At 37.9% G+C, this 72,089-nt stretch overlaps 4 protein-coding genes and 2 long non-coding RNA genes across 6 annotated transcripts; 5 read left to right on the top strand and 1 right to left on the bottom strand.

Moving 5' to 3' along the window:
• Window positions 1-35,274: 35,274 nt before the first annotated feature.
• colec10 (collectin sub-family member 10 (C-type lectin)) lies at window positions 35,275-44,149 on the top strand (the record flags this gene model as incomplete). Its single annotated transcript, XM_079342775.1, has 7 exons — window positions 35,275-35,468; window positions 37,187-37,258; window positions 40,330-40,401; window positions 42,135-42,188; window positions 43,012-43,107; window positions 43,616-43,827; window positions 43,910-44,149. The coding sequence occupies exons 1-7, from the start codon at window positions 35,369-35,371 to the stop codon at window positions 44,147-44,149; spliced, it is 846 nt and encodes a 281-aa protein (XP_079198901.1). The 5' UTR covers window positions 35,275-35,368.
• Window positions 44,150-49,538: 5,389 nt separating this feature from the next.
• On the top strand, window positions 49,539-50,241 carry LOC306824136. Its single transcript, XR_013779096.1, has 3 exons — window positions 49,539-49,634; window positions 49,861-49,929; window positions 50,174-50,241. It is a non-coding gene; the product is annotated as an uncharacterized lncRNA (long non-coding RNA).
• A 479-nt stretch (window positions 50,242-50,720) lies between these two features.
• On the top strand, window positions 50,721-51,810 carry LOC306823994 (C-type lectin domain family 17, member A-like). The gene is made up of 2 exons (XM_079343949.1): window positions 50,721-51,010; window positions 51,323-51,810. The coding sequence occupies exons 1-2, from the start codon at window positions 50,923-50,925 to the stop codon at window positions 51,700-51,702; spliced, it is 468 nt and encodes a 155-aa protein (XP_079200075.1). The 5' UTR covers window positions 50,721-50,922; the 3' UTR covers window positions 51,703-51,810.
• Window positions 51,811-58,940: 7,130 nt separating this feature from the next.
• LOC306823997 (uncharacterized protein) lies at window positions 58,941-61,941 on the top strand. Its single transcript, XM_079343955.1, has 4 exons — window positions 58,941-59,093; window positions 59,282-59,350; window positions 59,802-60,536; window positions 61,453-61,941. The coding sequence occupies exons 1-4, from the start codon at window positions 58,991-58,993 to the stop codon at window positions 61,851-61,853; spliced, it is 1,308 nt and encodes a 435-aa protein (XP_079200081.1). The 5' UTR covers window positions 58,941-58,990; the 3' UTR covers window positions 61,854-61,941.
• A 31-nt stretch (window positions 61,942-61,972) lies between these two features.
• LOC306824490 lies at window positions 61,973-62,338 on the bottom strand. The gene is made up of 2 exons (XR_013779147.1): window positions 62,186-62,338; window positions 61,973-62,089 (listed from the first exon to the last, which is right to left on the bottom strand). It is a non-coding gene; the product is annotated as an uncharacterized lncRNA (long non-coding RNA).
• Window positions 62,339-63,731: 1,393 nt separating this feature from the next.
• mal2 (mal, T cell differentiation protein 2) lies at window positions 63,732-71,120 on the top strand. The gene is made up of 4 exons (XM_079344942.1): window positions 63,732-64,033; window positions 65,514-65,684; window positions 68,705-68,902; window positions 69,876-71,120. Exons 1-4 carry the CDS (start codon window positions 63,917-63,919, stop codon window positions 69,945-69,947), a joined length of 558 nt encoding a protein of 185 aa, XP_079201068.1. The 5' UTR covers window positions 63,732-63,916; the 3' UTR covers window positions 69,948-71,120.
• The last annotated feature ends 969 nt before the right edge of the window (window positions 71,121-72,089 follow it).

Genomic DNA, 72,089 nt, shown 5'->3' with positions numbered 1-72,089 from the left:
AAGAGTGGAGTTAAAAATAAATAAACATATTGACCAGATTCATGAGCCTAATGGATCTGGCACAAAGCTTGACAAGGCTCCATAGTCCTGAAGGTAAGTGATCTGTATCCATGGCCTGAGGGGAGTAACTTAATCTAAAGGGGTTAACTCACTCTACACTCATAGCCTGGTTGGCACAAGGTAATGTTCAAAGTTAAAGCTATAAAAAGTGCTGTCTGTAAAGTGCTGTCATTTATATGGATATAAATCAACAACACATGTATAAACCAAGGGCACTGTAATGTCATAGACCTGTATCTTGCATTCAATAACAGTTGTATCAAGACTACACACATCCAAAGAAATATTAACCTGTTTAACTGTGAGGCCCAACACTGAAAGCTTTTGGTGGCATCACTAAACTTAAAGGTAAATTCCCACATTAAATTGCAAAAAAACATTATATTATTTCACTTCATTGCCAATGTTTCAGTACTAGACCCATATTGGGCAAACATGCAGCTTGTCATATGTAATGTCTGTTTCCGTGTATCCTTGTGTTCTGCTATGTTGTCTGTAGGCTGATTTTCCTGTTACTTGTGTTTTCAGGTTCTTAGTTTGGTGTTTAATGTTTCCTAGTCTTGTTTTAAGTGTTTCCTGTTTTATTTTGTAATATCTTGTTTCAGTTCATGTCTTTTCATTGTCAGGTTTTACTTTGTACTTGTCCTCAGTGTTCTGGTCTTGTGTTCTTTGTTCCTTGTGTTTCCCTCCTGTCTTGATTACCCTGATGTTCCTCACCTGTCTCGTTAGTCTCACCTGTGTCTGATTACCCCTTGTCTATTTAGTATCTGTGTTTGCCTCAGTTTCTTGTCGGTTCATTGTCTTTGTCAGACGTCGGTTGTTGTGGCCTGTTGTTTCCTCTCCCTGCTCCCAGTGTTTCTCCTCGTGGCCTTTTTGGATTTCCTTTGTTTTTGCTTTTCGGAACGTTTTGGATTTTTCCTCGTAAGTTTTTGTTTTATCTTTTGTTAATAAATTGTGGTTATTCTGCACTTGGGTCCTCCTCTCCTGTTTCCTACCCGGAACGTGACAATATTAATGTATCACAGCAGTAAAAATAAGGTATACTGAAAACAACGTCTTAGAGTAAGGTTATTAAATCGTGAAATGGTTTGTCAAGTTTAGAATATAGGCAAGAAAAACGACACCAACATTTTTATTATGGTGCTGCTTGATAAATATATCACAGAAGATAAAAAAAGTCCAACTGAAATGTTAACTACTGTGTATTTTCATTTATGAAACTGAATTGCCTTTGGCAAATTCATTTGACAAATGAAATGAGGCTAATTCAAATATGTAAGTAAAAAATGTTCCACCAAAAGAACGAGACTCAAACTAAACCAGAAACACTTTTTATAAACATGTCTCCTCAGTGAGAAAATGTGTTCTTTGAAACTGATTACTGAAGAAACTTAATCTATGCGGTCCGTCTTAAATCTAGAGACAGAGGCATAATAAACATTTAGGCTATTCCAACAGTTAAGCGTAACACGTTCAGATCAGCTGTGTTCAGATCAAGTATATTTGGACTAGTCATAACTCTTTCTCTGTGACCTTGGTTGTCTCTTTCGTTAAACGTATTTCCACGTGACCTATTTATTGTTTTGACATAATAAAAAAACATCTCTTACTTCACGTATCTATATACTGTAAATAGAACATTTTCAGAAGGTAAGAGGTAACTTAAAAAAAAATCCCTGAGTTCTTCATCCACACCACTTAAACAGCTGTTCTTCTCTCTCTTGAGGTTTGGATTAATATGAAGGTTTGAACTGCAGACAGCTATTTGGGGTATTTCCCTGAATCAGCCCTGCTTTTATTAAATATTACCAGTCTGTGCTCAAGAGAGAAACCCAAGATCCTTTGTCAACATACAGTAGGTTTGACACTTCATTTTATAAAGTCAAAGGACAATTTGAGGTTATTCAATGCATTCCTTTTGTGGTTAATCAGTGTAATCGTATTGTTATAACATCCATCCTATCCTTTAAGAGTCACTCATAGAAGACGAATGACATTGGGAAAGTGCATTGCACAGGGAATAAATGTAATATGAGTCCGTTTTGAAATTCCACCATGCATTTGTCGTCAATTTACTGTAAGAGCTTTTGGTTTGAGGACAGATTTAAATCATTTAAACAATTTTGTTTTTCTGCTTGGCTTCTTAGAAGTGATGTCAAACATAATTAAGGAAGAAAAAGGATGAATGAGCTTGATTTGAATTCATTTTATAAATACAATACATACTGTAAAAGGGCATCAGTGACGTCCTTGTATACATGCAGCCTGAGAACACACACTCAGCAATGCTCTTATGATACAATAGGAAGCATTAATGAATATTCCTCATCACACAGTGGTTCAGTGCTGGGAAGGCAGTTTGGGCAAGCCAGGAGAGCAGACTGGTCATGAATTGATGTGTGGGCCTGCTACTGCCACTGCTTTTATTGTGAAGCAATGGGTGGTAGAGTGGTGGAAAGCACTTATGTGTCAGGGATCCATTAACAGTGAAGTTTGCTGCTGTAATGTTTGGCAGAGGTTTTTCACAATGAGAATCACATTTACAAGCTTGAATGGAACACAAGTAAACTAAAATAGGAAAGGAATAACCTCAATTAGCAGGTAACAAAACTATTACAATTGATAGAGTAGGATGGAAGGGGGGACCTAAATGGAGATGGTTATAGGCAGACTGGGATAAATTACAGGCAGGTTTTCTAGGTCAGCAAGCAGGAAGGTAGAAAAAGCGTTAATTGTTTATTAAAAAGGCATCAAATGATGCAAGTTGTTTCCGTCATATTTGATTTGGAAAGAAATGAAGGACCTTATATCAACAAGTCAAAGTAAAAACATTCAACCGCCAACTTAACAATGTGTTTGTGTTTAAAGTAAGACCCATTAAGGAAGTGGTGAAGAGTGGGGTTGTCAGGACTAGAAGTGGGCTGTATCCAAATGTTGATGAAGTTAAACCTTACCGCCTTTTTTGCTGGATATACGTTATCACCGTGGCTAATTAAAAAAGTGATTATCAGGCTGACACAACACAGAGGTGAACGAAAAGTTATTAATCTTGCTCACATTTATTCTTTAATGGCTACATGTCACCTATTTTGATGAGAATAAAATTGTCTTAACCATGGGCAGTGTCATGTCAAAAACTGAAAACTGACATTAAGACAAATTTCCACATGCTCTGTTTTTCTTAAAATTAGCAGAATTACATGGTGCAAATGTATAAGTCTGCATAGCTGTATGACCTAGCTTTTCATGCCAGCACTCCATCTAGTTTCCCAACAAAAGGGGCTGAGCTGACAGATGTCTCATGTGATTAATAAACCCAGCATTGACCTCACATAACCCAACTTTTAAAATAATAAAGTATCCCTTTAAGTTGAGCTGTTTAAGCAAATGTTGACATTCTCTCATGCTCAATAACCAGAGATATCTGCATGCTGATATTTGTATATTGTGTCTAGGCACTGCCATAAAGAGATTTTTCTGAATGGTAGAGTCTACAGAAAAGCCTCACAGAGTTGCAGCATCGCTGTGTTGACACAAAGACTTATAGACGTGTGTTCTTTCAGAAATCCCTGTGATACATGTTCATTTATCTTTCTCTTTTCTTTTACTATTTTTCATCTTTTCTTTTTTTGTAGATTCAGATAATACAGAACACAAAAGGCATTTCTTTGTGTAGGCTCTTTAGAGTAGGCCAATAAAGCACAGTATGAGCACAAGCTTGATTGCCCATAACTTACAATAAGAGTGGTGTAGTTAGATTGTGTAAAAGTTGATTAAACAGTGGTTTGCTGAGCTGTGTGGTCAGGATCTTTAAATGGCTGCTGTTTATGTTATACAGTTCAACAACCCAATAAAAGTATACCACAGCATTAGTTTGTACCCTGACACAAGATTAAGTGAAGTGAGATTCCTAGGGCAAGATTTCTTTTTAAAGCAGAGGCTTCTTAACCCCCTTTATTCCTCATAATGTTCTCCAGACACTCCTGAAAGACTTTTCAGGATTAGAGTCATGGTGGACAGATGCAACAGATGTGCAACAACAATGTTTGGCATATAGTTAACAGGGTGGCGACTGTAGCACTAAAGGATCTGATCCTCGTACAAGGTTAGAAAATCTGGGTGGACAAGGGCTTCACCTCGCTGAATAATCAATGTCGAACTGACCTTGATCAAGATGTTTAAACAGTTAGCAGTAACCAACAGTCACACATGATGTATATCACACTTCAATGCTGAGGAAACAATGTGTATTCTAAGCAAAGCTTAAGCAGACTGCTAAATGAAATATTGTGATTAGCTTATAATGGCCATATCTGGAGACGCAGTGAACTGCTGAATTTCATCAAATGTGACAGGGAGAACAAGATATGGAATGTTTTGATTTTCTCTCCATCTTTTAAACAAAGCCACATTGAACATAAGGTTTTGTTTTTCTAATTTCCTTGACAAATTATGCAATGTTTCAATTGATACTAAAATTCACCAAAAGCTCAAGTAAAGTTCATCATTTAGGACAATATCTTGCTGGGCTTCTAATTCATTTCTCAAATACCTTTCTGCATTTGATCCTCCTCATGAGTATTCTAATTGCTTGCAGTCATTGTTTAATGCTCTCAAAACATCAGCAGTTGTCATCACATGCTCACATTGATCCAATTGACTAAACCACATTGTTAAGATATCGTATTGCCCCTGTCCTTTTATATTAACTTTTTTTTCTCTGCCTTTAGCAGATTCATGCTGTTGACATTTGTCCCAATGATTTCTAAGTAATTTCATGAAAATCACCAATTTCTAAATTTAATGGTCATCTGACGCAGTTTTACTGTAGATATGGCTAATTATGCAAAGCAATTGGGGATGTACTGTATAGGCCCAATATGTGGTTGAAAATATGACCATGTGATGTTGTACCGTATACTGTATTTCCCACTTTCCCACATTTTTTTAATACACAGACAGGAGTAATAAAACAAGTAGAACTGGGTCTAACTTATTGCACATATAATCTTGTGTCAGTTTTCACGCACCCTTGTCTGTTATTTAATGAGTAGTTTGGCTGAACATCCGGCTTTGTGAAACACTTGCCATATTAATGAAATTATCAGCTAATTTACAGTAATCATGTGGAGAAACCTTCAACAGCTCTTCTGGGAAACTATAGGTCAGGTTGCACAAGCAGTCACAAACCCAAGCTTCTTTTCCTACCACAATCATACTCTCTGATGCCTGCAATCTGTGTGAGTATTTCCCTGTAGTATTTGCCATACTAAAGATAGCCTCAGTAATAGTTTTGTCATAATAACTGAATGTCATGGTACACTTAGGATTTGAGGTTGTCTTTTCTTACCACAAGTTGTATCTGTTGTAAACATGGAGTGCTTTTTCTCTAATTTTGTTAACAGGCAGAGAGAATGATTAAGACACTTATTCTGGTAAACCAAGGTGCTGTTCAGTTTTATATAGACAGGGCATTTAGTCACATCATCCTTCTTCAGATCACGTCAGCTTGAATCACAAGGCAATTACCTGATCCCTAAGCCACAAATGATGCAGCATTATTACAGCAGCCTATCTTCTGAGATTTAGTTTGGATTTAAAACAAATGTAGGCAACAGGATCTGTTGGAGTAATTTAGTAGTGCCTTTAATATTAGTGTATCATTATGGAGAATTACCAATTTGTGAATACAAGGGATGTACACTTGGACAATTGCAGGGTTGTTGAGTTTAATCTTGATGATGTTGTTGCCATAAAACATTAGGACTTCTGATTTGATTTAGACACTTGCAGTACTATAAGTTTTGACAAATATGGGAGGAACCTGAATACTTTTGCAAATTATGCAAGAATTACTCCTAACGCAACTTTGCCTTAGAAGACAAAGGGAGAGTTTCGGTGGTGTTGTGTCAGTTATTATCCAAGCAAAACTAAAAGATATAGCTAATTACACAGAGGCACAGACTTCCTTCCATACATGATGTGCATAAAGTTTCAGTCAAACATTGTTACACACATTCAGAACACTTAGGATCCATCTCTGTTCAGAGCCTACAATAAGTGAAAAGAGAGCAGTGTTGAAGATACATGGAGGCATCATGTTAGATAGGAATATATTATATTATATTATATTATATTATATTATATAGCCCATTCTGTATAACCCCTCATTCATCACAGTTGTTACTTTGATTGTATAGTTGAATGTGTATGTATTTCATTGTGTTGTTTTATTCTTCTGGCAGGTGACCTTGAGTGTCATGAAAGGCGCCTACATCAAATGTGTTTTTATTATATTATATTATTTTCAAATCCTTAATTCATTGAGCCTAAATATTATGCCCGGCCAATGTACTTATGTCTGGCACTGTGTCCTTATCTGGTGCAGGAACCCACCTGATGAACCCAATTTAGCCACATCATCTGCAAATGGCAGATTCTGTGGCCCCCAAAACAGAAACCCTCCCCCCAGCCGTGTCACAATCCTGTCCATAAAAACGCCATATCAGATATTTTAATGCAACTATCTTTACATGCTTCCTTACAATAAAATTTTGATTTGGGGTTACACCTGGGTTGGCCAATCTGAGGGGGGCTCATGCAGCCACTGGTAACCCCTCCATACTATATAAGCCTCTGCTGTCTCTTAATTTAATTAATAGCAAGACTTTACTATAGGTGCTCATACAATTCCAACTGGATGTCTACCATTTTCCTGATTATGTGAAATGTAAGCTAAAACATAATAATTTAAAGGTTTGTTCATCTGTAGGTAGTTGCGAGAGCCAGGAACAAAGACATGTTGAACAACAGCTACTTACAGCTGAGCTTTACAAACTAGTCAAGAGTAAAGTATTAAAGAAGGTTCTCTCGTGAAAGGGAGTAGTAGTCATTCTTCCTTAACAGAAATGCCCATTTTGATACAGAGCAGTCTACAGTATGTGTGTTAGGGTGTGGTTCTTTCAGGGTGAGAAAAACTCAGGCTAAACAAGTGGCATGATTCACTGACACAAACACACTTATGTGGAAGGGTTCTATCGATTCTGTTTATGAACCAAATCGGGCAGGATACCCTTGGTGTATGACTGGGCTGAAACGCCACATATTTATTGTATGAATCATGTCACGCATGTCAATCATGTATTTCTTAGAGGCGCTGCCTTTGCCGGTTGCTGGGGAAGTGTTGCCATGGAAACTAAGCTGCTTTGGACTCGAGTCAAATGTTCCACTATTTACTGTGATGATTGTTTTTATTTTCAAGTCTGGTAGAGGGCAGGGAATATCTATTTTTTAGCAACTCATTACTGTTCTTTTCAGTGTCTATCTTGTCTTTCTTCTTGGGTTTCTCTGCGGCTGAGCATTTTTACAATGTGATGTTTTCTGATCCCAGTTCATGGTGTATTTCCCAGTTGTTGCAAAGCCAACAGCATCCGTTTAATAGTCTGAAAAATTGTACCATTTGATCAATTTTTTAAAATATTTTCTTACGTTTAATTGATTTTACCAAGTAAATTATTTGATTTAGGTTTCCATTCCCATGTTAAGACATTGTTAAATACTTTTTCAAATTATATTCTGCTTCATTTTGCAAGCAGACAAGTGTCTTCAGTACTTTAAGGGTTACTGTTAGACCGACAGGGACAGATAGGCTAATTTGGGAAAAAGGCTTAAAAGTAGCAAAAAAGAGTTGGCTTTGTTTTGTCAAAAATTATCCAGACACACGCCAACCTGCACCTCAAAGCTCACTAAGTTACACAATGAATCTCTTTTGTTTAATTTTTACGTAAATAGAAATGTGAAAATGAAAACTTGTGGTTTTGGGGGAGTAACAAGATGAAAGTTTTCTTGGCACCAAGCAGTGGCTTCCAGGAATCCTCTGAAGATGTGACAGTGCCAGGCAACCAGTGGAGACTGTAAGGTATTTAGCATAAATGTAAAAATGCACAAAACTTTACAACTTATACAGATTTTTCCATTTGGACTATCACCCTTACCACTGCTGAGGGCTGAGAGAATGGGCTTCTTTCTTCATGGGAACATTTTGGTTTGGACAGGAAAACACACAGTTGGGTTTTGGACAGTATAGGCTATATCACTGAAACTATGGGGAATATAGAGTGTTGAGTTCCACTTCCTCTGGACAGTTGAAAAAAAGAGTCACAGGAACATAGAGGGAAAGAAAGACTTCTGCCTGATGAAACATCATATTTGGTGTTCTCAACCAACCCGCCATACAGTGGCTAAGTTTATCTGATAGACAGTGAAAACATAGATGTTCGGTTAATAATGGTGGGCAAAAAAGTATGAAATTGATTATTACACATATTTTGGGTAACAATTGTTCAAAGAATATACTTTTGTTCATTTTTATATTCATAATTTTTTACCCATGACTTCTCTGGCTGGAATTAATGACATTTAACAACAGGGCCAACATAGCAGCTCATAACTGGTGTTGCAAAAGCTGTCCATTCTTAAAGTTTGGAAGGTTATTTAAGAAGCTCTAAAGTAAGTGTAGTTTTGGTAAAACCAAGGTGAAGCAAGTTATTGGCAAAGGTAAAATATTTAATTTGCGAATAAGTTTGTCTTTCATTAAGTTCCATATCCCACACGCTTTAGAGGTCAGATGTGGCATTGCAAGCTCTGTCAAATATGATGGTTTGTGATTAATAAGAGCTTTACATCCTTTGGAGGCAAGGTGTGTGTGTGAGTTTTACCCATTCAGGATGGTGAAAAGAGGTCGTCCTTTAAATTTGCTTTATGTAGGAATTGATCAAACTCCCAGATATATTGAGCTAGAGTGGTTTTTCATAATGATGGCATGTTGGGCAGCTACTGTATATCAAATGATAACATATCTCCAATGACATTATCCAGGTCTTTTTATACATAATGTCAGCAACGTTTGTTTATGAAAAAGAGTCATTTTTGCCCTCCCACCCCTCCAAATCAATCTTGTGTTGCAAAACATATTTGAATCATAACTGTCACGAACAGAGGAGGAGACCCAAACGCACGACTCTGGGGTAAAAGCAGAATCAATACCCATTTATTAACAGGCAGGGTTCGGACACGGTGATCAGTCAGTCCAAGCAGAAGTACAAAAGCGGCAGGCAGAAATCGTGGTCAAAAAAACAAAGCTGGTTCAGAATCAGAAGGCTAGTAACGCTGCTATGATGGGACAAGGCGAACTGGCAAGGAGTGAGGGGAAACACAGGCACTTATATACTGAAAGGGGGTGGAGTTAAAAAGACACAGGTGAGACACATCATGGAATCAGCAGAGTGGAAAAACATTGGGGAGAAGGACATGCAGCCAACAGACCTGACCAGACCACACAGACCGGTGAGACACATCAGGTAATCAGACAGGAGGGAAACAAGGAACAAAGAGCACAAGACCAGAAAACTAAGGACAAGAAGAAAGTAAAAGACATGATGAGAAAACAGGAACAAACTAAACCCTAAACCAGGGGATGTGAGACATAACAGCCTCTCTAAACCCATTCATATTAATAATAGATTTAAATGAGCATTCGTTACCTTTTATCACACCATTTTTCCCCTGTTTGTCTGTGTATCTATTTGTATAACATACACGAATGGAGTGGGATCAGACACATATTGGCCTGCCAATTAAACAACAGACCCAACAATCTTCATGACGAGAAATGTACATCATATAATGAAACTGCTAATACTAAAGACTAAAGAAGCTAACCATGCCTTTTATCAATAGTTAAAGTTCTGGCATCTAACCTACTGTTTTCACGGTTGGGAATAGGTATAGTGAGTGACTGAGTGAGATACAGGGAGTATACTTACAGTATTTTTCACATTACTTCAGGATTTACTTTCAAAACATTCAGGGTTAAAGAAAGCACCCTAAAGGTTTTTGCGCCCAAGACGACCGCAGCACCCAGACTATCTTTATTGTGAGTCGGCCCTTGATCCCAATATTGTTTTTGAATTCTGAGATCAATGGTCTGATATCTAAATGTACAGTCAATATAAAACATTTGCGCTGCACTGTGTTCACATTTCTAATTATTCAAATTTGTTCTATGGGGTAATGCATTAATTCTCTCTTTAGTCTGTGAGCTTTATAAGACCAAGTAAAGACAGAGAGAAAACAGTTAATGTCTTTGAAAAAGTATTTTGGTGGAGTAAGAGGTATACAGTTTGATGGATGCAATATCAATTTCTTAAAAGTACCTTTGCTTTGCACTCTCTCTCTCTTTTCGTTGTCTTTTAAGTTAACTGATTAGGGTCACCTAGCCTTATCGATAGGTATAATTAAGTATTATTTGCAAAACAACCATAATTCTGTGTTTTCTATTGATAAATTCTGAAGGAGTCATGTCCACGGTGAATTGAATTGATCTGAGCATTGACCCTTGTGGAACTCCAAAACTAACATAGAAGAAAATGAATTAATGTATACAAGCAATATAGGCAGATTAATGAAGTTAATGAATTAATGATCTGCCAATGTTCAAGATGTTCTACAGATCTCTTGGGCAAATTTAGTGACAAAATCCCAACCGAAAGTATAAAAAGTAAATTCCCTTCCATGAATGACAGTGTTGATGTGCAGGTAAAATACAGTCATATCACTGTTTGTTTACATCCACCTACAGAAATAAAGTTAAATCAAGGAAAGGGGCATTCCCTGCTTTTTGCAACCTGCCACACTACAAAGAGCTTTATTCAGCCAGGCCTCGACCATCAGCCAGCTGCACTAAGCCTCTGAAGGCAACATCAGAGAGCTGAGTGTGGTTGCTGGTGGCTAACCAGCAACCATATTATGAGCTGAGCTCCTAAGTCTCTCTAAACCTTCCAGAGGTTCAAAGCAGCGGTGAGGTTTGGGGAGAAGGCCACTCTGTCATGCTCCCATTCAGATGGTTGAGTATTGTGGTACAGCGTGAGAGGATTGGCCAAATCGGGTCCTTAGTTTATCAATGAACATCTGGAAACTGGCTCTGGATGAAGGTTCAAATGGTCAGTGATGGCCTGACATCATCAATCAGTCCCCAATAATAAACAATGAATAGATCACTTTGAATAATACTTTTTCACATAACTGTGAAAGCAAATGAGGCAAAGAAGTGTAAGAATTAGTGTTTGAGCCTCACCCCGCAGGAAATTTATGTGGATAACGTCACTCAACGCTCTTAACAATGTTTTCATTTTCAAGGATTTTGTCTATCGAAAACATTGAACATTAATGTGTGTTTGTTGAAAGATTTAATTTATAGTTGAACTTCGGTCACCAAGATCACAATGTTTTATTAACCTTAAACAAAATACCAACCCTGGAGACATTACCAGTATACACGGTCAGATTAAGGTTCTGCCCTTCTTCAGTGTTTTTTAAGATTAGAAAACTTGAAATTAACAGAAAATGTAGAATCCCTTCATGGCTGGCCAGAACTCCTCCCTTATCCTTTCATGTCATTTTCCCCTGCCACTGCCCTTTACAAGATTACATCCCTCTCTAAGGCCAAGACAGTAATAATCATTTAGTCATTTAGTTAGGGTTCTTCTTGTTAATACAGTTTCTGGTAAATGCAGGGGACACACATTATAAAGCATGTGATGTCACTGACAGTATGTGCACATATGTGTTTCTAAGTTTTCATATTGATATCATTCGACCTGCATGTGTATTTATTTTAAGTTTTCCACAAATGTTAGGGCCTCTATGTGTTTCTGTGCACATACATAGGTTTCTGTTGTGTAAATGTGTCGGTCTGTGCAGTATGCATGTGTGTCTTGTCTGCAAAAGATTCTTGTCCCTTCTAAATGTTAAGACGTATGATTCCGGACACTGGGTAATTTTTTTTCCAAGATTCTGCTCAAGGAATATGCTTTTTTAAACTCCTCTGAGACAGCTTTATGGGATTTAACTAAAGAAGAGATCGAAATATTTTTTGATTTAATTTATGTCTTTCTGTATTTATTATGGGATATGAGGTCGGTTGATGTGGTTTGTTTGTCATAATGTATAATTGTCATAGTCCTGCCTGTTCATTTTTAAATGCCAGATGAGTAACCAGACGAAGAGGACAATTTAGACATTTTTAGCTGTCACCAAATTAAATTTGAAAAAAAGTGCATTGGCTGTAGGTGTTTCTGAGAAAGATGCAGAGACTTTGTAAGGTAGATAAACTGAAAGTGAGCATGAAATTGCATTCCTGAAGCTTTGTGCATGTGTCAAACCCTGCTTACCCTGTCTGAGCAGCTGGCCAGCTTGCTTGCGAAAGAGGTGCTGCCGAAACCCCCTTTTGTTTTTCTGGCTTTCCCCTCCTTTTTAGTGGGGCATATTAAAACTGTGTATGGCCTTTCTGCGGTCACACAATGTTTGAATTTCCTCCTCTCCTCTCACTGTCCTTTTTCTGCCATTACTTCAAGGAGCCTCCAAATTAGACGTCTGAAGTCAAAGCACTAATCATACTGAAGGTCCACTTTCATTGGGTCAATTGGAAGAGTAACATAGTTGTTTTTGCTCCAGACAGTTACAGGAATCATGGATTTATACAATAACTGGATTTAATGTCAGGACAGAGCACTATAGTCAAATATAAAGGTGTGTGCATTTGCCAGACATAAAAGTATGATTGTAGCTTCTGTCCCAGACTTCTAAGGTTTACAATAATGAAATTATGAGCAAACTGTATAATGATGAATATGATTCATAGTGAAAACCTTGTTATGTTGCAGTTTTATGAAACAAAAGTACTTGGTACACAAATAAGAACATGTTTAAGGAAAATTGAATAGGTTTTCTTTGTATATATTGTCATTAATGTTTTGTCTACTCTTCTGTGAGTTTTCAGTTTGAATAAACACATCAAAATAGGTAGATGGACAAAATATATGACATGTCATTCTTTAGAGCAGACTACAAAAAGCTACTGTTAGTAGCCCTTTTCAATTTCCAACACATACTGTGACAGATTTTTGTATGGCCAACGTAAAACCGTTTTTTGCAATACAGGACCGTTTTCAACAAAAGAACAAAGTTTCAAAGTCCAAGCTGAATTGTTATATATAATATATATTATATATTCTATGCAGGTTGGACTTGAACCTGGGCCACCCACTTGCAGCCCTACTGTAGCCTCCGTACATGGAGCACATCCTACAGTAACTGCTAGGCCAACCGGTGCCCCGTAGCACTGAATTTTACTGGTAATTCCCAATAAATAAGAAAAACATTAACTTTTTTTAGACCTTAACTGATGGATGATTTACTGGTAAATCTTCATACTCTGGTTTATGAATTAGGCCTTTTAAAATAGTACTAAACTTTCCCAAACATGGTTTTTACAACGTGCAAAAGCCTACCACACCCATGGATAAATCATATTCAGCCAAAAATACAAAAACATACAACATGTCAATTAGCCAAAGCAATCCCAGGCCTCTTTGATTTAGATGGCGTGAAAACAAACCCATAACATTATATGAAGCTTTGCATGTCAGACAAGAAAAAACCCAACAGATTTATTGAAGTTGAAAATGTCTTTAAGCATATGAAATGTGACAGATGGATTCAGCAGGCAGTGTTTCAGTGTGTGTGTGTGTGTGTGTGTGTGTGTGTGTGTGTGTGTGTGTGTGTGTGTGTGTGTGTGTGTGTGTGTGTGTGTGTGTGTGTGTGTGTGTGTGTGTGTGTGTGTGTGTGTGTGTGTGTGTGTGTGTGTGTGTGTGTGTGTGTGTGTGTGTGTGTGTGTGTGTGTGTGTGTGTGTGTGTGTGTATTTGGCTGTGACAGGGGAGTTTCCAGACTCCACAGACCCTGATGAATGGGTCACTCTGTGTGTGAGTGTGAGTTTGTCAGTGTACAGCAACATTTGCTCACTTTTTCTCATCAATGCAAAATATTATCCCCCTCAAAATACTGATCCTTTCTCTCATCACACCACCACAGAACAAACACACTCAACACCTCGACTGGATCTGTCTTTACACTCTCACTATATCCACTCGCACTTCATGTGATTCACCAGTTTGTTTTTTCACCTTCAAGATGTCCCTCCTTATACCATGGATCATTGTGAAACCAGGACATCACCAAACCATTCATTTGCTTCATTTGGTGACTCACACCCACCTACAAGTGGCAATCTGCTCAGCCTGCAGACACGCGCCCATGACTAAACATCAGCAGGGTTCCAAGCTACTGTGGCTACCCAGATTTACAGTCAAAGACTGGCACAGGCCCTTAAATCCCAGTCAAATATGATGTACTGGGGCTAAATATTACCACAGTGTGTTCTGCCCTATGTGACTGTCATTGTTCTAAATGTGGACCATGAATCTGTCTTTGATCCTTTCTCTAATGACCAAAACAAGGTTCAGTTGTTGCATAGCAGGACTTCATTTGTTTCAGTGGTGCGGCCAGAGTTCATTAATCTAATACAGTTCAAAACATAAAAGTGGTCAGTGAACTATATATCTTTTGCTTTTTAAGGGTTTTATTGTAACATCAGGGCATTGCTTTAATCCCTTAATACTGAAAACAGTCAAAGATTTATTTTGGTTGCAGTAATAACATTCAATTTTTCAAAAAGCTCCTAAAATACAAGATTATAGATAAAGACAGAGTATAACAAAAATGAAATGAGTAAAGACTCAGAGACAAAGTCTTGAATGTCTTTAAGTACTGTCTTCAGGTATCTTATATTTAAACAAAAGAAAGTTTCTAAATGTAATTTTCAAACTAGTTGATCACTTAACGTGGTAGCCATGATCACTTTTCTTATAGACTGGAGAGATGGCAAAATGACATGTTCATTGGAACGTTGGGTCACAAACTAGTCAGAAATTGACAGTTTCATTAACAAGAAATCCCTGAGTGATACAGCTGCATCTGGCTAGAGTGACTTAAAATAAGGCCCAAAGTCAGTAAATAAAACTATAGATGTCATGTTCTCTCTGTTGTTCTCCGATGTGCAGGTGCGGACATGGACTCGACCATGCATTCATTTATTTATTTCTATTTTATCGAGTCAATCTGTCTTGCAAACTAAGCACACTTTATAATTACATAAAGACATTCATGCGTTGTATTAAAACATTATGTACAAGAGGTAGGCTAACTGTACTCAGGGCAAGGTTTTCATGGAGCAGGCCAGCAGGGGAATGGGGGGGGGGGGTTTACATTTGTGCTTAAACACAGTATGGGACAACTTTGTGTGAGAGCGCCTTAAATCTTCATTTAACCTTCAACATTAAAACAGGACTCAAGACAGCGAGACAGCTAACTGCAATGAAATAACCCACACTGACTATGAAATAACATACTCGATAAACAGAAGGAATCACTGCTTATATTGGAAAGAAGGCATATCTAGCCAGCTAACTAGCAACTTCAAGATACCTGTGGGCTCATGCATAGAGTTTTAAAAAGATGTGAGCTTCACATTGTGAAGAGACATGTTTACATGGTGACATAAAGAACACAATGTGTTTTTGAAGGCGCTTTACTGCTATGACATCATTTACCCAGCAAAAGAAAGATAAATTGAACAGAGAAATGTGTTCAAAGTCAGCAATATGCTTTACTATTATACAACCTTAGTCCAAAAGTGAAATAAAATTTAAAACTCAAAGTTTGACTTTATCTTCTTATGATGGTCTAGAGCTTAGTTCTAGTCCAGTTTGTCCCTGAGCATCCCAATTACATCTTAAGTGGCCTTTCTGCTCTGCTTTGACTACGTACTGTTTTCTTGCTAACAGTCCCTTTCTCCCAGACAGCCTTACTGTAGTGTTGCCAGCACTCTGTCTGCTCCTCTCATCAGAACCAGTGAGACTAGAACACAGTGGCTCTCTGTCCTCCTGCTCTGTTTATTTCTCTAACAGGACAGTGACAGATTTAGCCCATCAGACAAAAAGAGAGGGAGAAGTCGACTGGCAGAGAAAATAAAAATGTTTCACAGGAAAAAAGTAGGGAGATGGTAAAGCGATAGAGTCAAAGAAATTGAAGCACAAAAGCTCTGGCGGCTTTCATTTTGTCATTGTCAGTGAAGCTTAATGGTCATATGTGATGCCAATCGTCCAGAAAACAGTTGCAAGTGTTGTTTGAGCCATAGAGGCAACATCACAAATTAAATTTATAGAATAAAAATATATAATGTGTTAAATGAAGGGTCTGGAAACATGTTAACACTATCAGTCTAAACACGTTTTCAAGCACTTCTAAGTGGTTTGTAGTGGAGTACAAATTACATGACTTTTAAACCGAAAGTTTAAGTTTGGCCTGTTGGTAATAAATACAAACAATTTCTGAGCCTGCTGCATCCAAATACAATCCCGTACGTTCAGATTATTTGCATTCAAAATCAGTGAATGCAATGGGGTTAACTGACAGGCTAAAAGTCTTATAATAGTTCATATGTAATCCTTGGTTTTTGGCCTTTGGTATTGTCATTCATGAAATATCAACTTCCAGACAGTGACTCGAGAAATTGAGATTCAGACTTGGATCAAGTCCAATTTAGTGTATTTGGCCCTCATGTGACTTGACACACAAATGGTCAAGTCAGGATACAGCGGCTGCATTAGCAATCTAATGTTAGCTCGCTACTAGTTTAAACTTTTTTGAAAGGTTTGAAAGGTTAGAAAAAAGTTAAAGTTTTTTTTTTCCACCTACGTGTTTGCATGCCAGAGATGGATATGCTTTGCTATAAATGCACAATACATCCATCCACTATCTGCTGTCTAATGTTGTAAAACAGAGAGAAATACCTCATTATTTGTTAACATCGTCTTGAGGAAAGTTTAGGGTCAAGGGTCCATTATTGTTATTTTGAAACATTCACACAGCCTTTGAGAAGCTAGATGGATTTGTTCATTTACAGTATATAACCTGTCATTAGTTTGGGACTCAATGTAAATATACAATACAGTTGTAGTCTAGCTCTTACTGTTATTTTTGCATGCCTCAGGACCTGATTGTCTTTGATTTCAATTATTGAGGACTCGAGGGTGAGGCAACACATTTCAGTTCAATTCAAAATGTTCACAAACAAAATACAATAATCAAAGTATGCAAGTTGAATATTAGTATGAAATACATTCATTTAATAAGATAAAGACAAGGAAGATGAATTAGGGGATCAAAAAAAAGATTCATCTAAGAAGTTTTAAAAAAGCACCTGTAAAAATACTAGTTGAGAAATTCAAAGTGTAAAAGTCAGGTTTGTCAGAAAGATGACGATATGAATCAAATCTATAAATTCAACTGATAAAAATGAGTTTGTGTTGTTGAATCAAGCTGACTCTCTGCCCTCTATCTTTACCTTTAACTTAAAAATGTATTAACAAGGGTCATCACATCAGTGAACTACCTCTAGTGTTACAAGCCCTTTGTGTAATAGTTAAAATAATTCACTTTAGATTTCATCTTAACAAACGTTTTCTTTTTGAACATTTTCAAATCAGTCAGGGCATAGCTTCCTAGCAACACCGATTCCTTCTGGTGTTGAGAACTTTCAGCACAGCATGTGACGAAGATTTATGGACAGAAATCACATTACCACATGTTGAGGTGAAAAGTAGCTCAAGATGTTTAGGCGTAAAACAGCACACGCCTTTGCACAAAATGTGACACATCCACATGTCTCTTTAAAATTGAAACACACAGACTTTATCCAATGCAATCTATCTCCAATAAAACATTTCATGAGCAGTTTATGATTCTAATGCGCTATTCTGGATTTCCACTTAAATAAGTGCCAGAACAATAAGGAAATCCAGTCACCAATGTCCTACTCGTGATAACATTTTCTGGGATGTATTCTAAGGGATCTATAGTTTAGCATCCCAAAAAGACTGCTGTAAAATCCCAAACCCAGAGCTGACAGGACAAATGAACATTTATAAGACGGCTCCAATGTTCCATAAAGTCACTCATCCATCCCAATCCCCTTTTCTTCTTTCCTGTCTTACCCCTCCCTTCCTGTTCTTTGCAGTATCATATGTTCCACCAAAAGCCCTGGGGAGAGAGACTATACACAAACCTTCATCTGTAAGTGACGTGTTGTCATCACTTTTTCGGGTGGAGGGACACGAAGGAATGAAGGACAGAAAGATGGAGAGAGCAACAGTAAGAATCAAGCCAAATGCCGTCACGGATGTCACCTCTGTTTAGGAGTGGCTTAAATGTGCAGATACAAGGAAAGATATGTTTTGTGGGAAGCTGATCTCAGGCTGCAGGATTTGTCAATCCTAACTTATGTAAATATTGTATTGGATTACGCCTAAAAGGAGAAACATCAAAGATATTCTGGTTACTAATATCAGACTTTTCTCACTGCAGGGTGTTTAAAAGTTGTGTATATATGTCAGGGTTGGGATTTACAATCTCTGGCAGTCTTATGTATACTCTCACTGATCTCAAAGGTAGGCTAGTAAAAATAAAAACTGCTGAGTAATGATTTTCAGTGAGAAAAAATAAGCAGAAACACGTCTGAATGGGGAAAGGTTTGTTTTTCATTCAGAACTGGAGTTGGAAAAGGAGTGTTTTTGTCAATAGTAGTATCCAGGCTGATAGACTGAAGCGCTTACAACTTAGTGGTTTGGTCTCCCTGTAGACTCATCTCTCATCCTTCTTCGAAAGTACTGTGGTAGCCATTAACATCCTCATATCTCCCAAAACCCTAGGCCAAACAACCAAAGTCCCAAATCAAATTTCTCACTCAAAACTCCTGTAATCTTAGCCCACCCAAAGGATGACTTTTTTTCTGAGAGTGTATAGCTCATATCATGTTAAATGTTGTACATTTCTATGATTTGTAACAAAAACTGTACCAGTAGGAAATAAATACCCGTCGTACAGTACATGTCTCACGAGATGAGTTTTTCAATATATTAAGATTACATTCTGGTAACTTTAGGTGCTGTTGGGTGGGTGCTTTAGGCTCTGGAAATTTGCGGTCACACAACTTGACATTTTGACATTCTGAAAGCAAGGATGTGCACAAGTCAGTCCTGGAATCTGAAATGTGAGCCAGAAGGCTGATGGAAAGAAGACAGCAAAAAATGGAGACGAGCTGAGCACATCACAATAATTACCCGAGCTGCCTGTGATGACCTACCAAGCCCATGAAACCTCTGGAGTAGATTCACCACCATGATTCTGAGCCAGAAGAGAGGAATGAAAGCACAACACCCTCTGCTGAAGCTCTGATAGTTTATAGTGGCACATTAGCCAACTGAAGCAGTCTGTAGTGTAGTGGAAACAAGAGAAAAACTATTACAGTGTTTAGAGTCAAACCATAAATATTCAACATGACAGTATTGTAATTTCTCCAAAAGCAATGGGAAGTCAACTGTAGCTCAACAAACTCATCACAGGCACAGCAGGCCTTTAACCCTTTGATTTGTTAAATCACATGTTGCCATATTCATGTGACTCAAGTGATAATCACATCCTCGCTGTCCATTTGTTCCATCTCTTTCTCTTATGCAGTACAGTCAAATGTATGTCAATTCTGTCTTAAAGTAATTCATATACTCAAGTTATACTAAATTAACTTTATCAGGCGTGTGAATAAAAAGTGTGATTGTCTGTGACACACAATGCTTTGTAGAAAATACTATAGATTCCTGCATATTGGCAATTAGCAGATATAAAATGAGAAAAATCTTTAAAGCCATAAATAGTGTTCACAGAGGAAGCGAGAAAGACAGCAGCAGACAGGTGAGACACTGCAAGCCTCATGAAAAAGTCACCTGTTGTAATTATTGAGGCTAATGAATAACTAATAACTCCTTAAAGAACCTGGCAGAAAGCAGCCGAAGAGAGAGAATCAGATTTACTTACATGAGAATGAAAGATGGTCACGTTATGTGGGGGAGTTTTTAAAAATGTTCTTCAATAAATATCATGATTGACAGAAAATGTGTTGTCATGAACAAAACATAAATAAATTTCCATTAAAGAAAAGTTACAAAACATGTTAAATTATAAATGAATTATAGTTGATTAAAGGAATCTGCCTCAGTCGGATCAGCAGGTCAGACTTGAGAAAAATCCTAAATCATAGGCGGTGCTTAAAGGCAGGTTAGGTAATTTTCATTCTTTTGAGGGCGCCCAGGGCTACTTTAGAATCATGCTAGTTTTAGAAAATGATCTTCGCTGCCTTTAAGTGATAATAGAATTTGCATAGCTGTAACATGGGTTTAAAGCAATCTTTGAATTGCAATCATTTATATTTCACTTACACAAAAGGCTCAAACCAGCCCTATAAATGAGCTGATAAAGTACAACATGACACAGTGATGATTTACACAAACACCAATACGAATGTTTTTTTGAGGCATCAAGCAAACTTTTTTCACCTGCTTGTCAGAGAAAAGTCAAACTCAAAACAACTTTCCTTAAGGTTGGGGAACACTTTGGTCATGATCAAATCACACACACTACAAAAAAATAACAGTATTTTTTACAGTAGAGCGAAACTTTTAAGGATGAGTTTGGCTCTGAATGGATGTCAGAGTGGAAGGTGAATACTTGTACTTTCCATCCCACTATTTAATTGGTAAACTACAACTGTTGGTTGTGCCTGCTTCACATAATCCCTCAGTGGTCTGGATAGTTTATTTTTTCTGACTTTTGGTGAAAAAGCTGGCATTTGATTTTTTAGTCTGTCGGTAAATTTAATAACATTTCAGGAGACAAGTGAAAGTAAACATAGCATTTATCAAGGCATAGAAGCAGAGGGAACAGACAGAAAAATGCACAATCAATTAGTTTATTCCCATTACATGACGCCTGCTGAAAATTTTACTTTTATTGGTTTTGTCAAGCTGTTAATGTACAGCCTCATGTTCAACGCATGCTATTGCTTTGTTGCAAATTTTAAAGGTTGAAATATCATCTGTTCAACAAAAAAAACATTGTAGTTGCAGTTTTATTCATTTTAGAATGTTATTCTTTTAAATTCACACAGACGTTATACAAATGGATTCCTGCCTAAGCACATCTACTCTGTGAAAATGTTTCTTGGCTTTTACTTCTGCAAAGCGCTAAGTGCATACTCACATAAATGAAGGTTTGTGAATGGATTCTTACACATGGTTCAACTTAATGCTTATATTGCTGTCTTTCTCACTGCAGTCTAGAAGGTGTTTCCCCTTCACATCAGAGAGTAATTTAATGAAATGACAAAAAAAGTTAAAGGAAGACTGTGCAACATTTTACACAAGAATACAGCAGAAATCAAGTATACCTTATGTAAATTTCTGTCAGAGTCATGACCAGTGTTGCCAAGTTTGCTTGTTATAAGCAACTTTGGGATTGTTTTTCTGAAAAGTCTCTTGCAAATATCTTCAGTCGCGGGTTGCGGTTTGTTGGGCTTATTTTCTAAAGTGTAGTTGCTTATTTGGGCTTGCTTTGGTCCCTGTATGAACTCCAAATGATTCTCTCCCAGCTCTCCACAATAAAGCGAAACACAAACGTGATATTTAGTTCGTCCGTTTCCAGGATCTGTCTAGTGTCGACAACCTCATTTCCTTGGTTAGCACGCGCACCCATAATAAACTTTTTGACTGCAGTTTGAGAGCAGAGATGACTAGGAGTGAAAATGTAGATTTCCTTTGGACTTGATATATGTGTCAATGCAAAACAGCAAATAATTTATTGTTAAGTCGCATACACATGTTCGTGAAAATCTTGATTTTGTTTTGGGCATGGCTGGGTACATGTTATCTATTAGAATAGCTAAGTCACTTGTTTTGGGTGAGATCTGGCAACACTGGTCATGACTGTCTACAATGAATGAGAGGCGTGATACCCGCCAGCTGTACAGTAGAGCAGTGTTTACATCATGTATTTCAGTCAAGGACTAGAGAAAAGGAGAGGAACATACCCTACACACTGCTTATTTGGATGTCACGTAAATGTGTTTCGATCACACTCATTCATTAATTACGGTGCATTCTAATTGATAACTCCTTCGCAATTGGAAGGGGGTTGGAGGAAACCATGGGTTGGAGGGATGACGCTGGAGGAGAGCGGAGGGTTCAGAATAATTTCGGTACTGTCAGTTTTTGTTTGGTGCAAAGGGCGACATCCGCTCGATCATAAAGTTGCACATTCTGCCTCTTAGATTAAGCTTTATTTTGAAAAAGCAAGTAGGGGACTTATGTACGAGAAGGTTTGTGTCATCTCGTCATTAAATATAAATGCTGTGTGTCGCTCTCTGTCTTTCAGACATAGAAGAACCTTTTAACGTCTTGCATTTTGACAAGCTTGGAGTTCACATATTTCTTATTTAAATTAAAAGGGTTTGAAAGAAGAGATGTAAACAAGGACAGGAACTGAGTCACCTGGCAAATAACACAAAAAGGAAAACCCTGTTTTTAACATTACTTTTACTGTCATGTGTCAGCAGAAAATGAGATCAACCAATGTCAGATATTTCGGGGCCCATGCCTTTTTTAGTCACATATGTAACATGAACACAGTTCTTGACATCATTTCCTTTAATAATTTTCAGTCAGAATTGATTCGTTTCAGCCACACACATTCAAGAATTTGCCTCTCCACCCTTTTCCCTTGTCACAGCTTAACAAATCAACCTTTTGTAGGACTTATAGGGTGAATGTGAGACCATAGAGCAGTGTGGATCTTTTTTGCAAACTGTCACAGACATGGACCCATATTTCAAGCTGCCTTTGAAACCACACATCCCAGTTCAAACCCACATCTCAGCCCACACATCATGTTAAAACTGTGAAACAGCCTGCTCCTTTCCCCCTCAAGTTGAGATAGTTGCTTTTCATACAGCAAACTGAGCCGTCAGTGCAGGCGTTAACAATGTATGGATTTTCTTGTTTTCAAAACAGAAAGGCAAATACACTGTGATGGATCTTGTAACTTTGAATCCCAATCGAGGGTATGAAATCCATGCTCCAAACACACAACCACACACACACACACACACACACACACACACACACACACACACACACACACACACACACACACACACAAGAACACAAATGCATGACTAGCCGTGCCTAAAGCAACACGAGTGGCTCCAACCTCAGCCTTCAAAAGACGCTCAAGCCTTCTGTTGTCATTCCATAAGTCATCCACCACAAATTAAATTTTCTGTGTCAGTGATTTATGCCGTGAAGAAAAAAAGACGTAAAAATAAAGATCTCTGTTTGAGTCCAAGGACTTCTTGTAGTTTCCTCTGAAAGTTTTATTGTTTCATTCTGAGAAATTATGGAACAACACAAGTCAAAGAACTTCCAGGCATGTATTTGTATTATCCTGTAATGTTTAAATCTTGTATTTGGGGTACAAAAAATATATATTATGGAAAATAATGATTTCTTAACTTGCTTCAGTCTTTTAATTTACGACAATTGGGAGATGACTTCATGGCTGGGTCACATCAGGACAAGAGAGATATAACCATTAGGATAAGGGGAAACAGTGATGCAGTTTTTCAGTATAATGTGATTTTGATATATATAATAGAAAAGGGACATGCCTAATCCTTCTTCTGATTTCAAAGTCTCACTATCCTTTATTGCTTTTATTTATCTATCTGTGCTTCAAGATGTCTTTGTTGTATTTCCCCTGATTTGACATTGTCCATTTATACTATTTTTATTGTCTTGTTTAATTCTTAGATTTTAAAATATATTAATTAATTACTTGAATCTGCCAGTTTTATCACTTTTATTCCTTTTCCTTTTTTCTTGTTGCCTTTTCAAACATTTTACTTTGTGCAGAATGATCTCTTTCGAGGATTCATATGATGTTACTACTTTGTGATAGTGATGTTACTACTTTGAAAAAAATATCTGACATCCACTTTCAAAAAAATATCTGACATCCACTTTCATCACAGATTTTTCAGACAACATAGACTAAAGTACTCAAAGGTGAGCTGAGGTGTCCTTGCAGTTTGTTTGTGAGAAGTGGTTTTGTGTGTGTGTGTGTGTGTGTGTGTGTGTGTGTGTGTGTGTGTGTGTGTGTGTGTGTGTGTGTGTGTGTGTGTGTGTGTGTGTGTGTGTAGGTGTGTGTGTGTGTGTGTGTGTGTGTGTAGGTGTGTGTGTGTGTGTGTGTGTGTGTGTGTGTGTGTGTGTGTGTGTGTGTGTGTGTGTGTACGTGTGTGTGTGTGTACGTGCGTGCATACGTGTCAGACAACCACTCATTCAGTCACCCTTCACAAACTCAGTGTGAGACAAACATGCTGTACTGCCAAGACACTGATGTAGAAGACCGGGAAGCTCTTAAAGTGCAACAAAATCACTTTCACAGAGTTCACAAGGGGAACAATTTAAAAGACTGCCTATCCTCAGTGACACTAGAGTGCCACTAAAGGTTTTCCATTATCTTATAATCCTTAAACTGCTTGCTATTTTGGCTGTGTTTAACTGTTAAAATAACCAAAATGGCTAAAAGATTAAATCAAATGAACAATAAGAACCATCATAATGAATAGGTATTTCCCACAGTGAACAATACCTCAATAACACTTAACCACAAAACATTTAACAAAAATACAAAATGTGCAATACATTACATTTGTATTAAAGTATATAAAGTGTTGATTTATTGGATGGCCCTAAAGTTGCTTAGGACATGCTCACACAAGACCATCTGACAGGAAACAGGCAAAGTTTGTTCTTTAAATCTCTTTATCCAACAACCGACAAAGTGGTAAACTTATAATCTGTCTGTGTCTCTGGCAGCCTGCTTTGTCTGATGTGCACATAGAGCGCTAAATATAAAGTAAACTTCAGAAGATAGTATCCCCTATACAGCAGATAATGTCAGAATGTACGCATTAAGATTTGTATAAAAAACACCATTTGTACCAGATGATCACCGTTTTAAAAGTATATATTTACCACAGTAAAATGCAGAAACATTTAGTATATATAATTGACACCTTTCAGTGTTTAATATTGGCCTAAATCACAAGGCCGAAATAAGTCAGAGTCCTTGAAATGAGGTCAGGCTTGTCTGTAAACACATGCCTGATAAACATTATTGAGTTAAGGATCTCATTGCTTCATCTTGTCTGAACATAATAGTATGAGTGAAGAAGACCATGAAGTATAATGGGTAGTGTGCTCAACTTTTGTTGATCTCCCAGTTATCACATTTCCTTATACCTTGAAGGTGCCGTTCAGACAAACAGGAATTTAGGCTTAAGTCAATCATGGACAGCAGGAAGGATTTTTAATATTTAAATGGAACCACAGGTCTGGATGAGGTATACTATGAAAACAGTGTGACATCCAAATCTGTATGGGCGAGTCGTGAGAAATGCTGAGGATTCTAGGTGGTTTTCTCAACACCCCTCTGACTCACATTATTAAATATTCCCTACTACTTGCACACAGCAATTTGCGGCTTGCCCTATCTAATCCAGCATTTCATCGAGAGTGAGATAAAGGCATTTGCAAAACTGGTCTTTACTTGAAATAGTGTCTGAAATGCTGACAGGTTACAATAATCAGGGGTTTGAAATCTGAGGGGGATCAGAACTTTGATTAAAAGATTTTTAAATATCTTATAAGGATAAATATGGTTGTGTGTGTGTTGGTATCAGGCAGCATTGCCATCCTGTTTGTTGTCAAGGAGAGAAAATCTAAGATGCTTTACGTATGTTACTGGCAAATCTTGGCTGTGCCTTCACTTTCTCCATAAAATACATTGATACCTCAAATCATTTATTAATCATTAGCATAGAGCTATCATACTTTTTAGAAGCTCACACTTTCTATCTTGACAACAACACTGTTAAAGATGTTTGGCATTGTCAAAATATCCACCAATAGGCTGTTTTGAATCTTTTGTGGTGAGGCCAGTGAAAACAAATCCAGTCATGTCGATGCCAGGTCTCAAAACCCGAATGATGTTGGTTTCATGTATGATTCAGTACTGCACATGCTCTCTGACTTCCCAATAGTAGGAGGTCATCTCCCACTATTCACGTCTGTCTACTGTAATTATCATCTGAGTGTCTACCTTGACGTCTGCCTGCCTTACAGGCTGTTGATTACAACAGAGGTTTATTAATCTGTCTAAAAGTAACCTATTCTCTGTACAGATTAATACAAAAACTCCTACACACACAGAGTGGTGCCTGCTAAAACTATCGATTTAGTCCATTCATAAGGTTCAGGGAAGCTGATCTTACTTCCTCCGGGAAGCTGCATCTCAATGCAAATAAGCACAGATTAGGCTTCACATCATAATGGCACACTACAATGGTTTTAACAACCCTCTCACAAATTTGCAGTCATGCATGCTGAGGCAATTAGTCAACAGTTGCTGCTCTTTGCAGTTTCAAGACTCAGAGCATGCAACAAAACAATAGAAAGGGTTAACACAGCAAAGGTGTCTTTGGGATAGAAACAAGATGCACTATCTACAATTTTCTCTTGACAAGACAATGCATGGGTATGGCAATACTACTGTTCCTGCTTTAAACAGTCACATGGATTTAAACACATTTGTAAGCCAGTGACGCTTGATTTGTGATTGTGATCTCGTCACTCTTGTAGTCAAAATAGAAATAACATTTTCCCCTGTTCTTTTGAGTTGCTGGTCCACATTTTACTACTGTGACTAACAGGACTCAGCCAGTATAAATGTCATGTTTTGTGTTATTTATTCTGATTTATGGTTTTCCTATGTGTTACTTACCCTTGTCTCTGTGTTTCAGATCCTCCTCTTGTCTCCACCTTGTGTGGCCCCGCCCATGATTACCCGCACCTGTGTCTCGTTGATCCCTGATTGTTTGTGCTATTTAAGCCCCGTGTTTCCTTTTCCTCATTTTACCAGTTCATAGTGTTTTCTTTGTGTTACCAAATCCTAGCGGGTTTTTTGTATCCTGATCTCGTGTATGAATCCCGCCTGCCACCTTTTACCGACTTTAGCTGTGCTCCACCAGATTTGTTTGCCATTCTGACTACTCGTGTACCGAACCTGCTTGTAATAAAAGGACTGATTGTTGAACTCTCCTCTGGGTCTGCGTTTGTCTCCATATGTTGCCTGGCATTGTGTCGGTGACAAAGTTTCTGACATCTGATGTACTGTGGCAGGTCTCTTTTGTAGAATCACATAGATTTAATAACATGAGCACAATCTATAGTTCAAACTTTTTTATTATTACTACACTGAGTCGTCACTAGTTTGAAACCATGTGTCACACACTTGTCAATGAGAAACGGGTGGAATTGGTATTTTGTTTTTTGTTTTTTTTAACTTTGGTTCAGATAGGATAAGGCCAATGCAATTTAACAGTTTATTTTAGAGTTTGGAAAAAGTGTTACTGTAAAATATGAAAATAGGCAATCCTTTTCCGTAAAAGTTTTCAAAGTGAAACATCCACGAAGAGTTGGCTATGGAACAAAAGTCAGGAGGGTAATAGGCAGATGTAAACAGCCATCCATCACCAAAACCACAACATCATGACTCTGTCCACGTCAAACAAATGGCTGATTTTGTTGAAGAAACATGATCTTTTTTTAGCCATTCCACAAATGTAGGCTCAACATACTTGTTTTTTAAGTTATCTTCTCTTAACATTTCATCAGAACAAACGTGTCTCTATCAATGATAAATAGAGGACATGAAAGCCTGTATTAACATACTTTAGGTTTAAATGTGTCGATATACATTAGTGTCAAAGAGAAATTTAAGACGTCTTGAACTGAACAAACCTACATTTCTTGGTCAAAAAACCTTTGCTTTTTAGTCAATGTGAACAGCCCCTGTGCAGAAGGGCACATGCGCAGAGTCCTTCAGAAGAAGAGAAGCTGGAGGTCAACCTTGGGGGCGGAATATCTTTGGAGGACAGGGGGTCTATTAGGAAGTCTATGCTGAGCAGACGGCCGAAGGCTTTGATACAGGATTGGGAGTTGTAAGCTCAGGAGTCAAGTAAGCTTGTGGATCAATTAACCGTTTTTAGGAGGAGTGGCAGGTAAGCAGTCATGTCAAAATCAGGTGGGAGAATAACTTGACATGAAGAGTAGGACCCTCAGTAACTCAGGAGGGAAATGAGGTTTGCTTTCAGCAATCAGCTATAGAGCTGATTGGAGGAGCAGAGTCGAAAAAGCAAGTCAAATCTGAGACCATATGCTGGACTGAAAATAACGTATTTGCTAGGCTAGTTAGAAAGGGTCTGGAAAGGAGGGGCAGCAAAACAAACCCTGAAAACGAGTTGTGTATGGAACTTTGGGCAACAGGTTAATGTATTTGTTTGTTTTTTGTCAATAGAAACATTCTAACTTTGTGATTGATTTTAATTTATTAAATTTTTTTCATTTTTCATTAATGGTGAAAAATCATCTGACTCACTTCCTTAGAAGACCAGAACCGCATACCACTTTGACTTTGGCTGCCTGTCACCACTGTTTGTTGCGTGCCTCTCAGCTTTCCAGAGAAAGAGCATTTAACTTCCACAACAGTAACATGGCCAATTTTTGACAGAAACACTCAATAAATGTGGTTCACATCAGAGGTTAGGTAAACATTTTATATGCTGAAGTTGCTGTTGACTGATTTGTCACTGACACATATGTGGGTATTTTATACAACTTCTACTCTTTAAAACACAAATGGTACTTTGTGTACAGTGTTGTAAATAGGCTTTTAAGCAGCAGAGGAGGGCTGTTCAGTGGTGCGGTTACCACTATGGAGTCAACCCTCAATCCACAAGTGTGAATCACATTCTTAATTAGAGAACACAATCTGAACCACATGTAAACAATTAGCCTTCAAGAGAGAGCGAGAGAGAGAGAGAGAGTGTGTGTGTGTGTGTGTGTGTGTGTGTGTGTGTGTTTGTGGTTTAGACACAGGGTAAGAATGCCTCACTTTTACAAAATTCAAACAACATTTTACCAGAGAAAGTCTACTGTTAAATGAACAGAATGGGGTTGTGGTGGCAGCAGGCATTTCCAAGATAATCCAGACATTCCTCTCCCTAGCCCTGGTTCCAGGTATTCCTGTAGGATCCTGAGGCGATCAGATGAAATGGATAATCTCTCCAGTGTGTCCTGGTTCTACTCCCAGGTCTTTAACCTGTTTGATGTGCCTGGAAAACATTCATTGGAAGGTGACCAGGAGACATCCTGGTACCTTAAACGGCTCATTTGAGTAGACGGTTATTGGCTATACTGTAAAATATGTCCTAATGTCTGAGCTTCTTCTCTTATATTTATAACATGTGAAGTCAACCTGAGTGAAAGGGATGAGTTTACCTATTTCAGCTGAGAAGATGTCACTAAATAAATGCCATTTGAATTATTAAAACAGTGATGGTTGTGGTATAAGGAAATTGTAATTGATCTCTTGATCAGGCAATCTGCATTATAGTGTTTCATTGTTGTTGTATAGGACTTTGAGATTAATATAGGCATTTGTTTCCAATGACTGAGGGGAACAATATCATCTACACACAAACAAACGGATGAACTGCTTAAAGATAGTTTTGCTCGGGGCGCTAGTGGCGCAGCGGCAGCGCGCGCATCCCATGTAGCGAGGCTTTGCTCCTCGCGCGGGCGGCCCAGGTTCGCGTCCGGCCTGTGGCCCATCTCCCGCATGTCTCTCCCTGCTCTCTCCCTGTTTCCGACTCTATCCACCTTCCTCTCTCTATCAATGAAGGCAATGAAGGCCAAAAATAAATCTTTAAAAAAAAAAAGATAATTTTTCTGTCAGACACAACGGAAACAACTTTCCAAGGCCCATGAGGAAAAGGTTGCATGGTGTCTGTTTAAAATGTTTTAGATCTCTCTATGCATATAAAGGCGGAATTGTCAAGGTTTGGTTTTGTACGTGTTATATTTCAGAGTTTTGAGTTCTGTTTAATTTATTTCCTATTGTTGTGTTACTTTGTGTCCTCATGTCCTTCTATGTTGTTTGTATTGTTGCCCATTTTCATCGTGTGTTAAAATTTCTTAGTTCAGTCTTTCGTGTTTCCTGAGTTTTAAATGGTATTCTAGTCTTCAGTGTTTCTTCGTATCTTTGTGTCCTTCTCTGTTGTCTGTGATATTGTTTCCTGTGTGACTTGCATGAATGATTCCTGGTGTTTACTTGTTTAGTCTTTAGTGTTTCCAGTTTTATTTTGTAGTGTCTTCTCCCCGTGCTTCAGTGTTTTCTTACATCCTTTAGTTCCTCGTGTTTCTTCAGTGTTTTCTTACATCCTTTAGTTCCTCGTGTTTCTTCAGTGTTCCATGTTTTGCCTTGTAGTTCTCAGTATTGTCCGGTTTCCTGCCTCTCTATGTTTCCCTCCTGTCTTGATTACCCTGATTGTCCTCACCTGTCTGATTAGTCTCACCTGTGTCTGATTACCCCTTGTCTATTTAGTCTCTGTGTTTTCTTACCCTCTTGTCGGTTCATTGTCGTTTGTCTTTGGCACTAGTTACATGTTTCCTCGTGTTCTCCGATTCTGGATTTACTTTGTTTTTCTGACCGTAAAGCGTGACAAGAATGTTTTGTTAACTCTTAATCAATAATTCAGTCAAGTGAAGATAAGTGATAAAACTGATATTTGCTTTGATAGTTTATAGAACCACACTGACATAAATAAGACAATAATGCTAATACAGAGAATCTCTAAAACGGCATGTAGGTTAGCAGAGAATTGTGGGATTTTATTATGACAAATTTTACCCAAAAAGGCGGACACAAACAAAACTGTAAATGAAGGCTAATGTTGCTATTGAAATAGAGCTATTAGACTAGATCAATGTAACATTTAACTGCAGCCTTTCTCCATATTTTTCTTTTTAAGGCTCAGTCAAACTATTAATACAATTATAGGGGTAATGGTCATGCCTGTCAGTGTTAGCCAACAAGCAATTTTCTCTTGAAAATCATAGCAACATAAACGCATGCTGTTAATTTCCTTTTCTTTTTTTAATTAAAAACAGGCTGATTTATGTGTAGCTATGGTTTTAAATGTTTATACAGAGACTGCCTACAGCGACAAAAAACAACAATAATTGTTTAATAGCAATGGTCTGTCCAACTTTAGACAGATATATATTATCTCTACTAAAAGCACATCATGTAACTTGACTGTAGTCAGAAAATGTGTTATCATTTCCAGGCCAGCAATTGGGGTGTATTTAAAGGTTTTTTCCACCCTAATTACAAACTTTGTAAGCAGCCAACAATACAGGCAACAAATCATATAACTTATTTCCTTATATTGGCTGCTTTCAAAGTGTTGACTGGCTAACTCTGTCTCCTCGGGGAGCAATAGACAGGTCCCGATTTAAGATGAATCTTGACTCAATATCTTTCGATAGTATCAGTCCCTCCCAGTACATCAATGAGCAGAACACACTAAGACCCTGATGATTTGTCTCATTGATGAAGGGCTTAAGACATCCCAGCTCTTGAATGAGGAATGCCTATTAGTGCCAAGACATGTGGCTCTGACTACACTCTCTTTTTATTTTGTTATGCCTCATTGTTAGCTCTGTCTTGTGTCTTTTTCTGGAGTCATCCCTAAGTTCTTCTAATCTTCTCACCCTGTTTGTGTTTTTCTTCACTTTTTTTCCCCAGATCTGAGGCACACCCTCCTTTGTGTACTTTGGAATACATGAGGCCAATGTATTGTGCTGTATGTATTGCTTGATGTATTTTTAAACATTTATCTGATTTTCTCCATTTTCTTTTGTGCATTGATTAAAATTCTATTTAATTTGGGACATGGGCACCAGAAATTGTTTCATTCTGTTTGTAGCAGTCAATAGGATTTATGTGTTAGGGCAGGTCGTATCAGTGTTGTCACTATCTGGGGCTTGTATGTACAGAGCCTGGCTCAGTTGGACGTGGCAATGCTGTTTTGGATGGGATGACTATGTTGTTACGGTTACAGGCAGAAAACAGGGAGGAGGACCAAAGTTCAGAAATAAAAAACTATTTATTTTTACTAAAAAGCAAAAAACACTTAACAAAAACTTACCATTCAAAAACTCAATCCTGAACATCAAAAAACACAGGAAGGCATGAGAAGAAGTCATTAGAAAATGCAAATATCATCAACATCAGACAGGAACCCAAAAAACAATGAACTGACAACATGAGGTAAGGAAGACTAAATAGACTTGGGGTAATTAGACACAGGTTGCAACTAATAAGACAGGTGAGGACAATCAGGGTAATCAAGACAGGAGGGGAACACAGAGACAGGAAACAAGAACACTGAAGACCAGAACTACAATTTAAAACAGGAAACACTAAAGACTGAACGAAGAAACATTAACACACAAGTAAAACAGGCAACAATATTAAAGCCAACATAGAAGGACACGAGGAAACAAAGTAACACGGCAAAACAACACAAGGAAATAAATAAAACAGAACTCAAAACTCAGAAATACAACATGCACAAAACCAATCTATGACATATATGATAACGTGGGTAAAATATAAAGGATCTGCATGTGGGTTTAGGTGAGAGCTAGCATGGAAACTAGGTGGTACTGCTGTTCTGAAAGAAATGGAAACCACACTGTCAACATACCCATGCGGGGCCCATGTGGGTCAGATATGGGCTGGTGAAAGGGCCCCATCTTAGTGGCCCAGCTGGGTCCCAGTTAATTTTTTCCAGGTGTTCCATGGTGGGCAAGCCCAGATGGGCTCGAGGTAGGCATTACATAGGCCATAGCTTAGACCCACATGGGCAACCCAGGTTTCTCCCATCTGGGGCCCAAACTAGCTGGGCCCCATGTGGGATTATTATGGGTCCCTAATGGTAACCATAAGGGTAGTAACCATTATTATTATGGGTAAACAAAGGGTCTTTTTACACACTCATGCAATATTGTTAGTGTTAAATGCTATAATAATAATAGTGATAACAAAGAGACCAGTATTACAATTAATTACTTTTTTATTTTTTAAACAAAGATGAGACCTTGAATTAGTCATTTCCACCTCAAAGTCCTTGTTGAGGTGTTGCCTGTGTTACGATTCACTGAATGTTTGGACCAAGACGCATGATTTAGAGACAGCTTAATCAGTTTTAACAATAATTTTAATAAACACATGAAGTGACACGAGTGGAATGAACGTGCAAAAGTCCAAGTTCGTCCGTGAACAATGTAAATCCTGGTGAAATCCAAAATCCCGAACGTGTGCGGTGAACATAGATGAGATGAACAGCAGACGACGACACGCAGACGGAGGAGCAGGTGAGGTCTTGCAGGGAGCTGATGCAGGAAAAAACACGAGGAAGAGATAGTCGGTTTATATGCGGACGCTGATTGACGATGAGCTGCACCTGGAAACCACACCTGCTGCAAATCTAGACTAGGGGAGGAGACACAGGAGGAGCAGACAGACAATAGTGTGGTCTAGTGGCCATGTACTCGGTCCTACACACAGCAGGACTGCTTTTGGATTTCACCGGGACTGTCGCTAGGATTTACATTGCTGCATCGTTCACGGATGAACTGGGACTTTTGCACATTCATTCCACTCGTGTCACTTCATCGTGTTTATTAAAATTATTGTTAAAACTTATTAAGCTGTCTCTGAGTCGTGCGTCTGGGTCCAAACATTCAGTGAATCGTAACACAGGCAACACCTCAACAAGGACTTTGAGGTGGAAATGACTAATTCAAGGTCTCATCTTTGTTTGTCGTTCAATAAAAATAAAACAAATTAATTGTAATACTGGTCTCTTTGTTATTATTATTATTATTATTATTATTATTATTATTATTATTATTATAGCATTTAACACATGAGTGTGTAAAAAGAGCCTTTGTTTGCCCATAATAATAATGGTTACCTTATGGGTACCATCAGGGACCCATAATAAGCCCACATGGGGCCCAGCTAGTTTGGGCCCTGGATGGGAGAAACCTAGGTTGCCCATGTTGGTCTAAGCTACGGCCTATGTAATGCCCACCTTGAGCCCTTCTGGGCTTGCCCACATGGGGCCACCATGGAACCTCCAGACAAAATTAACCGGGACCCAGTTGGGCCGCCGAGATGGGGTCCATTCACCAGCCCATATCTGACCCACATGGGCCTCGCATGGGTGTGGTGACAGGGTCTACCGCCCACCTACTGCCCATGTGGGGCCCAACAATGAAGCCCACTCTAAACCAATGCCCACTCAAAGCCCAACCAGCCCAAGTGAAGCCCATATGGGCCCCAACTATACATGTTTGCTGGGCAGGGGACCACATTGTAGCTTATGTAGCTAATCAGTAAGGCATGGGGGCATCATTTGGACAAGGGGTTTCTTCCCTGAGTGATTATCCTTAGACAACATGAATATTGAGTTGATTTAAAACAGGGGTGTAACAATTCCCAATATAATATTGAACCATTTGGTACTGCATCCATGGTTCAATATGACTTTGTGAATGCTGTTTATCAGTTATGAGTACAATTAACCTGCATGCATTGTATTTCTCTCGAAATTGACTGCATTTGTGTCTATACACACCAGGATAAGGAAACTTCTCCCTGCAAGTTAAAGTTGGGTGAAGCTGACAGCATATATTACTTATATACAGTACATGGTGAGCCATGAGGAGATATTACATTATGTGATAACACTGCCAAGAGAAAATGAGAAACAAAAAAATAACTATCTTCAAACATCGCTTCACACGTGTCTCCTACTCAAATGGAAACAATTACAGAGTGTATCCAAGTTTACGGCAACAGACTACATCAGGCTTTACCATTAGCTGCCTTTCATAAATATTGACCTATAGGCTGACTGTATTGTTGCATCGCTAATATGAATACAACTACAATCTACAATAAATCTGCATGGACATAAAGAGAGTGCATGATATTAAAAGAGAATTTTATGGATCACAAATGTGATTCCTAACAAGTTATCTTGAGATTTTTATAATGTGTTGTTTTCCGTAATTAATATACATCAACCATCAATGTGTTCTTTACTGCTTTTCTCCCATTAATTTATCAACATTGAGATAAAAATAGTACATAACTATTTTAAATACCAAGGGACGAGATAAACAGGAATGCACTAATCTGTCAAGTGTTGTTTGACATTGTAACAAGTAACTGATAACATTCTATAAACAAGTGTGTGCATGCACACACGTGTGTGTGTGTGTGTGTGTGTGTGTGTGTGTGTGTGGTTGTTCTATAAACACTCGCATAGCTTTGTTCTCACTCTCTCTGAAGCAAGTTTGCGAATTAGAGCTACGCCAAATTTTCACTTTTATAGTAAAGACTGTGTGTAGATGTCTATTGGGACTTTACATCCTGAAAAAAAAAAAATCAAGATCTCCTTCAGTGGTCAGTGATGTTTGGAAGATGATGGGAAATTTTGAACTTTTTGTGTTGGCAGCTGCATTCAACTACATCTCTGCCTCTACAGAGGTTTGCACCAATTCTCTTCTACCAGGAGCTAAAGGTAATGCAAGCTCGAGAATCCATAATGAGTCTGTCTGAGAATGTGTGTGTTTAAACTTGACTGTAAAATGCCTTTGTCAAAATTATTCGTGGCATAGATGTAGATGTTTTATTTTCTACACATATTTACTAATCTAATCTTTGGTTTCTTTTCTGCATCATAATCTGGACAATTGTTTGCGCACATTGTTGGAGATAAAGGACATGAAGTTTATGACCTCACTGATAATGTAAATTAGTTAAACCAAAAACCTCACCGTAATGTAAATGTTGAGACCTTCATATGCGTCAAATAAGAAAAGTCTGAGTGGAACATTTGGAGGAAACACCCCTAATAAGCTTCAGGCTTTACAGAGCTGATGATAAAGGTACCAAGCATGTAATGTCCTGTAGTTTATTATCCTACAGTCTGCTACCCCATAGTGTTTTGGAGGGAATGCCTCACTGTGTGTGTTTTCCATTTTATGGCATCCAGTAGCTCGCTCCCCTACTGATTCAGACAGACAGAACTAATAAAAACATAGTTAAATTAAGCACCTTTTCTCAGCTCCATACTGGCAAACATGGCATTCACTTCACATGGCACTGACTTTTTCTTAAACTATAGATTGAATGAAGTGAAGCGCTAGCATGGTTCAAGCAAAAAAAAGCAGCAGTAACATTACACACTCAATAGGAAAAGAGTGGACATTTTGTAAGTGCTCTACTGAATTTCTTATTCTCGTCAGAAAGTCCCAAAGTGAGAGAGTGTATTTAGACAGCTGCCACTAAACTGAACTGATTATTTGTACAAGACTCATCCCAGATACAACTGACCACTGAGTCTGTCTGTGTTTTCTTTGTGTGGGTGATGGACGTGCATTCTTCAATGTCCCTTATCCTAAAAAAAAAACAACTCCATTGTTCTAATGTATTAAAACTTTCCCAACATTTTATTGCATTTACTGGTAGTTTGACATCACCATTTAAAGTAATTTTCCAGTATTTAGTTTTTACTGAGACAAAAGAATGTGGGACTGGTGCATTCACCAGAAACACAATTTTCTTTAAACACAAGTCACATTAGGAGTTTACTGTATTGGGCTAACGAAATCCCCTGTTGACCTCACTCCTTTATCTTCCTAATAAGCCATGTTAATCATTTTATTGTTTGTGGTTTCCGTTCAGAAATGTTTATACTGTTATGCAGGCAGACACATGTTACACTGCAGTGATTTAGGTTACTTCAAAATGTCATCCCAGTCTAAAAAATTCTAAAGAATCACTTTTCCTAATACTCCTCCATGGCTAAATGAGGGGGCTTATTACGATCCTTCATTTCAAAGAACAGTACTTAAAAAGACATGAAGTACTGTTGGCATAAAAGGGAGGGGAAATTATAGCTCTCAGAGACACTCTGAAGGCTCTCAAGATTTCTTGCCAAGAGCTCTACAGCAGCGAATTCACTAGGGATATTTCTCCTACCCATCATTTGTACTTTCATCTCTGAAAGCTATGTTTTGACACTAATACCTAAAAGATCTAGGGCTTCTGAAAATACGATCAGTTTGAATTGGATTAATGTGCATTACCTGGGTATATGAAAAGTGAAATTACACAGACTTTAGGACAAAATGGTGCATTAAACTGCGGTAACATGCTGTAACAATACATATAATTTTGTATCTTTAATCAAGTTTTCTGTAATACTCCTCTTCGCTGACTTTTTTTTTCACCCAGGAGACCAAGGTCAGATTGGAGAGGAGGGAGATCAAGGAAAAATGGGGAAAAATGGACCACCAGGACTTCCAGGTATCTATTACCTATCAACGTCATCATATTAAGAGTCTATAGCAGGGTAAAGGAAGTTGCCTCGCTATTAACTAAGTCTAACTATTTTTCTTTAGCTACAGTGTATGGACTGAATAACAATACAGAATATCTAGCAGTTGACTGCCTTTTCCCGAGCTCTTTAAGTTTGGAGTTCAGATTAATTGTTGCTTTGCATGAATATATTTTTTAAATGGCACAGAAAAGTTGATTGGTTTGAAATAATATCTTTGTGTTAGATGACATATTGTTCTTAAAAATAGGTGAAGAGGTGAAAAACAGGCATATCAGTTTGATAAGCCATATTTTTATGTTGTATGTACTTGAAAGTTATTAATCATACTTGTTCTTTTGCTATTTTACAAGTCAAATGGTTTGCCTGGATGTGAACAAATTCCATTGACAAAAACTGATTTCACCCTAAGTATGTCATTAACAGTGCTGCTTTAAACTGCACAACTAATCATGTCTTAGTCTGTACTTTGAGCTTTCACATGGCCTGCATAACTTTCACAGACAGAAAGAGCTGCACTGCTGTGTTTCTGTAGAGGAAGCAGACGTGTCAATTGCTGCTGAGGAACGCAGCGGTGTCCCACTTTACCATGATGTGAGTCCCAACTGGGCTGACTAGCAGGCCAACCAACCAGCCAAATAACACAATTTAACACGCAAAAACAGACACACACACAAGCCATATTCGCACATAAGATGTAAACTATATAGGGCAGCCGATGTAGACAGACATACAGTAAAAACCCACAGTACGTTATTTTACATAAACGCACAGTCTGGACCTTGGCTGCCCTCTTGCTTTCCGCAAGTGTTTGTTTTATTCACACAGAGGTTGTCACTCACACGGACACACACTCTCTTCTCTCATCACACTGTATGAAAGACAAATGCCAAAACAACTTGAGTCCTTTCCAACAGCGTACAGAAAAGGAAGTGTATATATATTTGACCCTTTTTCAACTTTTCAACTTTGCAGATATTTTTCGGCAGTATAGAGCACCCAGTCATTATGGTTTCTCTGTGTATGCTTACTGTAGGAATGAACGCAGGTTCCTATGATTACTCTGTAAGCATGTCAACAGCTCAGGGGATGACGCATGTATTCCCTGTCTTAATTTAAGCCTTTTTACAGGAAACACTTGGTTAATTTTGGAACATTAAAAGGGAATACATGACTGTGAATTCTCCGGAGTGCAACAAACTGTTGCTCCAGGCTTATTGACGTCAACAAACAGTCTCTTTTAAGGCTTGGAGTTCCATTTTTGTTAATTGGGCTTTCCACTCAACTTCAGTGGTACACACAGAAGAGTTGAGAGTTGTTTACACTTCTTAATTTAATGTTGAACCTGTTGCAATGAACCATACCACAAATGGAAATTCTGACTTCTTGTTACCAAACTCTTTTTTTCTCTGTCCAGAAAGATTAAAAGCTGAAAAAACTGTATTATATGACAGTTATATGAGTAAACAAGTTTCCATGATAAGCACTGTTTACCTTTATTTTCAAATTACTTAAGACTCAAAAACACCTTGTCTCTTAAAGTCAGAACTAACGTTTTTTTACAATAGGTGTTTTGAAAGGGCCTTACTTTCTGCTGTTAGATGTGGCCTTCACCCCTTTTATCCTCCAGCAGCTGGAGAATCCAGACGTTAAACCAGTTGGAGGGGTTGGCTATTATAAAGAACAATTGCAGTGATAGGAAGGCCTGTTATCTTGACGCCTGGAAAGACAGTTTAACTGGCAAGCCTAAGCGCTGCAAAAACAACATACTTTTATAGACACAGAAGAAGTAACAAGATAGAGAAAAATGTCGCTTCACATCACACAAGCACTCATTATTGCTGATCACAATCAGTGCAGAGTTCAGTATTGTCAAAATATGAGCTTTGATAAGAATCTTCTCAGGAATTCATGCTGAAAATTACTCAAAAATTGCACACAGACTGTTCTGAAACGGTGAAATTTCCCATAAACCAGAGCAGTACAGAGTCTAGCAGACCTCACACAATCCATAAGACCCCACACCTTTCGCCAGCACTTCTCACAAATCATCAAGTAAAAAATACACATGAGAAAATGGGAAATAGAAGGGACTATGTGTGTGTATGTAAGTGTGTGTGTGGCAAATCCCTCAAACAGCAATAGGCCTCTCTAGTGCGTCACTTAGTATTTGAAACGCCATCAATTTCCAGTTAAATAGTTTCCTGAGGAAATACTCATTCATGTGCTGGTTGAAAGCCTCAGACTACTCTGTAGTTTTCCCATACTCTCTTTTTCTCACACACATGCACACACACTTTATCTCTCTCTCACTTCCTCTGATATTCTCTGTCCACCAAACACCTTTTGCCAAAATAATCTTCTACCACCACAACTGTTGAATGTGGAGGGACAGTGTTAAGAAAACAGAAAAGGAAAATATTTCAGAAGTTATATTTAGATGACAACAATCAGACAACCATTATCGCAAACAAAAAAAAGAAATCCACACAAAACCTGCTCTGTGAAGCTTAAGTCAATCTCCACTCCACAACAGATCTTTGAACTAAAACTAAATCAGTGCCTGAAAAAAAATCACAATTTGTTCCTCTCCTTTATTCACTGGCATAACTATAATCCTGATAATAACAATAACAGCATTGATTTGTGATCCAAACTATGCAATGATTGTAGGAAAACCACCTCAGGGCGTGCAGAGATGACTTCTCAATGACAAGACAGGAACTTGCAATTATATTGATTAGGCTTGAAAAGAACAAAATAATCTGGGAACAAAACATAAATGATGGAAGCCATGCACGATGGACATAATTGTGAAAATGACAGAATACATGCCTGATTTTACAGTTTCATGTGCCACATTGATGTCAAATTGAGTTTGAGGTTCTGGGTAATGTTGCCAGTTGATTCTCTGGTTTCTAACGTGCACTGGGTTTGATTTGGACGGTACACTTTAAAACTGAGATGATGATTTTGTTATTTCTCGATATGGAGTCCTCATCTTTCTACTCCTCTGTCTTTCTTTTCCTTTTTTTCCAAGGAATGCAGGGAGAAACTGGGCTTAAAGGAGAGGTGGGCCATGTAGGGAAGATGGGGCCTGTTGGAGACAAAGGTATAACAGAGAAACATCACTTTAATAACATTTTAGTTCTAGTTCTATTGAAAGTTTGAACCAATGATCCTGGCTTATCTCTCCCTCGGAAATCTCAGCTCTTTTTCTGTAATGACGCTTAAGCACATTGAGTCTATGTTTGTCATGTGACGTGTGTTACATAAATAAACGTGACCTTTAAATGCAGCTAGTTTGATACTACAGTGTAAAAATAGGCCTTATCAGTTTCATTGTCAATGCTCAATCCCACACGCTGCACAATGAGCTCAACAGAGGATGGCCTTTCAATTTTCTGTGTTTCCTAAAAGAAAATCTCCAATATAAGAGAAATAAACAAACTGTATTACTCTCAAGTCTACCAATTTGACTTAATCACTGAGCAACAAAACACTTTAAGTCATCAATAACAAGTAACAAAATTGAAAAGTAGCTTTTAGCTTCTACAGGATCTTAATGTCTTTATAATCACCTGAAAGAAGAAATATGGTTTCCTGAGCTCCTCCTTAGTAACAGCTCCATTACCACAGACTGAAAATATTTTAATAAGAAGAGTTGACATTTCTACAAGAATCAGGAAACCTAATTAGTCCCAAGGCTATATACACCAACTGCAATTTTTATTTATTTATTTTTAACTTTCCTTTTTATTCAAAGTTATAACATCCAAAGATCGAGGAATCATAATTATCAGGTTGATGTCATGCAGTTGCTGTATTTATATTTTTATGAGCAGATATGCTCCCCCTGCCCATTTTCAGCATTTTTGTTTTTAGCATTCATTATATTTAATGCACTTCCAGGAAAGTGGCTGTGCATCAGCCATCTTAGGCAACCAAGTGAGGTCATGGCTTTGGATTCTCCTTGATCCTGAGCGCCAGCAGCTCATAAAACACCTGGAGAAAAAAACATGCAATTTTATTGCAATGTTGGTTTTAGCAGGCTCACAAGCAACAACTACTAACTTACTGTTTCATATAATTTGCTTGTGCTACAAGCACGCTCACAAAAAAAACCTCTTTTCATCCTGTGAATTTATGAAATCATATGAAAAAAACAACTGCAATGAGGCTGTACAAGACAGACTAGGCACAAAGTAAAGTGCACTGCATATCTGATAGCATTTTATCTTAAAACTCCATGGAGCTCGTAAACTGGCAACAGAAATGAACATTTCACTTCTTCATTAAAGTTTTAACATTTCAGTCAATGCTCTGAATTGCAACTGTGTATTCTGAACCCGACTCATAACAAACAGTCAGACTGGTCACAGTGTTCAGCTACAAAAAGTCCTTTCTCTGGCTCTTCACACAACAACAGCCTGTTGTGATGTTTGCACTGCAGCTCACTTCCCCAAAAGTTGCAACTGTCAATTCATTTACTTTGTAAGCATCTAGGATTACATTTAGACACAATGAATAAAATTTAATTTTTCCATATTCAAATAAATATTGAGGTCTATTTGGAAAAATCTAATCTTGGTGAAATGTGTTGAATTGACTTAAAGAAATCTCTACCTGTGTGTTGCCATATTAAAAATATAAAATGTATAATGCAGCCATCTAGTGGTAATACACTAAAACTACATGACAAAACAATGATCATAACACATAAAACTGCAAGTGAAATTATTTTCAGATGAATGAACTGTGATACCTATTTTACCTATTTAAAGAGAACAAAAATCTCTGCCACCAAAACTGTATGACATTTTTTATAACAGATTTTTATTACAGGTGACAAGGGCGCCACAGGTTTGGAAGGGCCCTGTGGTTTCAAAGGGACATCAGGTGAGTAAGTTTAATCCTAACTGACAAGGGTTTGATTTATTAAAGTCCTGTTGGACAGTAACCCTTGTTCTGCGTCTTTCAGTACTAAATGATGACGTTACAAAAATGTACATTTACAAATACACAGCCAGAACAGAGGTACACTGTTTTCCTGAAATTTCAACAGTCAGTCTACTAAGTGGATTTGAGATGGTACAACAGTTGAGCAAACAATTGTCATTTCAGTTACTTCAATAAAGAAAACAAACGTGTCTGTGTCTGGTTCCAATAAAATGACGAGACGTGTTTGGTTATGCTTGCTCCTGCAGAAATACAGCCAAGCAGCACAAAATACAACTCAGCTGTCAAAGAGTATTAATGCTTGTCTTAGCTTCGACCATGTTCTCCACCACACCAGAGCTGAACTCAAACATTAGAGAGTTAACGTTCACCTTTTTAATATTACATAGACATTTTTAAGATACAGTTCCCGAACTAAATGAGAGTGTACAACCTGACCTAAATCAATCTGATCATTTATCATTTGCCAAAAAATAGGCTGAGCAAAGATAGCCCAAGGACAAAAGTGCTGACTATGAAAAAAAAAACCTCTGTTCTGATATCAGAGCTTTTAAATATCTAAGTTTATTGTATACTGCATCTGTCAACTGAGTCAAATTGATTTAAATAATCCCAGGCTATTGTGAAGGAGGTCTTTATGCAGTGGCAGAGTCATTATAATTCTATCATATAGTATGGTTTGGTCACAGTCATAGCTCAGGAAGCTAAATCCTTCTTAGAAATCATATTCCACATTTCTGATCCCTCTTTCTTAATCCACCAGGCACAACATGTGACTGTGGCAGGTACAGAAAGGTGGTTGGACAGCTGGATGTCAGCATAGGCAAGCTGAGGAATGCTGTCAAGTTTGTGAAGAATGGTGAGTAATTTTAGTGCATAGTATACAAAACAGTATGAATTTGTTCTTCAGATGATAGAAAAAAAACATCCTCCTCTGTTATTAAACCATTGGATTATATTTTGTTTTATTGTAAAAAAAAAAAAAGTGTAAGTACATTGTCAAAGTATTTCTTTGTCTGTGTGTTTCTCTGAGTCTTATTGGCCTTTTATGATGTCATTTGATGAATGTTTCATGAACATTTCCTTTTCACTTTTTTAGATGACTCTTCTCATCTGATTTTAGGTCTGAAAAAGTGGTCTGACGTCAGTAGATAGGTCAACAATTAAAATAAATATTTTCTGTTCATAACACCATAACACCGTTGACTTTTAGATGAGGTGCATTAACCCTTACAATGCTTGTCTAACTAAAGGGTCAATACTGGCTCCCTGGTAAATGCTTTAATCTTGTGCCTTTTTGACATCAGTTATATGATGGAAAAAGATTAATAACCTTGCCGGTCACTTTTGACCCCTGTCCTATGCAGTGATCATGGGCCTGAGAGAAACAGAAGAGAGATACTACCTGCTAGTGAAGGAGGCCAAGAAGTTCAGAGAGGCTTCAATAAATTGCAAGCTACGAGGTGGCACCCTGGCAATGCCGAAAACCAACAACACCAATCTTCTCATGGCAGACTTGGTCAGTCAGTCCGGACTGACAAGAGTTTATATAGGAATACACGCCCAGAGCTTGGACACAGTAAGTGCTCCCCATCTGACAGACAATATCAAAGGACACAACTTTTAATATCTTTAACATTTATTCCTTTTTTTAACATCAGGGTGGAACTAGTGCTTATGCATATGCAGATACCAGCCCTCTGCAAGGTTTTGAAATTTGGAGCCAAGAGGTGGAATTAAATTCAAAATTGTCTCCCAGCACAAACTCAAGCTGCGTGGAGCTGCTCAGTACAGGAACGTGGGGTCATGTGGAGTGTGAAGCAACCCTGTTTTTCATCTGTGAGTTCCCAAAGAGCAGCAGAAAAGGAGGAGGACGGACGCCTGTCTCTGCATCAATTTAGCACTTCCATCCAGGGACAGACACATGCATGCATGCATTTATATCCTTTTTTTATGTATTTTTTTCTTTATTTTGAAATGGAAAATGTACACCATTAAAAAAAATCCAAGTCACATTTAATCAGTTATCTCATTTCAGTTATAAAGCAGTGAAAGGTCGAAAATCTTAAATTTAACAAGTTTAAACCAAGCAACATTTTTCATGTATGGAGTGTCATCTGTCTTATTAGCCAGTATTTTGCAATCTCTTTAGATAACTAGTATAACAACATCCTTTTGTCAACCTACATATTTGAAACAGTGGAAACTGGTGAAACATTTTTTTCACTTTTATTGCCTACTGTACACTAATAACAAAAAGGTTTAAATTTTTTTTAGTGATATAGAAAAAGAAAGATGAATGCAAATGTGGGAAGTAAAAAGGCGTGTTTTGAGTTCTGCATAGGCTATGAATAGAAAGTATAACTAAATATTGGCAGTTTGACATTGGATGTCATTGCTTACTAAGCCAGTGTTTTTCAACCAGTGTGCCGCGGCACACTGGTGTGCCGCGAGATATTGTCAGGTGTGCCGTGGGAAATGGTCAAATTTCACCTAATTGGTCTAAAAAAGAAGTCGAGTGTCTGTGCTGTCAAGTGCCTGGCAGTTATCATGTAATACTCTTCCATATCAGTAGGTGGCAGCAGGTAGCAAATTGCATTGTACTCTGAGACTAGAGAATTAGTGATGCATTGATGCGACAGACAGGTGGCGGTGACAGTGACATTTTGGCTAGCGAGTATATACGGTAACAGTGATGGAGAAGTTTTTGAAAAAGAAAAATGCTCACTCCGAACTGGACCCTGGACAAAATTCGGACCCAGATGAAGGCCCTAGTATAAGTGGAGGTCAAAAGAAAGCAAAGACTGTGAGCTCGAGCAAAGTTTCGAGGCAATACAGCGAAAGCTATCTTTCATTTGGATTTACTTACACCGGGGATGCAACGGCACAAACTCCGCTGTGCTTGGTGTGTGGTGAAAAGCTATCCAACAGTGCTATGGTCCCAAGTAAGCTTAAACGCCATCTCCAAACGAAACACCCTTCGCTTCAAAACAAGAATGTGGACTATTTTGTTCGCCTGCGTGAACACACGGAGAAACAGGCAACTTTCATGAGAAAAACCACAAAGGTAAATGAGAGAGCCCTTAAAGCTAGCTACCATGTTGCAGAACTTGTAGCTAAATCAAAAAAGTCCCACACGGTGGCAGAGACATTAATACTTCCCGCCTGCAAAGCCATTGTAAATGAGATGCTCGGACCTGAAGCGGCTAAAGAAATAGCCAAAGTTCCTCTCTCAGATAACACAATATCCAGACGTATTGATAACATGTCTGCAGACATCGAAAGTGTGGTTTTGGAAAAGATTCGTATCAGTAAGAAATTTGCGTTGCAACTTGACGAGTCTACTGATATTAGTGGACATGCTCAACTCTTGGCCAATGTGCGTTTTGTGGATGGAGACGCAATCAGAGAAAACTTCTTCTTTTGCAAGGCATTGCCAGAAAGAACAACAGGAGAGGAAATTTTTCGGGTCACATCAGAATATCTTGAAAAAGGAGGACTTAAAGAGCATATTGCAGGTTAAAGACAAAACTTAACTAATCATAGGAAAATACGTTAACAATACTGTTTTTAAAGAAATTCTGAAATTAATAACCCACAGGGTCTCCTGGAGACGTTTTAGTACGTTTTCGCACGTCTTTGCTCTTTACTTCCGCATTCGGCTGTGACGTAACATAAGGGAGTCCCGCTGAATCCCCGTCTGTTTAACATAGAAAAGCATTGATCCGAGTGTCACTCCCGTCAATAAAGAGGAAGAAAATATGTATTCCTTTACATATAATGGTCCACTGGCTTATTATTCTGAACCTATTAGATGTGATAGAGAGCAGAAACAGGCAGGATTAGAGGAATAACGGCCTCAGGAGAGAAGTGAAGTTGTGGTGTGAGTAGAGACCCTGAGCAGGCGTCCTGCTGAGTGACAGGTGTCAGCTCGCTATATATGGGCTCGTGCTGTGTTCACATCAGCATATGTAAAGTTTGTAATCACATTCAATCCATTAAAAAACAATTTGTAGAAGGTGCAAGTGCCGATCATTCCCCTTTACATTGTATGGGAGTTGCTCGTAAAAACGGCAAATCTGTACAACGTATTACGGTGCCGCGCTGTGCGCGAGAGAGGGAGAGACAGACAGACATAGAACCCGATTTCACGGCCTGTGCAAATGCAGCACTTTGTCTTTATTGTTTATTCCTCATGCAGCCCAGTGCTCACGTTGTTATAGAAAATACAGTGTATGGTGTATGACGTGAGTTCACAGCGCACGTAATCCACACAAACATGCACAACAGCGCACACACTCCACAGTTTAATGCGTGCACATATATTAGGCTACTACAAAAAGTTTAAAGTTTTAATGGGATAGAGGACCGACAGAGCTTGTGTTTCTGTTTGTTTCCAAACCGCGCGTTCCGTCTTTCCCCACTGCGCGCACACACGCTCTGTTGCAACAGAGTTGGATTTATAATAAATCGTATGACTACATATATTAATACAGACTGTCCGGTGTCTATTACGCGCAAACTAGAGAATATAACAGAGGATTCCAGCAGATCAAATCATTAAACGCTTGTCTGCGTATATAATATTTTATGTTAAACAGCCAGAGATTTAAATCATTAATAAGGAAATGCTTTTGTGTCTGATGCTGAAATATTCAACGTGTCTGTTCGATCGTTTTCTGAGGTTGTGGGAATAATTCACCAAAACACACTATGAATAATCAAGCCACTTACACTATGCACCCGAATGTGCGCCGCGCAAATTACAAACTATTGCAGGGAGGCATCCTGTCTATTCTCACTCACTACCACGTATCATTACACCTCTTTAATCATGTTTTAGCCTGTTTTTTGTGCTTTAATTCTTTTGTGCTGCCTTCTAAATGTTTGTTTGTAAAGTGTTTCATGCTCTCAGTATAAGACAAGTTCCCCCAGGGGCAATAAAGGCTTCATTCATTCATTCATACACGCATGAATAAAGCCGATCAAAGCAGAGTGACAGAACGCGACTCCCTTACGTTACGTCATATGACGCGTTGTTGAAAAAAAAGCGAGTTCTAAACAGCTACACTAAAAACAGCCACTTTCTCCTTTAAATTAGAGCACTTATGTTTTGAAGAGCATACAGAAAATTGATGTACTTATTCTCCAGCCCTTATCTGACAACATGAAGTGTTAATCTCAACTTTTTTTTAACCTGCAATATGCTCTTTAAGTGGGAAAACTGCACGAGTGTCTGCACTGATGGAGCGGCAGCTATGGTTGGGCGCACCAAAGGCTTCGTCAGCAGAGTGAAGGAAAGAAACCCAGATGTGATTGTTACGCACTGTTTTTTACACCGGGAGGCCCTCGTAGCCAAGACTTTACCAGCAGACCTAGTTCCTGTGTTGGAAGATGTTGTGCGCATGGTAAACTTTGTAAAGTCACGACCTGTGAAAAGTCGCATATTTGCATCTTTGTGTGAGGAAATGGGAGCGGAGCACAAGGTCTTGCTGTTTCATACGGAGGTCCGATGGTTGTCGCGCGGCAAGGTGCTGGCCCGTGTGTATGAGCTGCGGGAGGAACTTAAAGTTTTTCTGACAAATGAGAGGTCCGATGACGCAAAGCTGCTTGCAAGTGATGAGTGGTGTGCAAGGCTGGCATACCTGGCAGATATTTTTCATCACCTGAATGAACTGAACACACGAATGCAAGGCCGAAATGAAAACCTGCTTACAAGTACAGATAAAATAAATGGATTCCGTTCAAAGATGCACCTCTGGCAACAACATGTGGAAACTGGCAACCTTGAAATGTTTCCACTCACCAAGAAATGGCAAGATGTTAACACTGCTGCATTGTGTGAGACAATAGTTCAACATTTGAAAACTTTTGAGGAGAAGATGTCATTTTATTTCTCTTCAGCCTTCACTGAATGCCTTGACTGGGTTAGGGACCCTTATAGCTCAGCATCAGTTGTTGGAAAGGACATGGCTTTACAGGAGCAGGAGGACCTAACTGAACTGAGACAAAATCGTGGTTTAAAGCTAAGCTTTGCAGATCTACCTTTGGACAGTTTTTGGTTGGCTACTGCCAAGGAGTTTCCTATTCTGGCAAACAAAGCTATTTTGACTTTGCTCCCATTTTCCACGACATATCTGTGTGAGGTGAGCTTTTCAAGCCTGACTGCTATAAAAACTAAAAGCAGAGAGAGACTGAGAGCTGTTGAGGAAGAGCTTCGTGTGTGTCTTTCTTCAATTCCTGCCAGGATATCAACTTTGTGTTCATCCAAACAAGCCCAGGTTTCACACTGAGTGAGTAGAAATATTTTTATTTGTGTTTATTTGATACCAATTCAAGACACTTTGACGAGAATGACTTTATATTGTTAATATGGGCTACATAGTTTCATTTTTTTAACATTATCGACTGGTGGTGTGCCTTGAGATTTTTTCAATGAAAAAAGTGTACCCTGGCTCAGAAAAGGTTGAAAAACACTGTACTAAGCAATAGGGAGTTTCGTGTTTGGTGTGTACACAGCTTTAGGGTGGCTGATTTCTTTGCAAATGACTTTCATCTCAACACAAATAACAAATCCCTCTAGTAGCCTACAACAAACCACAGACGAAAAAGTATACAGAGTGCACAGCAAAACTAAAAGGGGTAGCGAAATTAAAACACATGACCTCACAACCCATTAAAACCCCAAATCCATAAAAAATATAAACATAAATCAAAACATACTCCTATTAAAATCACCGTACTTTTTCAATATTCAATTTGATATCAAATGTAAAAATGTGTTTTGTTTTCTTCATTTGTTCTTCATGAATGCGACATATGAAATGAAATAAAAGGAAAAATTAGCAAGACATCATGGTATGTGACATTTTTAGTTCTTGTGGGAAGCACAGATTAAATGACTAGAGACTTTAACAAAGTATTGAAGATTGAAAAAATGCAGCCAAAATTCCGGTGCAAATTAAAGGCAAAGCTATTCACATGGTTAAACAGATTTCTCCTTTACACATAACATGCACGCAAAGTATACAATAATCTGCAGAATAAGAAATTTGTTCAAAGAAATACATGATGTGAAAATGCATTTGAATACTCAGCTTTTCTTTTTTGAAGATCTGCTTTCCAGTAAGAACATATCCCACCCACGAGTTCATTGGCCCTAACCCTAGATGCCCTTATATGTATTTGCAGTGTCAGCAAATAATAGATCTCAATAAAAGCTATCAGATGAAACCTCAGAGAATTCTTTGTAGACTGGAAGGGTAAACAACTCACAGATGTCGGTGATATTTGACAGCAAATCAGAGGAGATTGGAGGAGATATTGCTTGTCATTTGATGAATATTGACGATGGATCAAGGAAAAGAAGGAGACCTCGATGTTTAGGTAATACACACCTTAACACTTTTTAGATACATGACAAACTACATTATATAGCTAATGAGATGGTAGTTGAAACTGTTGTTATTTTAAACCCTATTATGGGCATAATGGTATGCAGGTAAAAGGAGATAGGGGGGACTTAAAACTTGTGATCAGTCCTTTATGAAAATGTATGCATTTGCAATGCTGTTTTTGGTTTGATTGCCTCATTGGCTTATCTATTCTTCAGGGTGTTGGATTGGAGCTGCTGCAGTGTGCCTGGTACTTCTTCTGCTGGCTGTGATCTTGGTGGCCCACAGTAAGTACGCTATTTTTTCTGAGCATACCAGCACAGAACATCCATTGTGTCACAATTATCAGAGTTTAGTATGATCTGTAAGAGCTTTCAGAGCTATATAACTTTTTAAACTCAGTTTTCAACTGATCCTGAATCATTGACATCATGTTCAAACACTTAATATATGCTACACACAATTTAGGAGTGCTTCCTTGATAATATTTGTAGTTTTACATCGATTTAAAAGTATTATTATTCTTTACAGATAACAGTGCTATCAGTCTTCTGGACACAAGGTATGAATCCCTGATTAATAACGTGACAAAAGAAAGGGATACTCTAAGAGATGAACGAGAAGCTCTGAAATATGAACAAGATCAACTGAAGACTCACTCCAGCAACCTGACTGAAGTCAGAGATTCTCTGAGAGGTGAGCGAGACCTTTTAAAGGTGCTCGCCTGCAACCTGACAAAAGACAGAGACGCTTTGAGAAACAAACAAGACGCACTACGAAATAAAATAGATGAACTCCAGACTTACTCCAGCAACCTAACTAAAGACAGAGACACTTTGAGAAATGAGAAAGACCTTCTTCTGGTCTTTTCCCGTAACCTTACCAAAGACAGAGATGCTTTAAGAGATGAGCGAGACGCTCTGCGAGAAGAACTAGAACAACTGAGAACTTACTCAAGCAACCTCACAGAAGAAAGAGACACTCTCCAAGACAAACAAGGAGCTCTGAGAGATAAGTATGACGCTCTGAAAGACGACCACCTCGCTCTGAAAATTGAAAGAGATCAGCTGAAGATTCTGTCCAGCAACCTGAGCAAAGACAGAGATGCTTTGAGAGATGAGCGAGACGCTCTGACAGGTGAACGTGGTACTCTGAAAGATGAGCGAGACCAGCTAAAGCTTGTATCCCTAAGCCTGACTAAAGAGAGAAATACTCTGAGAGTTGAGGGAAACACTTTAAGAAATGAAAGAGACCAACTGAAGATTCAATCCAGTAACCTGATGAAAAAGATGGAGGCTCTTCAGAGCCAATACAACACTCTGGCTGCAAGTTGTAATAATCTTCAAGTGGAGCTCAACAAGCTCAAAGGTAAGAAATTAACTTAATCAAGAAACAGAAATTTGGTGATCTAATTTATATTAGATTTAATACTGTCGAAGGACTTTGAAAGGGTACTGAAAATAAAGGTACGTCATCAATGTAGTTCTCAGGAGGAATTATACAATTCTTGAAAGAATAACTAAACTGCAAACTGATTGCATCCTAGAGATGGGAATTGTTCACTGGGAACGAATAAATGTGGCAAACACTTTCAGTTGTTGTAATAAAACATAAAAATGGAAATCAGTCTCAAAACTTTAAGCTTGCAAAACTAAATGCAATATTTGTATTTTTCTACAGCAAAAACTTGCCCCCAAGGATGGACTAAGTTCAACAACAAGTGCTACTTTTACTCTCCCAGTGGAGTAGGAAAGACCTGGGAAAACAGCAGACAAGACTGTCAACAGAGAGGAGGGGACCTGGCGATGCCAAAAACAATGGCTGAGCTGAATTTTGTCAGCAGAGGTCATCCATTTTCCTGGATCGGCCTGTCGGACAAGTTGCAAGAAGACAGATGGATATGGGTGGATGGAACTGAACTGGAGGATTGGAGTTTCTGGAAACAAGGGGAGCCGAACGATTATAATCATAGTGAGGACTGTGTTGAGGTTGCACGCGATGTAGTGAAATGCAATGATGCCACTTGTAGCTCTGAATTTTCATGGGTGTGTGAGGCTTAAGATCCAGTGTGCAGCACAGTTCTGTCAGCCAGTCCCTCTCATCCTGTTGTTGAATATTAATAAAAGATGACGCTGAGTTTCGTCAAATGATGCCAAAACCTTATGTTTTGCATAGTTGTATCTTTCTCTTACTGATTCTAAAATACACAATAAAAGCATTATGGATCACCAAGGGTTTTCTTTTTGTTTTACCATTTTATTACCAAAATAATGCAGATTTATTTCTGGTACAATGAAATCCATCGCAGACGGTGAGGCTGCTAAAGACTAAACCTGCAGAGTGTTTTTCATGTATAGACAACAAGTAACAGAAAACAGGGTCTTATATAGATTACACTGATTATAACTGCCAATAACACTGAACTGGACTGAGACCCTTTCAGAGGTTATAACAAATATGAATCTCATATTTAAATTCACTTCGGGGAGAAAATGTGTTTTTCATTCAAACTGCAACTTCTTTTAGAAATATATTCAGTTAATTATGGAAATAAATAAAAACATTCTAACAAAATTATTGTACGGTCTATAATAACCTTAATCAATCAATTGATAAATTCTTCAATAAAAAGAAAGGACGAGCAGCAGATCAGCGGAGTAGTTTGGAGATTGTAAAACTCTGCGGTCTCCAGCTGCTCTCCTTGCAAGTATTTTAACCTGAATTCTGATGTCTGTCTGTTTGTTCTCAGAATCTATTTGCAGATGCAGCACAACCTAGACTAACATGGAGGTAAAGCTGCGGAGTGTCAGTTTTGGACCTGACATTTTTGGGGGCTCGACACCTGAAGGGTTCCGGAGGACGGACTGACCTGACTGAAAAGCCCGTGGCCACGGCAGACTAGACCTTTTGAAAGGAGTCACTCAGTTTTCTTCCTTCGGAACTCAAAGGTTGACGGCATCCCAGAGTTCAGACAACAGACATCCGACAGGTAATATGGTTTAAATTAGTTTAGTAGTTTAAAAGAGACAGATAAAAAGTGTGACTGTGGATCATTTCTCTGAATTACTGCCTGTAAGGACCATAGTTTAATTAAAGTGTGAAATTAAACTAAAAAGAGGAAGTGAAACTTAAAGTGTGCGGAAATTCTAGACCCTGCGTAACACTAAAATAGAATTCTGTCTGTGTGACTGAATAAAGGTCTGGCATGTATTAAGAGAATGATCAAGTGAATGTGAGAAACGAATGGAAGAATAAGCGTCCATTAGGACCGATTCTTCATACCAAACTGTTGAATAAAATACAGTGAGTTGTGTTTGGATGCAATAAGCAAGATTTCTCCACCTTTCACCGAGGTAGAAGTGAGAAATACCAACACATGATTATCACTGTGTCAATGGAGTAAGAGAAATAGTGTATAGGATACCCTAGGTGTCGCACACTATCCAAAATACATAACCAAAAAGAATAAACCATTTATGATATTTATCGTTATTGAGGACAAATATATAGACGGAAAAACTACTTCTATCCTCTGGAGTGAGTCTCCGGGGACTGAAGAAGGCCGAGAAGGAGTAAGACATTGCATCCTCTGGCCAAATCAGATACAAGTAACTTTCTTCCCATGCAATAGAGACGTTTTTTTTTTCCAAACACAACTAGAAGTACATGACCTCGAAAACAATCCATAAAGATGGGGAGTAATTGTTGCAAATCAGGCTCAGGAGGAGATGCCTGGAAGAATGAACTGCATAACAGAGATTATAAAGTGTTTGAAGTTGATAAGCCAGAAGCAAACAAATGTTTAAAACGATGGGTGACTAAGTTTGGCTTCTCAGGAAGGTTAGTGAGTGGACACATTACAACCCTGCAAGAAAGAATTAAGAAAAAAATCCGTAGTGAAGGAACATCGCAAAGAAAGTTGAGAAGGAATGTGTATGGAGGAGTGGTGGAGTGAGTCAGAAATATGGTTACAAAAAGCGAAGGAGAGAGAGGAAGGTTGTAGACAAAAACAGAAAACAGATAAGGAAGAGAAGGAAAGGAAGGAAAGAGAAGAACAGCAAAGAAAAGACAGAGAGGAGAAAGAGATGACAGAAGACTCTAGGTTAATGTACTTTGGGAAGAAAAAGAGAGAAAGGGACGAGGTAGTAGTAAATTGGAGAAGGCGAAGGGAAGAGGCAAGAAAGGTAAAAAGAAAGTTGAAGTGAGCAAAAGTGAGAAAGCATTATGTTCTGTTGAATCAATCACAGAATCAATCATTATGTCAGATAAAGAGATCGAGAAACTTTAAATATATATTTGCTAAATTATTATTCCACAAACAAGTTCTGTCTTGATTTAGCTTTGAAGACATTAGACATTTCATATTATCAGCCTGTTTATTGTTAAAAGTGTATCTCTGTCTGCTCCTGCAGCGCGTGCATTCAGCGCGCTCACAGACTACAGAGACCATAGACGTGTCTATGACAGAGACTGTGAGGACGTTGCTTGTTATGTTAGCTGCAAACACGGAGAGAGTGAACGGAGAAAAGCCGACCGTTTGACCGGATCACGTGTTCCCGACTGGGTCGTATGGATCACGGATCAACTGTGTGCTGACTAAAAGTTAAAAGGGGTGCGCCACGCGCGTGTGTGTGTGCGTGTTAGCACTGAAGTGTCTGTGTGTCAGAGAGAGGAGCAGGTAACTGCAGCTACATTAAACGTGTTTTATACTCATACCAAAGTTTTGATGACGCAAAAAAAACAAACAAACAAACAAAAAACTTAACGAAGCCTCGAGGCAGCGAAAATTCCTCGAGGAATTTTTGTAATCGAATTATTCGAGTTATTCAAGGAATCGTTTCAGCTCTAAAAATAAGTACACAAAAGTTTATTATTTCGGAAAAAAAGATGGCGAAGCAGAAACAGTAATACACCGTAAACGTGTAGTGGAATCATCGACGTCAGCGGAAGAGACTGACTCTGAACCAGAACATTAACTGAGGTACCTGATACCTTATGGTTAAAGAAAGGAGCAGTTGGAAAAAAAAAAAAAGGATTATTTCAATGACATGAAGGAAAACTCATCCTTCCAAAGAACATGTTTAAATGGGCAGCTTTAGTGAGCCATGGGCCTAGCCATGTCTCAACAGGAGGGATGGTAGGTCTAATAGAGAACAAGTTCACAGCATATGGCTTTAACCAATACTAAAAAAAATAAAAAAATCTCAAAGTGCAGGATTGGTGGAAAGAAATAATGGAACAATAAAAGGGAGATTAAGAAAATGTATGGCAGAAACAGGGAGACCATGGACCAAATGTGTTGAACTAGTACAACTACATATGAACATAACAACGAGAGCAGAGGGATTGTCACCATACGAAATGCTTATGGGAAGACCATACAGATTACCAATATTCCCAGATATACAGACCAGTGAAGTTGAGTTAGCGTGTGGAGCTAACTTTTTGTCTTTGCTCTGCCTCTCTCAGAATATTTGCTGATCTTCCACTGGAGCACCTCGTCGATTGTACCCCTCACAACTGCTACCCACCGGATCCTGGTACTTCTCACCACCCCTCCCCTTTGGCACCATTGTTTGAATCACTTTGTAATTAAATCTTGCTCACGTATTCCCTCAGTCTCTGTCGTGCTCTTGGGTCCAAATCAAGACAACCCTTAACACGTAGACACAACAACAACGACACGGCTTGAAAAGGGGATGGCAGAAGCGAAGCTTATAGATTTCCAACCCCAGTCAACACAAATACAACACAACAAAAAACACAGTCTCTCTCCGAAGCCCTTCAATCACACAATTATCTCATTAGTAAACTAGTTAACTTGATTTTCTTCCATGTGGTAAGTTTCAAACACTAATCTAAACTTCCTTTTAAATTGATGAAGATTATTACTGACTTTGACCTCAACATTTAATTTTAGTTTAATTTCATTATTTGTTAACAGTAAAATAACTATATTGTTAATTAACCATAAATTTACCCATTATATTTGATGAGTTACAGAAAAACAAGATCTACTTTAGGGTGTTATGGTAATGACACTTTACTAAGGGAAAAAAAAAGTGATTAAAAAAAATCATGTGTGTATGAGAATAGATTGCAAGTGGACAAAAGGTTAAACTAAATGTAGGAACAGCAGTTGAATTGCTAAATAAGCTTTCCTGTACTGGCGCCAGGGAATTTTGATTGGGGTTAATATGGGTTGGCTGGACTCTATTTCGCAGGGGAGGAATTTTGATTGTTGATGAAGCAAGCAGTTATGAATTCATACATAAAAACAAGACTCATACAACAATATAATAAAAACAAAACACCAGCTTACAGATGTTAATAATTAGACATTTAATGTCTAATTAATTGTCCTACCAATGTTTAGGGTTTAGCAACCATGTGATAATGATTTGTATTTTGTTGGATGAACAGAGGTTGTTCCCCTATTCCTCTGATGAATCCTTCCTGTTTCACTGCTGCAAATGTGTCTCGTGCATGTTGAGTCAGGGCTGAGTGGCTCTTTATTTCAAGGAAAGTGAAATTCATAATACATGTTTTAATATTTGTCTCCAAGTATTAAAACATTTTTACATGTGTTTCTGCTTTCAAGTAGATGCTAAATTAAGTGGACAATGTTTATTTGAAAACAGCACATATATAGTTATTACATAAAAATAGCACATACATAGCACATCAAACAGATGTTGTTCTGTCTCCGACTGGTCCTATGACAAACTAATGCTTGCAAAAGTTTCCAGTATTGAAAGTGCATCAACCGGCAGTGGAGGAATACGGACGCTATTTTGGCTGCATTTGGAGTGGAAGCGGTTTAATGCAAATTCGTGACAGTAGGCGCCAAGGGGTTAAATGTTGTTCCTCTCTATTGGTTAAGAGGGGAAAACACTGAAGGGTTTCAGGTCAGCAATGTGTGACAGAAAACAAATCCCCCTCATTTATTCATGAATAATAAATAATCTATTGTAAACATAGGTTGAAATTGGAGGAGGTATGTCTTGCCACCCCCTCAAGCCCCACCCCCTATAATGAATGCAATCTGCACAAACAACTAAAAGATTTATTTTACACTTGGCAAAATTCAAATGAAATGAAAAATTTAAAAAATCCAATAACTTGACTGGAACTTTTTTTTTATATCTTGAGGCAGACAGAGTTAATCCAGCATTGCAAATGAAAAACGGTGTGCATTTTACCAGTAAGAATAATAAATGTTTGCAAATTGTGTGTGCATAGTTAAACGTTTACAATTTGCTTGATTTCATGCAAACAGCCTTTCACTTTGCTTCTTTCTAATAGTTATTTTTATGGTTGTTTGTAGCTTTATTGGACAGATAGTACAATGGACTGTTCGAAATCAGGGGGAGAGAGTACATCCTGGAAAGGACCAAAGGGACATGCGGGAGGAGGTCATTCGTTAGGGATATTTTGGACCTTTTTGGCTACATAAATACAAATGTCTTGACTTCAGCACGAATACACTTGCTCACATCCTTTTGTTTTTCACAGGAAGTAAATGCAGAGATTTCTGCTGACTGCCTTGTAACTTAGACTGTATATGGCACCATCATTAAAAAAATCACAGTACTTTTTTAAAACCCATTAAATTTGTGTGCAAGTGAAATAATGGAAGAAGGAGTGAGGTAACATGAGGTCAAAGATAGAGAAATGAATGAAATGAAATTGACTTGAACTGGAGAACAAAACCCTAAAGTTTTTACACACTATATACTGATATACTGTATATCAACAACAAGATAAAAACGATGCATTTATCCTGTCTTAAATGTCTTAGTTTAAGACAGGGCCTCGGGCTGCAGGTTGGTTAGCGCTGTTGTGTCTGGCAGAATGTTCTTTGGCAAGAAAAGGTTACCTGCATGTTGCACGGTGGTAGTCAATCAATCAATCAATCTTTATTTATATAGCGTCAATTCATAACAGGCGTTATCTCAAGACACTTTACAAAAGCAGGTAAAGGACCTTACTGTTTGTCTGTTAACATTAACAAAAGGGCAGGTAACAAGACCATGCTCATTGTTATGTTTACAAAAAGCAGGTAAAGGACCTTACTTATGGCTAGTCCAGCTACTTCTCACACTCCAAAACCATGCTTGTTGTTACTTGTCCATATGGCATTGTGTTTCAATACTACAAGTCAGCCTTCTTGAGATTTACTAGTGAACTATTTATTACATTACATAATTTATGTAACATTACAGTTTACTCAATAACAGCTGGAATCAGCTTTGGTCCCTCCTTAGGCTAGGCAAGTCAAGGCAAGTTTATTTACATAGCACATTTCAACAACAAGGCAATTCAAAGTGCTTCAGACAAGGAATCAAAAACATCATGACAGAGAAAAAAAGAACCATTCAAATAAAAAACATTAAAAATCACTAAAGTTATTATAGTTTGTTAAACATTTTAATTAATTGAAATAAATTAAGTTAAAATATAAAAAGACGTAAAAGTTACAGTGCAGAGTTTAATTTTAAAATGAATACATTTGTTGTTAAACTGTTTTAATAAAAAGCTTTAAACAGGTGAGTCTTCAACCTTGATTTAAAAGTGCTGAGAGTTTCAGCTGACTTGCTGTTTTCTGGCAGTTTGTTTCAGATATGATATGAACTTAACTAGCAGTTAAGATTAGTGATGGATTAACAAACTAACAACAGTGCAGAAAGGTGTAAATGTAGTACTGCAATTAAAAAAAGAGCAGAACATCAAGTGACGGTAAGTTAAATTAATAATATAGGAGGGGAGATCAGATAAATGAAGAGGAGAACAATCAGGGAAAATAGATTTAAAAAAAACATTGCATTTTCAAATACATCAAATATGTGCAAGCATTTCTGGTGGATATAAAGACTAAAATTAATTCATAGGTTCAAACTCAAAACTACTTCCATCGAAAAAAGAGTGTATGTCTTTGAAGAAGAAATGGTACATATTGAAATGAAATGTTTTCAATGAAGAAATGGAGGACTCAGGAAGAGTAGCTACTGTTTAACACATAAGCCAATGGTGATCTTAACTAATAAACAAATATCTGCACATTTGTCATCATAAATGATAAGCAGAAATGTTTTCAGGAAAGAAGAAAATGAAAATGAATTTAAACTCTTTTCATATCTTTAACAGTCCAAATCTTGTGTCAAAAGATTTGAGAGATCTGCTTTGCAGAGACTCCACCCCAAAATGTTATTTTTCCCCAAACCGTACATGCCCAAACATGAATTTGCAGTATCAGCAACTAACTGTTCTCAATAAAAACAGTCTTATGCAACATTTGAAAACACTGTTAGAGTGAAGAGTGGAAGACACTCACAAAGAATCTGAAAGATGTCCCATTCATTTGACGGCAAAACAGGGGAGTTTGGAGGAGATACTCTGCGTCTGATGACAATCGACGATGGGAAAAAAAGTGGGAGACCTCTTAGTTTAGGTAAGAATACAAACCTCAGCAAATGTATTTTACATTTATTATTTTCCAGCAATAGAAGGCGTAGCCATGACAATGCTATACACCATGCTTTGCAGATAGAGAAACGGAGAGGGGACTTTGTTTAAACCTTTAGGAACAAATGCACATTTTAACTGTTTGTGATTCTCATTTGATTATTTGTCTTGCAGTGTGGTGGATTGGAGCTGTTGCCGTGTGTCTGGTGCTTCTTCTGCTCACCCTAATCTTGGTGGCTCACAGTAGGTGGAAAACTTTTTCAGCAATAAGCAAAACAACAGTAAAATGCTATCTATTAATTGAAAACCTGTAAGAGCTTTTAGAGACATATCAGTCAATAATTATTGTAATACATTGTGACGAGCTGCGTGGTAGAATGACGCAAGAACGAGAGTTTGGACTCATTCAGTGCACGCTGCCCCAAGCAGGTGCTTTTCTATTGACAGAACATGAACACAATGACAACAACACGCCACACTGCCAACAGCAGGACGTGAGGAACAGCAATACCCCAAACACTCATAGTTTAACCTAGAGTCCCGAACACCCTTAATGCTTTGCAGCATCCAGTCCCCGCGATTGGCTCTACGATCGCTACAATATTTTGCAACAGGCAATCTCTTAAAATAGCAGGATCTGCATATTGATAATTCTCGAGATTTCTTTAATGACTCTAAACTATTTGTGTTGCAGATACTAGTGCTATTAACAGCTGGGATGCCAAGTATGAAGACCTGATTTACAATCTGACAAAAGAAACGGGCACCGGGGTCAAGCAAGACAAGATTCAGTCCAGTAGGCAGATTCAAACGAAGGACAGTCTTAGCGCTGAGCGAAACGCTTTAAGAAATGAACTTGAAACTCTGAAAGAGGAGCGAGAAACCCTTAAAAGTGAAAGAAATCAACTACAGAACTACTCTAGCAGCTGGGCTAAAGACATATATGCTCTGAAAGACGAGCGAAAAGCCCTGAAAGATGAACGAGACCTACTGAAGATCTACTCCAGCAACATGACCAAAGAGAGAGATGATTTAAGGGACGAGCGCAAAGCTCTGAGAGAAGAGCGAGCTGCTCTGAAGAACGAGCGAGATCAACTTAAGATTCAATCCAGCAACCTGACTGAATACAAAGATGTTCTCAAAGAAGCTCAAGATGCCATAAAAGATGAGAGAGAGGCCATATTAGCTGAGCGCGGTGCTTTGAAAATTGAGCGAAATAATCTGATTAATTTAACCCTCGTCCTGAGTAAAGACAGAGATACTCTGAGAGATGAGCGAGACGCTTTAAGAGATGAACGAGACCAGCTGAAAATGAAGAACAATAATCTGACCAACGAGATGGAGATCCTGCAGAGCAAATACAACAATGTGGCTCTAAGAAGAGATAGGCTTCAAGAAGCGGTCAACAGGCTCACACCCAACCAAACAGGTATGAAATCTACAACCACAGTAGTAGTAGATCAGAGTCAGATCTTTACTCTCTGTAAATAAATTCACAAGTGGGTTCCCCAGTCTGACTGACCTAAATGAGGTTTTATTTCATTACTAATACAGCGTGAGTTAAGTGAAATACTCTGCCCGCCTTCCTCTTTAGCAATGCAAGTTACAAGGCTTGATTATTGATGAGTCTGACAGGTCTAAATAATGATCTACTGGCTACTGTTTAATGTTTAACAGAAGTGCATACTTCTGTGGAGTTTAAAGTGTTTTAAAATTCACAACTCTCTGATTCCATCTCGTGTAGTTTACGTTTTTTTGCTAAGTAGTATCACTCAAATAATTGAAATGACTTCAAGTTCACTGCATGATAGAGGAGTAATGAGTCTGCAATATCTGTTAATTTAAGATCAGTGGGAAATAATGAACCCAATACTCTGCATAAAGTTGGAAACATACAATATTTCACCCCTTATAAAGTGCTGAACAATGTTTTTTCCCCTCCTCAATATGACTCTTAGCAACAGTTATCAGGTTCATAATTCAGATCTTTTTAATACATGTCAAGTGGCCGTTAAAAAAGTCAGCTAACTAATTAAAACAGACTCATTCGGTTCAGGACAGTTTATAGACCTATCTTTGGCGGGTTTTATTGACATTACATCAGAGTTTTCATTTCTTGCAACTGAAACAGAGTCAAAAAGAGAGGTCTGCTTTTGTCAAATGTTTTTTCCAAGCCTTTTTGTCTGATATAAGATTGGATGTTTACAGACAGCATGTGTAAGAGGTGTGGCCACACCTTTTACAATTAACTATTTTAAGTTGTTCTAAATAACATTATGATGGACATCATTTTTTAAGCGTGTATTTAAGCTCCCAAAACTTACTCTTGCTGTATTTTTCTCTAGCTTCTTGTTTCACAGGATGGTCCTTGTATAAGAACAAGTGCTACTACTACTCACCTAAAGGAAAGACTGACAACTGGGAAAAGAGCAGACAAGACTGTCTAGCGAGAGGAGGGGACCTGGCGATGCCAAAAACAAAAGATGAGCTCACTTTTGTCAGCAGAGGTAATGCCTACAGCTGGATTGGTTTGTCAGATAAATTGGAAGAAGGCAAGTGGCAGTGGGTCGACGGGACTGAACTGACAGGTCTGGAATTCTGGAAAGATGGGGAGCCAAATGATTTTGGTTCAGATGGTGAGGATTGTGTGGAGGTTTCCCGTGATGTGGTGAAATGGAATGATGCACCTTGTAGGAACAGATTTTCATGGACATGTGAGGCCATACTTTCAGGGGGTGAAAATTGAAGTTTAGTGTCTGTAAATTTGCCTCATCCAGTTATACAATCCCTTTTATAATATAACAAGCTTTCAGGTTATTCTACAGGTGGTATTTTTCTTTATATATATATATATATATATATATATATATATATAAAAAATTTACCAGTTATTACAGGGGTGATATTTCTGTTTCCTTTCTTTCTCTTTTCAAGGTTTTATTAAGTTATTGTTGAGGTGATATATTTCTCTTTTTTTGTTTGCTTTTTAAGGTTTATTACAGTAGTACAGTACAGGGATTTATTTTTTATTTTTTAAAGTTTTGTTTATTATAGAGGTGCTATATTTCAACATACTACTGAATAACATCCCAAAAACTATCACAGCACTTCATGTCTTTTTTGGTCATCCTTTTTCCAATAATAGAAATTTGAAGTAAAAAGTATTGCGCAAATTGTTGTATTGTGTATATTTTCTTCCACTGCTTCTAAAATAAATAATAAATATGTCTGAAAGAATGATGGAATCTCTAGTTTTATGTCACATTTATAGTATTTTCAATTGATGTTTAAAAAAAGAAAAATAAGTGAAGTAAAGAATTGGGTTATACAGTAGCTGCTTCTCAAAACTTATCCTTATGGCCATTTTCCTCATCATAAAAACAAAACTTTAAAACTGATTTACTGTCAAACAATGCTGGATTTCATACACAAAAGAATATCATTTAGTGATGTGATACATGTTCTTATTCAATTAACATTAGTTCTTTCAGCTACAAAACTAAACCAAGCCCAGTGCCCTTCAAGAGGTTAAATAAACATTGGTTTACATAATCCAAGCCCTTGCTAAACATTAACCATTGCTAACATAACAAATTGCTCTTAAAAACTGAACAGCACAGCCCTTTACTATTTGACTCAATGAAATGTTTGCAAATGTTCACTCCTAAAATGTGGATGTTTCACTTCTCATTTTAAGTACAAATATGTTTGATGTTGCTGAGTGTGTGGAAATCAGTTCCCCTCTCAACTGTGAAAGTAACACTTAAACCAATATTTACTTTCAGACTACTTTTCAGGCTCTTACACTAGGAAGGAGAAGTAGTGCACACGAACTCCTTAGCTTCCCATTTCTTTTCTTACAGAGATCTCCTTTGGGGCCTGGACATTCACTCCAGTTTTATACTCACCACTCTCAGTAGGGCTGCTTTTCAAACTGTGCTCTTTAACAGACTGACAGAATGATACTTTGCCTTTAGCTATTGGAAGTACATAAAGTACAAAATTGAGGGCGGGCTCGGCATACCTCAATAATTAATTGTAAACTTATCAAGAAATGTCAGTTAGGGTGTGGTGAGAATAAAGGCCATGTGAACATCCAGAGGAGTAAAGGTGTGACCTGTCAATGGTGTTGCTTCATTGTAAACACACCTTTAAGCCTTTTATGAAATATTCAATATTCTCACATGTAATGGAGACAACAGGTCATACGTATAGGTCATTAAATATAATATAAAAGATATATTGCATAAATTGTGTTTGGACTGAACGCCCAAATGCATTTGGTTGTAGTTCATATTATGGACGATGAGTGTTCACTAACTACTCTGTATTTTATTTCCCCTATTGAATATATAAAAAAATAAGATATTCTAATTTCATTGTATTAGTTTGTTCTGTTTTTTTTTTCTTTTTCACAGACTAATATATTGTATTTTATTTGCAAGTGGATAGGCCTCTGAAATTTAAGGAAATACGGAAGTCTTGACATGATGAAATTGGGCGACATCTTCATCACATCAAATCAACCGTCCAATTCCAAGAAATGAATTCCCACCTACATATATACTAACAAAACTGGATATCTGGAATGAAGAGCTTCCGTGATGTCCTTGAATGCATCACAAGCTTCCAGGGAGTGGCGCGTGCACCTGTCCGACCTGTTCGGGGGACATAAGACTCCCGAGGAATTTCCCCCCCCCACCGCTCCCGTCCTTTGTTTAACTGCGTCTATTTTTTTCTGTGGGAGACGAAGGGTGAGAGGCAGAGGAGAGAGGGGGTGACATAGAGAAGAGAGAGGCGGTTACAGAGATGTCGGAACCAGCCGTTAATCCCGCTGCCACCTCGTTCCCAGCGCCAACTATTTCTCTACCTTTGGGACTGGACGTGCTGAGAACTTATTCTGGAGTCCTTGTATGCTTAGAAATAGTAAGTGTTGTTTATCAGAAGGTTGATAATGGTGTTAAATGTTTTATTTAAAAAAACTGCAGTTTTTTTTTTCATTAGGGAGGTTTTAGAGAAAAACATGCAGAGTAAATGTTAGTGTGTTAATAATTAATGACCTCTGTGTTGAGTGAGACTTTAAACTTTACCATCCCTGCTGCTGCTGCTGCTGCTGCTCAGGGTTTCACAGATGCAAACACGCTGATCGTCACTGAGATTGCCTGAGGCTGGGTATAGTGAGTTTGACAGGCAAAGCAAGGGCAAATATGGCCTCAAGCGACGTGGTGTCTGTCTCCAGGACTACATACATCACCTTGTTATTTCGATGCCAGGCCTGTAAAAGATACAAATGTATTATGACCTTGGTATCCTGCGAGCGTTTTTTTTCTCGGCGTCTTTAAGGATTATTTGCTGACTTATCTGTGGGCTATCTGCAGGTGCTGGCCTTGTTGCCTCTATAGGCCTTCACATAAAATAACCATGTACATGCAAAATTATTGTTTTAAGCTATATTCACTATACTCAGCCCCCCCCCCCCCCAACTTGTTGTAGGCCTCTCTATCAACATCCTCATTTGTCTATACTAAATACTTTTTTTTTTTTACCTTTATTCAACCAGAAAGAGAAACGAGATGAGATTAAAAATCAAGAGTGTCCTGGACAAAACAAGCAGCAACACATGCAACAGAGTTTCAGACATACAATGAGCAGCCAAACATAGAAATACAAAAATACATCAAATAAATGACTTGTGTAACACATGAAGTCAGTTGGGTTGCCTTGATGCATTCATTGTCTTTAATGTTCCGTTTCAGTTTTCGTTTCCTGGGTTGGTTTCACACTGAACTCAACAGTATGTTATCCTTGTTGCAGGACACATGGACAACTCTGGAGACTTTGCAACAGGGTTTATAAGTGTGAACGCTCTATGAGCAAAATTTTAATGATGCAAATATAACTTAACACACTTGAGGAGACATCAGTCAGGTGTTTTTGCACGCTGATCGTTTCTTTGTCAAAGTCAGCATAAGAGTCACTGACTATGTTTTCAGCATCACATCCATTTCCATTTCCACTACTGATCAAATATTACAAACTCAGAGCTCTGGTATCATTTAAGAATTGTTGCAAGCAGAATTGAGGTTTTATAAGTATAGCTTTTTAAGAGTAAAAAAGTCACCTTGCTAATGTAAACATGTTTGAATTGTTGCTAACTATTGCATGCTTCAAACCTGACAAATGTGACCACTGTGACTCAGTCAATTATTACATAGAATCAAGGAGTTTCATGCTGCTGAGTTTATTTTCAGCATAATAAAAAGGACCAACAGGGTGCAAAGCCAACACGCGTCCTCAAAAAGAGTAAACCGTTGTACACTCAAAACTGACGCCTTCTGTTTCCTCAGGTTCAGCCGTCAAGAATTTCATCATATGGAATTAAACAAAAGCTTGTATGTATCTCCAGATATTTGGTGGCCTGGTATGGATCCTGGTGGCCTCCTCCAACGTGCCCGTGCCCTTGCTGCAGGGCTGGGTGATGTTTGTCTCCGTAACCGCCTTCTTCCTCTCCACCGCTTACCTCACAGTCCTCGTCACTGGCTTGGCAGATCGCATCAACACTGACTGGAATTTTTTGGTATGTTGCAGATAAAAGTGGATCATATCACTGATGTGCCTGTTTGCATATCTTTCTAAATGTCCATTCATTCTTTCATCCTTCCATTTCTATGTTGAGCTGGCTACGTCGTCACTGCTGTTTAGGAGCATTGCACAAATTGCTGTAACACGCCATATAAAGAGAGGTATCGTTACCTTTTTTGCCTTGATTTGGTAGTGCAGCTGGAGAAAGACAGGAAACGTTGGGTGGTTGAAGCGGGGGTTGACCAATATTTACAGTCTATGGGGAGGACGTGCAGCAAATGGCCGAGGTAGGATTAGATCCCACGGCCAAGTTCTATAGCCTCCATACATAGGGAATGGGACGTAGCTGCCACCCTATCGGAGCCACAAAACAGCTGTTGCTGGGTGCCCAAATAGTCCAAAATGGTTCAGTAACTTCAATTATTATACTTGAACTATTTAAGTTGTAAGTCGGTTGATTGATTTAAACCAAAACACATTAAAATGATAGAGAGATAGATATCATGGCTGGGATGTTTTAACATCCAAACAATTTCTGGAGGGTTTTTTTTGGTTTGTTTTAGTGTTGGATTTATTGATTATTGATGTACTAACTGTTTTGCACTTTTTTGTTTCATTGTTACAATGGCAATATTTTATTGTCTATTCTATTCTATTCATACATATATTGCAAATTTTTGACCTGAAAAGGTTTTATTTTGTTTATGTGATTGCTGGACATTTTGCCTAATATACAAAAAAACAGTAATAGTGGTGGCTTATGTAATTCCACAGTAAGGGACAAACATTCTAACTTGTGACATTACCCACAAAGACATGGCACTTCTCCAAGTATCGAGACATGTTCTGAGGAAAGATGCATATTTGAGATGTCTGACTCAGTGTCATGTGTGAAATCTTAGACTTCTTACATAATGCATCACTTCTTCAGTGTACATTTATTTGTCTTACTGTAGTTAACTAAAAGAGACGGTCAATATTATAGAGGGGACTAACTCATGGTGACCAAAATGCACTTTCAAGAATAAAAGCAACAAAGTGAGGCAGATGATTTATTCTTTCACCATCTTGTACAGTCGCACAAAGCTTAATGCCATCTATAGAAAGATAACGCTTCCTCAACGTAATCTTAACCATGGTGTGTACATGCAAAGTCTATTACACTGACTGATTCAGCATTGACCACAGATAAGGACATGTAGGTGACCATGAAATACACAAGTTACTGTTATAAGACAGCGTCTAACACTTTCCATAACACAAGCTTCAGAAATGTGTTCACACACTGCAGTTTTTTCTTCAGTTCTTCAGGCACTGTTTTTTGGCCACAAGGGATGCCTCCATCGACTCAAACCGAAACTTCACATGAGCTTAAATGCAAAGAAAAATGTTTTCCTGGTCTTAAATGACAGAAAAATAAAATTTCTTTAGGTTGGTTGATTAAAACATAGGCTTTAAATGATATCATCTCAGACCTTTGGAAGTTATGAAGGCAGTTTTCTTTAGTTGATCTGAAAACTGATCTGACAAAGCGGAAAATGAATCAATGATGAAAGTTAGTGTCAGCTAAAAAGTAAAATGCCTTTTTCTGTAACTATTACACAGAACAGTATTTAGCTTCATGTAATATGGATGAAGATGCCATGTTGTTGAGGTCATTTGTAGAGGTGGGATTCACAGGGTAACCAAGCATAATATATCATACCATATGCAATATGCTATATGTGGCCCAAGACATTAATAATATCACGAAACAGCAAATTTGTGATCACATATGTTTTGTAAAATAACCATATAATGCTTTCTGTCCATATTGGATTACATGAAGGCCATAAAATGTCCCTAAAAAGGTCAACGATAGGATTCATGTATTCAATCACTGCAATTTGGAGTCACTTTTAACTCCTTAGCTCTGGCATTAGCCCACTGTTTTCTTCGTCATTGTCCAATTTACTTCAGTTTACTTTAAGCTCATGCATATTAAAAAGCACCACTGTGAGGGATTTGAAGTGGTGACCCAACTATTCAAAGTTGCAGAGACATCTGTTCAGAGGGACTTTTTTTAAGCAGCAGGGATTCCATAAATTTATCACGATTCAGGATGACCATATATTGCTGTTTCTTCCTGCCCTTAGTTATTTGTATTTTTGTGCAACTCTACAACTGTTGCCTTGTTTTCATGTCAATACATCAAATAAAATGATGTACACCTACATTTTGTTTCACAGCATAACATTAAATGTACATGAAATAACTATTAAAGACATTCTCTCAAAGATAATTATGATCAACATGAGTACGATGAAAGAAAAAAAGTGCGACCCTGTTCCATGGTCTTGTGCATTGTCTTTGTCGTGGACTGTTTGTTAAGTCTGGGCTCTCAGACAGGGCCATCTTGCCTCTTGATTCTGCTCCCTGGAGTAGCAAGGCTCGGTGGGTTGTTTGTGTCCAGCCGAACAATGAATGACATGTATGATGAGCTCACACCAATGTGCAACAAAGGCCTGCCTGTAGTCCGGCTAGGCTCACACAGTCGACAACACAAACTCACTCATGAAGCTTCTTCACTATCAAAGACGCTCTCTCTCTCTCTCTCTCTCTCTCTCTCTCTCTCTCTCTCTCTCTCTCTCCTTTCTTTCTTAAATCCTTTTATCTTTCTTTGCCTTTGTTTTTTCTTTTATGCATTCATTCATATCACATGTTTCTTCTCATCAACTTTTTTCTCTTGAATTCTTTTGTCATGTTTGTTTTTTCAACCATTTTATACAAGTGTTGTAAAACGTTGATGTTTTGACAGCCTGGCTCTCTCACAGTGCAGATCACAATACAGTGACTTATTCCACTTTGTTTAGTGTTGTGTAAACTTGAAGTTGTTCTTCAGGTTTACAGGGAAAAAAACGTGTTTTGACTTTGTTAATGTCTGATCTTATTTTTTTTTTGCCTGTTCTCTATGCAGACATAGTCTGTTGAATGTGTATTGGTCTTTTCTCATGCTTTCCTTCTGTATTTCCTCAGGATGTATTTTACCATTTTTTGGCACTGCTTTTCTACTTTGCTGCCTTTGTGTTGGAGGCAGCAACTACAGCAGCTAGTAGAGGAGCTCATCTCGTCCAACTGAACAGCACTGAAAAATTCCTGTGTGCAGCCAGCACACAGGGCACGATATTCACTGTCCTGAGTGATCACCAATACAGTATTAATGTAGCAGCCACGGTGAGTGCTGAGGATTTCATTAAAAGATTTTCAGCAATTTCAGTACAATCTGAGTGAAGATAAGCTCATTGTTTGTTCACTTTGACTTAAGGAAAGAAGTAAGTAAAAGTGTCATTAAGATATAACTATGAAATGCATTTTGCATGCACTATTGGATGACATGGTCAGTGGCAATTCTATAGTCTGTAGGGGCCCTCAGCAAAAACCAATAATGGTGGCCCCTTCAACCAGCATTCAGCAGGGCAACAAGAGAGTGCTATCAGATGAGGCCCCCATAGGGAGGATTCCTACTGTCATTGCACATTTTGTGCCTATTCGACTGCTGCTTTGGGGCCCCAAACGTTTGCTTACCTTGACTGTTGACAAGCAGCATCTCTGCATGTAGTCTTGAACAGTCAGAAAGCTGTAAAGGGTTTTGACAGGTCTTATTTGGATTGAAGTCAAATATACCCTAATTAATGTGCTGTCACACAATTTTAAATTGAAAACAAACTTCATTGAAAGACACATTTGCTGTGCCTGTTTTTGTATTCTGTACATTATATTCGTAAAAGAAGAGTTCATTTTGAAAGAGATTTGCAAGAAAACAACATGTATCATGCACAAATATGAAACATTTAGTAGTTAAGAGTCCTAATATTTCAATAAGGTTACTTGGCTGAACTTTATTTGTCATTTTTTTAGCTGCTGAGGTAAATTACAGAAATTTGCAGTACAGACATAAGAGATATACAACTTATAATAACGAGTTTTTCCCCCAAATAAAGACCTATTTAAAGATATTTCTTCTAGGTATATAAGGGACATGAAATGACTTTTTTGTATCAATGTAGGGGCGATACAAAAAATATAAAAATGTATGAATAAATATTGTGATATTTTGCTGTATAATTATTTTTGGCTGGTTTATGTGACAATGATTTGTTTTGTTTTGTTTTTTTCATCTTATTTTCCACTTCTTTTCATGTACCAGATATTTGCATTTGTGGTGACACTATGCTATGGCTGCAGTTTGGTGATGGGTTTCAAGAGATGGAGGATGTAACCAAGAAGACCAGCACAAACCAACTCTTATAACTGCTTTATAACATGTATGGAACCATCATCCTCACTATGCAGAACTCTCTAAAGACAACTGCTCTTTAGTTCAGGGGGAAATGATAGATTAAAACGTTTCTTGTTCAGTTGTGGCCTTTGTAGATGTTTTGACAACAGGGTATATTTATTCAACTTTAACTATAGGTGTATCTAACTCCAGATATGCTTTCCTTTTCATTAACACCAAAGAAAAGTATTTGTGGAAAGAGGAGGAAAGTTTTAACAAGACAATACAGGGTACTTTTGCAAGATCTAAGTTATGTATGCAACAGTTAGAGTTTTGTTTAATCATCATGTTTGCTTATCATAAAAATCTTGCCCAATTTCCTGAGTTACATCCTCATTGGAGGGAATATTTCCCATTTCCAAAACCACAGAAACAGCCCTACGCCTACTACTAATGTTGATGACATGTTGATGGTGCAATGTTTTTACTGCCCTCTGGTTACCTTTGTGCCAGCTGTAAACACACTCTGCATTTAACCTGTCAGTTGTAACTTTTTTATGTGGTCATTAGTTAAAATATAAATCTGGTGCTTGAATGTTTTAAATTTGACATTTTTGTTGTTCAACACTTTTTTGTCTGATTTTCTCTGTATATCCAACAGAATTGTATATTTTTTACATTTAAATGTTCTTAATCCTTGTCAGGTACTTATATCTGAGACTGTTTAAATGTTCTGAGTGAATACCCATCATAACCTCTCTTACTATTTGAGAATATTTGATAATTTCACCAATATCTTGGTTGAACCCATCAGTCATTCTGAGTCTTTTAAATTGAAGTTCAATTACCGTAAAAGGAATTTTGGATTTTGCAAATTTATTTCAAAACATGATTTTTAAATTCTGATAAATGTTTTATGTATATATAGTTTGCTTCAAGTGTTTTAACTCTTTTAGACATTTTGTTTCTGTATCATAAAATTGCCCATCTAACTAATCTGTCATAGATACATGATTCATGATTAATATTGACTGTATTTAACTTTTTATGCATTAGGACTATTAAATGAAACTAATTTAAAATAGTTAGAAGTGAATGTATATTTTAGAAGCCTGCTGCTTTGACATTCTTAATGTATATTAGAACTACAGAAATAAAAGCTTTGAAGAATAACATCATGTCTTTGCATCATTAAAGAACATACTGTAGCCTGTTTTTTCTGATGCTACCACAATGTGTCGCCAAAGTCCGATTTTTTTTTTTAATTTACAGCAAATATATGTAACTTTAAACACTACAACGTCACACTTCCTGTTGTATTGCAATACAAAAGCATAGAAGCACATTTTATTGTTAAAAGTCTTAAATCGTAATATGGCTTTCTTTAAACATGGGTGGGATCCAGGAAAAGTTGACCGTTTAAAATATAAATTCCTAAATTCACTAAAGATATGTTTGAAACCGTAATGAATACACATTTCTATAAATGTTTTCTTCTGTAATTGCATGACACAAACTTTACATGAAACTGCTGTTTTACGTTTAAACTTTCTACTTGGATTTTCGGTTGTAACGTTGTATGTCTGCCACTAGATGTCCCCACTTACCAACAACAGCTCAATTTATCCGCATGCCAGTGTTTGGCTTATTGATATCAAAACTTTGGCATCAACCAAATATGTTGTACATTGCTGTGCTTGTATAACACACTCACTCTCTGAAGGAAAGAACATATACTGAAAACATTTTATTATTTTAACGTGCACTCATAAAGTTATTTCAAATATTATCCATGTTGTGTTTACGTGCAGTTTTGAACAATAATAGGGGTTGTTACCATCACCTATGAGAAGATATTAGGCTACTGCTGGGACTCACCAACACGGGCCCAAGCAAACAGTGCACTTAACTCTACCGGTATATACACACCTTGATTATGCTATATGATATTAACAGCTTTAAAGAAGATCTGTGCCCTGAATATAAGGGATCAATAGCCACAAGAGAGAAAGCCTGATATGTTATCCTAAGTTATTTATTTTGTATGAATACTAAACATTTTACACATCAACATACAGCAATGTATAGAGAAGGAAGCTCTACTTTAGTTGCATAAGTTCTTCAGATAATCTTTTATATATA

This window comes from Symphodus melops (genome assembly GCF_947650265.1).
Source record: "Symphodus melops genome assembly, chromosome: 5".
Classification (NCBI taxonomy): Eukaryota; Metazoa; Chordata; class Actinopteri; order Labriformes; family Labridae; genus Symphodus; species Symphodus melops.
Note: the sequence above shows the minus strand (reverse complement) of the source record. Positions and strands in the feature narration are given on the sequence as shown.

Excerpts from the sequence above, each read along its gene's own strand:
- LOC306823994 (XM_079343949.1), top strand. The coding sequence starts at position 50,923 with ATGAAAAAGATGGAGGCTCTTCAGAGCCAATACAACACTCTGGCTGCA. Across the intron at positions 51,011-51,322 it reads GGAGCTCAACAAGCTCAAAG|CAAAAACTTGCCCCCAAGGA; the intron begins GTAAGAAATTAA and ends ATTTTTCTACAG.
- mal2 (XM_079344942.1), top strand. The coding sequence starts at position 63,917 with ATGTCGGAACCAGCCGTTAATCCCGCTGCCACCTCGTTCCCAGCGCCA. Across the intron at positions 65,685-68,704 it reads ACACTGACTGGAATTTTTTG|GATGTATTTTACCATTTTTT; the intron begins GTATGTTGCAGA and ends GTATTTCCTCAG. Across the intron at positions 68,903-69,875 it reads GTATTAATGTAGCAGCCACG|ATATTTGCATTTGTGGTGAC; the intron begins GTGAGTGCTGAG and ends TTCATGTACCAG.
- LOC306823997 (XM_079343955.1), top strand. The coding sequence starts at position 58,991 with ATGTCCCATTCATTTGACGGCAAAACAGGGGAGTTTGGAGGAGATACT. Across the intron at positions 59,094-59,281 it reads TGGGAGACCTCTTAGTTTAG|TGTGGTGGATTGGAGCTGTT; the intron begins GTAAGAATACAA and ends TTTGTCTTGCAG. Across the intron at positions 60,537-61,452 it reads GCTCACACCCAACCAAACAG|CTTCTTGTTTCACAGGATGG; the intron begins GTATGAAATCTA and ends ATTTTTCTCTAG.